This window comes from Thalassophryne amazonica, chromosome 20 (genome assembly GCF_902500255.1).
Source record: "Thalassophryne amazonica chromosome 20, fThaAma1.1, whole genome shotgun sequence".
Lineage (NCBI taxonomy): Eukaryota > Metazoa > Chordata > Actinopteri > Batrachoidiformes > Batrachoididae > Thalassophryne > Thalassophryne amazonica.
Window position 1 is genome coordinate 25,858,972 of NC_047122.1, and position 72,089 is coordinate 25,931,060.

Here is a 72,089-nt window from a genome sequence, read left to right on the forward strand (position 1 = left end):
GTGGTGTGGTGGACCACAAGTTGCCATTTGCTCCCTGACCTGATTGTGACCTCCTGTTTTTCACAGAACCTTGAGACGAAACCACACCCACTGTAAACGCCCACATTGTATAAAAGTGTTGTACGTGGCCTTCGTGGGCCTTCACAAGATGGACACTGTCTGTGAAGGACACAGGCCTGTTTTTTGTTGTGACCTTTAATAAACTAAAAATGAGGAATACAATGGTTTCGTTCTTGGTAAGGGGCAGTAAATTACATGAACAAACCGGGTAGAAATAACAGTGCTTGGATGGGAGACCTCTTCGGAATACCAGGGATTGGGTGTGTGTGTGTTTCTCCAGATAAAACTGGAGTTGTGTCAGGAAGGGCATCGGGTGTAAAACTTGTGCCAAACACCACTGTGGATCTGACTGTATCCACTGTGGGGACCCTGATGAAATGGAAGCAGCCCAAAGGACAACACCAATAAAATAAAATACATTTACATCCAAATCTGTCCCTGTCCTCACAAAGTCATTAAAAGATATTGAGTTCTGCTGCCAGTGTGTTGTTGTACAATTTAATTTAAATATATAAAATCACACACACAGCTGGAACATCAGGATTATATATATATATATATATATATATATATATATATATATATATATATATATATATATATATATATAAAAGGAGCATAAACATAATGGACAACAATCTAATATGTGCACAAGTGTCTGTGTGAATCATGACACACGATCCCCGACAGATGGTCAGACAGCAAGGAAACACACATGCTGTGTTTAAAAAAATACAAAAATAGAAAACAAATGCCTGAGCTTTAGTCAGGGACATTATGTTTTTTATTTTTTTAATACAGCGCAAAGGCAAAAATCTGGATTTTCCAGCGTGTTAACCTTGCGACCTCTACAGAAAACAGAAGGAAAATCTGTGAATTTTTCATTCTAAATGCACTGCTCAAAAAAATTAAAAGAGCACTTTTTAATCAGAGTATAGCATCACATCAGTTCACCTTCTGGGATATTGATGTGGTCAGTTAAGTAGCAGAGGGGATTGTTAATCAAAAAACAGTAATAATACCACACTCATTTTACACTCATTATAAGCTTAGGATACAGTGCCCTCCAAAAGTATTGGAACACTTGGTATTTCACACATATGTTAGAAAAATTAAAAAAGAAAATAAGATTATAAAATCAAACCTCCACTGTGACTTGTGATAGAATCACTACAATGACTGGTCCAAGATTGCAGCCGCATTTCTTGTGCCTCAACAACCAGGGCTACATCTGTTCCTCTTTATAATGTCTATGTTCATGTACTGTCAGTTTGTGGCTTTTTATGGCTTTTTACAACAACGGCTTGTGGCTTTTTCCCCACTGCGGAGATTTTTTGTGCCATTCATCTACCATTGGTTTGTTATGACAGCGTATTAGGGTCATTCAAAGATGGGGGAAAAACAATGGAGATTATATTTTCGAGTTTAAAGTCATAAATATACGAGAATAAACATGCAAATTTAGGAGAAATAACACGCAAATTTGCGAGATTTAAACATGCAAATTTGCAAGATTATAAACCTGTATATTTGCGAGAAAAAGACAATGCGAGATTAGAACACGTAAAAGGTACATAAATGCACATGCAAATGCAGCCTATTGATGCCTTAGCGATGGAATGAGACGGGACAATGGCTTCATCATGTATGTTTTTACAGTCAGAAAGAATTAATATATGGACAGCGGTTTCAATATTTAATGTCAGAGATAAGAGAAATAATGCTTTTGCTTGCAGGTATTGCAAATGCTGGTAATCTGGCTATTTATCAAATTACAAAATTAATGTAGCTAGCGTTAAATGTGCTACTTTTTTCCTCACAGATTTGCATGTTTATAATCTTGAAAATGTGCGTGTTTAATCTGGCAAATTTGCTACATTTTTCTTGCATATTTGCTGCTTTTTTCTCACATATTTGCATGTTTATAATCTCGAAAATTTGTGTTTAATTGTGGCAAATGTGCTACTTTTTCTTGCAGATTTGCTTCTTTTTAAGGTCGCAAATTTGCGTGTTTAATTGTGGCAAATTTGCTACTTTTTTCTTGCAGATTTGCATGTTTTTAATCTCGCAAATTTGCTTGTTATGTCTTGTAAATTTGCATGTTTATTCTCGTATATTTATGACTTTAAACTCAAAAATTTAGTCTCCATTTTTTTTTTCCTGTCTTTAAATGGCCCTAATATGCTGTCGTAGTTTGTGGCTTTTTACAGCTTTTTACAACGTTTGTGGCTTTTGCCCCACTGCGGAAATTTTTTTGTACCATTTCCGGTTTGTGCTTTTGTCTACTATAGAGCAAACCTCACACCACTGCGCGGCACTCCGCTCGTATTAATTAAACATCCTGAATCGTAGCCCATGTTGTTTTTAAGACACCATGAAAGAATGTTGTTGATGAATAGAAATTCCCATGATCCAGCACAGCTACTGAAGGTTAACGAACACCAGTGGGAGGCAAAGGCGCATCAAGAATTTTTCTTGGGAGGGGGGTGTCGGGGCATAAACTATTGAATGACAGCACACTGAAATTTCAGCTTTTAAGATTGGAATGAATGGTAGGCTAAGGTATAAATAACAGAGCAGTTTATTTATCCAAATCATGGTGTATTAGACATTTGAATAATTCACATCATGAAAAAGTAGTCTGCCTTTGAATTTGTCTTTAAAGTGACAATTCCATTACAAATTAAAAAAAGTAGAGACAGTATATTATTTACATACATTGAGGATTATGCCAGCTGTATACCCCTGTTTTTGTGCTGTTGGGCAAAGCATTCAACAAAGTCATCTAAGTTTATAGATCTTGCCCTTATCCTCTCAATACTAAGCACTCCAATGTAATATTGGATAAATGATGATCTTCTTTCATTGTTCTCAAATGATTTTTTATAAGTTCAAGCACTGAGAAGTTGCTTTGTACAACCCCTGGCAAACATTATGGAATCACCGGCCTCGGAGGATGTTCATTCAGTTGTTTAATTTTGTAGAAAAAAAGCAGATCACAGACATGACACAAAACTAAAGTCATTTCAAATGGCAACTTTCTGGCTTTAAGAAACACTATAAGAAATCAGGAAAAAAAATTGTGGCATTCAGTAAGGGTTACTTTTTTAGACCAAGCAGAGGGAAAAAAATATGGACTCACTCAATTCTGAGGAAAAAATTATGGAATCACCCTGTAAATTTTCATCCCCAAAACTAACACCTGCATCAAATCAGATTTGCTCATTAGTCTGCATCTAAAAAGGAGTGATCACACCTTGGAGAGCTGTTGCACCAAGTGGACTGACAAGAATCATGGCTCCAACACGAGAGATGTCAATTGAAACAAAGGAGAGGATTATCAAACTCCTAAAAGAGGGTAAATCATCACGCAATGTTGCAAAAGATGTTGTTCACAGTCAGTTGTGTCTAAACTCTGGACCAAATACAAACAACATGGGAAGGTTGTTAAAGGCAAACATACTGGTAGACCAAGGAAGACATCAAAGCGTCAAGACAGAAAACGTAAAGCAATATGTCTCAAAAATGCACAACAAAACAAATGAGGAATGAATGGAAGGAAACTGGAGGAAACTGGAGTCAACGTCTGTGACCAAACTGTAAGAAACCGCCTAAAGGAAATGGGATTTACATACAGAAAAGCTAAACGAAAGCCATCATTAACACCTAAACAGAAAAAACAAGGTTACAGTGGGCTAAGGAAAAGCAATCGTGGACTGTGGATGACTGGATGAAAGTCATATTCAGTGATGAATCTCGAATCTGCATTGGGCAAGGTGATGATGCTGGAACTTTTGTTTGGTGCTGTTCCAATGAGATTTATAAAGATGACTGCCTGAAGAGAACATGTAAATTTCCACAGTCATTGATGATATGGGGCTGCATGTCAGGTAAAGGCACTGGGGAGATGGCTGTCGTTACATCATCAATAAATGTACAAGTTTACGTTGATATTTTGGACACTTTTCTTATCCCATCAATTGGAAGGATGTTTGGGGATGATGAAATCATTTTTCAAGATGATAATGCATCTTGCCATAGAGCAAAAACTGTGAAAACATTCCTTGCAAAAAGACACATAGGGTCAATGTCATGGCCTGCAAAAAGTCCGGATCTTAATCCAATTGAAAATCTTTGGTGGAAGTTGAAGAAAATGGTCCATGACAAGGCTCCAACCTGCAAAGCTGATCTGGCAACAGCAATCAGAGAAAGTTGGAGCCAGATTGATGAAGAGTACTGTTTGTCACTCATTAAGTCCATGCCTCAGAGACTGCAAGCTGTTATAAAAGCCAGAGGTGGTGCAACAAAATACTAGTGATGCGTTGGAGTGTTCTTTTGTTTTTCATGATTCCATAATTTTTTCCTCAGAATTGAGTCATTCCATATTTTTTTCCCTCTGTTTGGTCTAAAAAGTAACCATTACTGACTGCCACAATTTTTTTTCCTGATTTCTTATAGTGTTTCTTAAAGCCAGAAAGTTGCCATTTGAAATGACTTTAGTTTTGTGTCATGTCTGTGATCTGCTTTTTTTCTACAAAATTAAACAACTGAATGAACATCCTCCGAGGCCGGTGATTACATAATTTTTGCCAGGGGTTGTAGATGAGATCAGGTTTTGAAATGCTACTGAGATCGAACAAACTGACAACTCTGTTAGGGATGGGCAGGCAGGGTGGCCAGTCAGATTCCAGGGGTAGTCGGTGTCACCCCCAGCCACCCCGGTAGCCACGGCCCTTTTTGGGAGGGTCTAGAAGATCCAAAGAATCACTTACACGGTCTCTAAAAATCTATTTGTGATTATGATCGATAACTTCAAGATAAACACAAAAATAATTTGAGATTTTTCTGGGTGAGATACAAAATTATTATAAATATCCAATTTAACTGTATTGAATCAGCTAAATCTGATTATTAATTAAGTATATTCGGTATGTTATTGCCTGGTGTGTGTGTCCATCCACTGGGCCCTGACGACACACATTATCAACACATGCTGATGGTTGTCATACCAATCCAACAGTTCCCATGGCAACCAGACCTGAAAATAGCAATAATGGTGTCAACCTCTCCAGTTAGCAAAGACACACAGAATGAAGAGTAAAAAATAAATCTGTTATATTTGGGATGAACACAAAAATCATTCATGATAAAACACAAGACCATATACAGCACATGACTATTGATCAATCAATAGATATGATATAATGATTTAGTATTGGATTTAGTGTTCAAGTGGATCTCTACAATATGATCTAAATGAAATAAAAGTATCAAACAAAACATTAAACAGCAACAAGTAACCATCTCTTTTACAGCCAGCTGGGATCAAACGATTCAGGGGACAAAAACAAAGAAGGTGACACATCAGATGACACTAATCCACTGACTGTGCACGAGTGTGCATGACTTCTGTCTGATGCTGAGTTAAAAAATGAAGAGATAGAGAAGTCACAAACTTCAGTTCACACAGTTCTCATCACGTGCACACATGCATGTGCACTAAGCAGGATGTGCTGTTTGCTGAATCAATACCCCGAGGAATCAACTGTTGATTGACAGCTGGAGGCTTTCTGACTGCTGATGTTTACAGGACGTCTTATCTCTCTCTCTCTCTCTCTCTCTCTCTCTCTCTCTCTCTCTCTCTCTCTCTCTCTCTCTCACTCTCTCTCTCTCTCTCTCTTACTCACTCTTTCTACAGTGTGGACTGTCTGACAAACACTTTGGCCAGATTTTGATTGATTTTTATTATTTTTTAATAATAATAGTTTTGGGGTGTTTTGCTTTTGAGTTTTAAGTCTTCTTCAGAATATACTGTGCTGAACTTTGACCTCATGATGTTTGTATTCAGCGCCACTTTCTGTGAGTATCAACTTTATTTGTTTGTTAACCATCAGTGCCAAAAACGTGTTTTTCCATTGTCATCGTGGTTCCGTGATGTGGTGACACGTGGCACCAGCTCATTTTTCCAGACTTGATTTGACTGTAGCCTTATTGTAGAAGAGCAATAATCCAACCCTCAGATATTAAATTTAAGACCTTTTTCAGAAATAAATTAGATTTTTGTGTTAAATGTGATGATATTGCAGTTTAACACCTAAACTCACTTCATGTTCTTCAGATGAAAATTAGGGGTCCTCTAGGCAATAATTAGTCTCTGTAAAAGCAACGAATGGCACAATTTTCATTTTAATTTACATTCATAATGAGCAAAGTTATATCCAATGCATCTGGAAAGTAATCACAGTTCTTCACTTTTTCACATTTTATGTTGCAGTCTTATTCCAAAATGGAGTAAATTCATTTTTATCCCCCAAAATTCTACTCACAACACCCCATAATGACAACATGAAAAACATTTTTTTCTATTTTTGTCAATTTGCTAAAAATAAAACTAAGAAATCACATGTACATAAGTGTTCACACCCTTTACTCAATACTTTAATGCACCTTTGGCAGTAATTACAACCTCAAGTCTTCTTGACTGTGTGCAGGCCTAAGGTGTAGGGGCTGAGACAGAGGGGTGAGTTGTGGGAAAGCGTCCCCCACCACCACCACACACACCTTAAATGTTAACTTTTGATGCCAGGAATAATCATAATAATAATAATAACCAACAATCTACTTACAATAATTATTACTCCTTAGTTGTGAGACTCATTTATTGTTTGTCTTTTTGTTTTACAGTGTTATTATTTGTGTTTTTGGTTTGCAGTGTTTGCCTTGTTTGTGTTTTTTCTTTTTGTTTAACAGTGTTTCTTGTTTGTCTTTTTTGTTTTTATAGTGTTTATTGTTGGTGTTTTTTTGTTTTTACAGTGTGTATGATTTTTTTTTGTTTTGTATTGTTTGTCTTTGTTTTTTAGTGTTTATTGTTTGCATTTTTTGTTTATACAATGTGTATTATTTGCATTTTTGTTTTGCAGTCTTTGTCTTTTTGTTTACACAGTGTTTGCCTTTTTTGTGTTTGTCTTTTTTTAGTGTGTATCTTGTTTGTCATTTTGTTTTTATAGTCTTTATTTTTGGTGTGTTTTGTTTTTACAGTGTGTATTCTTTGTCTTTTTGTTTTGCATTGTTTGTGTTTGTCTTTTTGTTTTCATAGTGTTTATTGTTGGTGATTTTGTTTTACAGTGTGTATTCTTTGTCTTTTTGTTTTTTTGTTTGTTTTTTGTGTTTGTCTTTTTGTTTTAACATGCTTCTTGTCTATTTTGTTTTTCTAGTGTTTATTGTTGGTCTATTTTGTTTTTTCTAGTGTTTATTGTTGGTCTTTTTTGTTTTTACAGTGTGTATTATTTGCCTTTTTGTTTTGCAGTGTTTGTGTATTTGTTTTGCAGTGCATGTGTTTTTGTTTTAACAGTGTTCTTCTTTTTATATCATGTTTATTGTTTGCGATTTTGTTTTTACAGTGCTCATTGTGTCCTGCTGCAGTTTATTTTCCACAGCAGGTAAGCAGTCAGGGTGTTTTGTTTGTTAGTTAGTTAGTTTGTTTTTAATAAAGTTTGTTTTTAATGACCCCTATCTTTTCATACAGAGGACATGCTGACCTGTGATCTTGACAATCAAGTACAGCGGCTTCAGTGTGGTCTGTAACATACAAACATATCAGCACATGTGAATTTAATCATGAAATGAAGTTTCTAGTATTTATAGAAAATGTGCAATAAATATTTAAACAAAATTAGTCAGGTGCATAAATTTGGGCACCCTTGTCATTTTACTTATTTGAATACATTTAGCACTAATTATTGGAACAAAAAAAATTGGTTTGGTAAGCTCATTGACCCTTGACCTCCTAACACAGGTGAATCCAATCATGAGAAAGGGTATTTAAGGTGGCCATTTGCAAATGTTTCCCCTCTTTGCATCTCTTCTAATGAGTGCCAACATGGGAGCCTCTAAACAACTCTCAAATGACCTCAAAACAAAGACTGTTCAACATCATGGTTTAGGGGAAGGATGCAAAAATCTATCTTAGAGATTTCAGCTGTCAGTTTCCACTGTGAGGAATATAGGGAGGAAATGGAAGACCACAGGCACAGTACTATTTAAGGCCTGAAGTGGAAAAATCTCAGATAAGCTGAAGCGAAGGATGGTGAGAACAGTCATAGTCAACCCACAGACCTGCACCAAAGACCTACAACATGATCTTGCTACAGATAGTGTCTCTGTCTATCATGGTGTGGGGTCACATGGATTCCAGTCACTATTAGCAGATTCTTGAGAACAATGTTCATGAATCAGTGACAAAGTTGAAGTTGCACTGGGGCTGGATCTTTCAACAAGAAAACGCCCCTAAACACTGCTCAAAATCTAAGGCATTCATGCAGAAGAACAAGTACAATATTCTGGAATGGCCATCTCAGTCCCCAGACCTGAATATTATTGAAAATCTGTGGTGTGATTTTAAGCAGGCTATCCATGCTCGGATACCAACAAACCTGAGATGTTTTGTAAAGAAGAATGGTCCAAAATACCTTCAATCAGAATCCAGACTCTCATTGGAAGCTATAGGAAGTGTTTAGAGACTGTTATTTCTGCAAAAGGAGGATCTACTAAATATTGATGTATTTTTTCTGTTGGGCTGCCCAAATTTATGCATCGCCACTTCATTTACTTCCTTTACTTCATTTACTCCACTTCCTCTATAGCTCACACTCGGTGAAATTCCTTTTCTTACCATGATCATTCCAGACAGAGAGGGGAATTCCCAGGTCCCAGGGTCTATTTAAATACATTTGCACATGTAAATAGTGGCGTGGACAGGGAGATTTTTCTTTATGTCTGCATGTGTGCTCATTTCCACGTTGATTGGGATGTACAAATGGAACATGCTTGGATCCATGCGTATGTACACTTTGATACATCTGGATCTTTTTGTGCATATAATAGTTTCTGGGTTTTAGTGTATGCCATGTTTCATTAGGAAATCCAGGCAAGTCTTTCTACATGAGGCCCCAGAAGTGGATGTTCCTAAGTGTGAAACCCAAACACTGGCCAAAGGTGGTGAAGAGAACTCAAGACTAAAGTCTTCAGCTTACGGAACAACTCACCATTGCATCAGGATAACAATCATCTGGATAGAACCAGATTCATTCACTCTTCAAAAAGGGTGAACTAAAGACCATCAGAATTATTGGAAAGACAGCAGCAATCCCATTTGTGAGCAAAACAGTAATCATCAACGCTCACAACATGAGCTTGCGGGTGAACAAGCAGGGTTCTCAACATCAATGTTATTTCTGTCAGAACTCATGATGTGGAATGAACAGAATGCTGGACACATGATACAGACTCAGGAGGTGGAGTAATAAAAAGGCTTTATATTGAAAAAAGGTACAGGTTCAGTAATCAGGTGATCAGTCAGCATGGCAAAGGTAATAGGCAGACGGGAGGCAAAGGTGTGGCTAAAAATAAGCTGGGTTCAGATGCACAGAGTAACCAGGTTGCCAGAGTTTTGGCAAAATCAGAATAAAAAAACAAGCAAGATTTAAAAGCACTGTGGGTCCGAATTCAGGAGGTTGTGGCAAAAACTCAAGGTCAAACAGAAAGCAAGGTCATACAGGGAAGAGCGGACAGTCAAGGAATAAACAAGGGCAAAACAAGCTGGAATGCAGACAAAGTCAAAACAAACTGGCAGGAAAGAGTGAACAGGATGGGGCTGTGTGAGAAAACAACAAAGATGAGGTGCAAGAGAGTGCAGTGCAGTAAAGTAACACTAAGCAGACAGAAATAAACTGAGCTATGAGACCAAAAATAATGCAAAAAATCTACACAAAAACAACACCAGAAAAACAAAAGTGAGAACTGAAAAGTGATCAACAACAAAGGTAACGACTGGAGCTGCAACTAGAACGGAGCCAACATATGGCAAAAGTATGACAAACAAAAATTACTGGCAATGACTACTGTGGTAAAAGTGCAAAATGAAACCAGTGACTAAAGACAGAGGATCAAAGACAGGTGGCATGGACAGAGACAAAACCAAAATGAGAACCCAGACATGGGGCAGGTCATGACAATTTCTAATAATAATGAATGTTATCTCTAAAGCAGTTATCTCAAAACTCAGAGATATTCTGAAAACTGCAGTAAAAACAAGAGCAACAACAGATTTCGGACGTCCACCAATCTGGATCCGGATCACCTCCAAAATTCAGTAGAATCTTCCAGACCCTAATATCTTTCTGTGGTGCAAATTTGGTGAGAATCTATGAAGTAGTTTTGAAGTAATCCTTCACAGCCTATATAAAGGGAAATCTTGATCCAGAATCTGGATCCGGATCACCTCCAAAATTTAATGGAGCCTTATCTCTCTGTGGTGTAAATTTGGTGAGAATCTGTGAAGCAGTTTTGAAGTAATCATTCAAAACCTATATAAAGGGAAATCTTGATCCAGAATCAGGATCTGGATCTGGATCACCTCCAACACTGTGTGAAGACTTCCATGCCTGAATCTATCTGTGGTGCAAATTTGGTGAGAATCCATGACATAGTTTTGACATAATCTCTAAAAGCATATATATATAAAGTGAATATTGATACAGAATCCGGATCTGGATCCGGATCACCTTCAAAATTTTAATGAAGTCTTCCATGGCCTAATATCTATCTGGAGTGCAAATTTGGTGAGAATCCCTGAAGCAGTTTTGAAGAAATCCTTCAAAGCCTATATAAAGGGAAACCTTAATCCAGAATCCGGATCTGGATTTGGATCAACTCCAAAATTCAGTGAAGTCTTCCATGACCTAATAAGTATCTGTGTTGAAAATTTTGTCAAAATCTGTTCAGTAGTTTTGATGTAATCCCGCTAACAGGCAGACAGACAGACAGACAGACATACAAATAAATAAACGGTAATGATTTTATTACATCCTTGGCGGACATAATAAAACCTGAATTATAGATAAAGTAGTTCTTAAACATTAGCTTGATGTTCCACCACATCCGATACAATTGATAAAGAATCAGTATGTTGCTCAGTCAGCTGACTGATGGATTTCATAACCTCTACAACATTTTTCTGATGTCATTGATTAAAACATCTTATCTGACCGCTGCCCAGTTTTGTTCCATTAGGGAGTTTATGATATATACGGTTACCATATAAAATACCATACCTTATTTTGGTTTTGGTCCAGATAATGGCCTGATCCTGATCCACAATGTGACCATGAGTCACAGGGAGTCAGAGGCTTGCGTCAATGGACTCCGGCCGCCTCACCTGAAGCCACCGATCTGCTCCACAACCCCGGTCCTTCACAAGATCTCAACCAGGTATCAAAGCCTCCATAACACTCACAAGGGGCAGCACCGTGGCCTGTCGAGGGGACAGGAAATGAGAGTGTGTCTCTCAACCAATCCTTAAAGTGTGCATCACCAATAAATAAGATGCCAAATGAGCTGACTATTCTAAATAAATAATTATAAAAATATTGATATATTGCATTTTATTTTTGGTGCCATATGCTCTGAGAAATTAAGTAATAAACATGGGGAAATTAGCCTGATTTCACTTGCTGCTGATAAACACTCAAAAACACAAGCTAAGGGGAATGTGGACTTTGATGACATCATGTATGGTAATGCCTCTTCCAGGCCCTCTATTGAAATGAATGGGGAAAAACTGAAATTTTTACAGTGTAAAAATAAGTGTTTTTAGTGTACTTTGACAGTGAATGCATCAAAATGGTTAAATGTGTATTTTCCAAGGATGTAGTCACATGATTAGTGTGGCTTATTCAGTGGACAGATTTTCCAAAGATAATATTTTGTGGGTGAAAGTGAGTTCTCTTTTTATAGTGCATCTCAGACACGTGAATCCCAGCACAGGATTAGAATGGTCTTCAAAACATGGATCTAGCCAAGGATTTTATCCTTTCTTTTCATCTGGCCAGGAGAAAGTGTGTTGTCTTCCCCGAACGTGTGGAACCGGCTGTGTTTGTGTGTTGCGTCACATCGTGCTAAGCTAAGTTAAGCTATGCTAAGCTAAGATGCTACATGCGGGATGCCAGCAAGTCTCACTGAGAAAGCTGTGATCATGGAGTTGAACACAAACGTGACGTTGAGTGACCACTGTTAACACAACAGCTACGACCTGAACCAACTACCAGCCCTTTGAGTTATTGGCTAACCTGAGCTAAACTGATGGCTAGGCTAAGCGCTACCAGGTACCCCACTGTCAGTAACACCATCACGTCTGGAGAAGAAGGCTGACGGTGGGACATTGTTTTTTTGTCGACAAAATACAGTGCTACACAATGGATAATAATTCTATATGGCTCTTTGTGTGAACACAACAGCATTGAAATCAGAGAGACCACTTTCATGCTATATAATCATTATTATTCAGTCGTACTGAGACGTATGCAATGTTTGTTTTTTTCTGAATACACCGCGGGTTAGAAAGAGGTGGAGATGGACATTTGTTTCAGGACTTAATGTCTACAGACCTGTCACCCTGACCTCTGTAGTGATGAAGACCTTCAAGCGCCTTGTCCTCACACACATCAAGGCCATCTCTGACCCTCGCTTGGATCCCCTGCAGTTCACCTACAGAGCTAACAGGTTGGTTGACGACGCTGTCAACACAGCCCTCCACTTCATCCTCCAGCATCTGGACTCCCCAGGAACCTATGCCAGGATTCTGTTTGTGGACTTCAGTTCTGCTTTCACTACGATCATTCTGGCTCTGCTGCAGGTCAGGCTCTCTCAGCTTGGCGTGCCCGACTCCACCTGTAGAGCGATCACTGACTTCCTGTCCAATAGAAGGCAACACACAAAGCCGGGGGGTGGCGGGGGGAGCACATCTCCAACACATGGTCCGTCAGTATCAGATTCCCTCCGAGGCTACGTTCTTTCCACCCTACTCTTCTCCCTGTATACCAACAGCTGCACCTCCAGCCACCAGTCTGAAGTTCGTGGACAATACAACCCTCATTGGACTTCTCTCTGATGGGGATGAGTCTGCCTACAGACGGGAGACTGATCACCTGCTGTCCTGGTGCAAACAGAACAATCTGGAGCTCAATTCCCTCAAGACAGTGGAAATAGTTGTTGACTTCAGGAAGAGCCCAGTCCCGGCCAACCCCATCACCCTGTGTGACCCTTGGGCAAGATCCTTAATCCCCTAGTTGCTCCCGGTGTGTAGTGAGTACATTGTATGGCAGCACCCTCACATCAGGGTGAATGTGAGCTGTTAGTTGTAAAGCGCTTTGAGTTTCTGATGCAGATGGAAAAGTGCTATACAAATTCAGTCCATTTTTCACCCTGTGATAAATGAACCACTCGCCATTGTGGAGTTCTTTTGTTACCTGGGGATCACCATCACCCAGGTAACCCTCAAGTGGGAGCTGAACGTCAGCTCTCTCACCAAGAGAGCACAACAGAGGATACACTTTCTGCCACAGCTAAGGAATTTCAACCTGCAAAAAACAGTGATGGTGAACTTCTACACTGCCATCACTGAGTACATCATCTACTTCTCAATCACAGTGTGGTATGCTGCTGCTACTGCTAAGGACAGGAGCAGACTGTAGTGCATCATTCATGCAGCAGAGAAAGTGGACTACAATCTGCCATCCCTTCAGGACCTGCGGACTTCCAGGGCCCTGAGGCAAGCAAGGAAGATAGTGGCTGATCCCTCTCACACAGAACACAAACTTTTTGCTCAGTTTGGCCAATAACACAAAAACTGAAGCTGGACCACATCCGGCTGTCTTGTTCTGTCCAATTCCGTGATCACAGAAGCAGCTTCCTCAGTGAAGCTGGCTCGTGTCCTGCATGTAGCATCTTAGCTTAGCATGGTGCAACACGCGGCGCAAACCACATACTCAGTTGTTCCCATGCTTTTGATAGAGAAAACACAACTTTAGTAAGAATATTCTCCTGGCACATGAAAAGAAAGGCTAAAATTTGTGGTCTTGAAGACAATTGTCACATTGTGCTGTGCTTCATAAATGCTGTTTGTCCGAGATGTACTATTAAAAAAAATCCTCTCACTTTAGGGCCCTGTCCCACTGGCGTTTAGGAGGATTTGCGTATGGATTGCTCACAAAATTGGCTCATATTCACTTAACATCCGCAATATGTGTGAAACGTGCTTGTATGAGTCGGCCGACACCTGCACATGTCCACAATTATCCGCAGAGGCACGTTTCTCCATTACCAGGATTTTTGAGCTGCAAAAAATTTTGGCTGCGGATGACATCTGCCTTACATACTCCTTACATACTCAATACATACACAAACATACTCAATCTATGCGCTGTATATTCGCTGTCATGTGCTGATATCCGCAACTGACGGGGATTTGCGGCTTGGCAGCGGACTGGGACAGTGTGTAAAATGAATATTTTGCGTGCCCATCATGTCCACATCAGGAACTAAAATAAGTTGTAGTGACTGCATACAGACTGGCCACGAATAAAGCGTTTTTGCATGATAATCGCAATGCGTCGGATCCGTTTCCTCACTACATGTGTTATACAACCGTGACTGTTCATCATATATTCACTATGTATTATTAATACGAGGTCTGTCCATAAAGTATAGGTCCTTTATATTTTTTTCAAAAACTATATGGATTTCATTCATATGTTTTTACGTCAGACATGCTTGAACCCTCGTGCGCATGCGTGAGTTTTTCCACGCCTGTCGGTGACGTCATATGCCTGTGAGCACTCCTTGTGGGAGGAGTCGTCCAGCCCGTCGTCGGAATTCCTTTGAGAAGTTGCTGAGAGACTGGCGCTTTGTTTGATCAAAATTTTTTCTAAACCTGTGAGACACATCCAAGTGGACATGGTTCGAAAAATTAAGCTGGTTTTCAATGAAAATTTTAACGGCTGATGAGAGATTTTGAGGTGACACTGTCGCTTTAAGGACTTCCCACAGTGCGAGACGTCGCACAGCGCTCTCAGGCGGCGTCATCAGCCTGTTTCAAGCTGAAAACCTCCACATTTCAGGCTCTATTGATCCAGGACGTCGTGAGAGAACAGAGAAGTTTCAGAAGAAGTCAGTTTCAGCATTTTATCCGGATATTCCACTGTTAAAGGAGATTTTTTTAATGAAAGACGTGCAGACGGGTCCGTGTGTCGGCTCGCAGCCGCCACGACGCTCCGCCACAGGAAAAACACCTCTGTTGGAAGCGTTAAGGACAAGTTGGAACATGTCCAGCTGTTAAACAATTTCTCATATACTCACTCCACTGAAAGCCATCAAAAGCCGCCTGGATTTTACAAATGGTTATCAACACGGAGGTGTTTTTCCTGTGCCGCCACACCGCGCCGGCTGCGTCCCGACGCGCGGACCCGTCCGCCCGTCTTTCATTAAAAAAATCTCCTTTAACAGTGGAATATCCGGATAAAATGCTGAAACCGACTTCTTCTGAAACTTCTCTGTTCTCTCACGACGTCCTGGATCAATAGAGCCTGAAATGTGGAGGTTTTCAGCTTGAAACAGGCTGATGACGCCGCCTGAGAGCGCAGCGCGATGTCTCGCACCGTGGGAAGTCCTTAAAGCGACAGTGTCACCTCAAAATCTCTCATCAGCCGTTAAAATTTTCACTGAAAACCAGCTTAATTTTTTGAACCATGTCCACTTGGATGTGTCTCACAGGTTTAGAAAAAACTTTGATCAAACAAAGCGCCAGTCTCTCAGCAACTTCTCAGACAAAGGAATTCCGACGAGGGGCTGGACGACTCCTCCCACAAGGAGTGCTCACAGGCGAATGACGTCACCGACAGGCGTGGAAAACTCACGCATGCGCACGAGGGTTCATGCATGTCTGACGTAAAAACATATGAATGAAATCCATATAGTTTTTGAAAAAAATAAAAAGGACCTATACTTTATGGACAGCCCTCGTATATCCGTAATTCATACTGGGACATTTGTCATTTTTGGCCATTTTGTTGCGGACGACAACGAACGCCCGTACTTTGTATACTCAATTCATGCGCAATTAATCCTCGCCCCAGTGGGACAGGGCCCTTAGTCCTCAAAATATTGTCTTTGGAAAGTTTGTCCACTTAATAAGTAACAATAGTCATGTGGTTACATCCTTGCAAAACAGATTTTAAACATTTTGATGTATTCACTGTCAACGTCCACAAAAAACATTGATTTGACACACAAAAAATGATGTTTTCCCCCATTCATTTTAGGGGTGAAACGCAGAGGTGTCAAGTAACGAAGTACAAATACTTCGTTACTGTACTTAAGTACACTTTTTAGGTATCTATACTTTACTCCTTTACTTATTTTTCTGCCTACTTCTGACTTCTACTCATTACATTTTCACACAAGTATCTGTACTTTCTATTCCTTACATTTTTAAAACAAACAGCCTCGTTACTCTTGGCTTCAGTTTAATGTTTATATATATATATATTTCACGTCATGTGCGCCTGTAATCAACTTTTCTGCAGCATGGCTTTGCTTTGAACCGTGAACCAATCGAAGCAGTGGTTCGCAGATTGAAGCAATGCTCCGACCTATTGCTTTGCTTATTCTTTCTTTCTTTCGCTTAATTTTCCCCCGCTAAAACCCTAAAGAGCATACTTCTGTGAGTAGTATTTACCTTTTCTATGTTAAACCGACCTGTTATGGTCTTCTGAAACAGTTGATAGATGTATTTTATAACTTAAAAACAGGAGCGACGCTAACGCGTTAGCATGTCTATGCCATTTTCAATGTTAAAAGTTAGCATTAAGCAGCTCTCATCATGTTCGGGTGCATTTGTTTTCAAATTGTAATATTTCTTAAATTTATTTTTGTTTATATATTAATAATCTAATGATTATTATATACAATTTTAGAGAAAGAGGCAAAAAGAACCTGAATAGAAACACAGCAGAAAATATAAAAGCAACTAACAATGAACATACATAAATAAATACATACATACATAAATAAATAAGTGTTTCCTGTGAACACCTAGTGACTCTTACACCTCCACTTCATCCCTGTCTTATTTAATGACAATTTGTTTCGGTCAAACCATATTTTCAATGTGTTAATTTCTTCAGTGATTTCCTCCAGAACAATCTGCCAAACTAGAAAACTACTGCATCCTAGTAAGAGCAGAATACTACTGGAATGAATTTGAATAAGGAAAGTTGTTTTTTTTTTTTTCACTAAATGGATGCTGCACTCACTGCAGTTTATTGTCTGGAATAGTCCCAGATTGCATTTCAGAGCTTCTAGAATTGAAACATTTTCGTGCAGGTGGTGTTGGGGGGTAATTTTGGGTTTTGGGTCTTGGGCCACATGTAGAACGAATCAGTTTTTAAATTAAGCTTTCAATTCATATCAAATCAAATCAAATCTAATCAATTTTACTTATATAGCACCAAATCACAACAAACAGTTGCTCCAAGGTGCTTTATATTGTAAGGCAAGGCCATACAATAATTCCAGAAAAACCCCAACAGTCAAAACGACCCCCTGTGAGCAAGCACTTGGCAACAGTGGGAAGGAAAAACTCCCTTTTAACAGGAAGAAACCTCCAGCAGAACCAGGCTCAGGGAGGGTCAGTCTTCTGCTGGGACTGGTTGGGGCTGAGGGAGAGAACCAGGAAAAAGACATGCTGTGGAGGGGAGCAGAGATCAATCACTAATGATTAAATGCAGAGTGTGTTGGGAAAGTGTAGTGACACGGACCCACAACAGGGGGCGTAAATGAACGGACAATGAAAGAGTCAAATATGAACACTTTACTGTTGTGAATGAGCACAACCACAATACAGAGGAATACAGAATTTTGCAAACAGACAATCCACAAAGGTGACGTGTGGGCAGGCTCGAGGATAGAAGACGTCTGTCCTGAGAAGAACCGGAACCACACGATTTCCTCTGCCACTGAACCTGGAGAATACTGGAGCCGCCAAGTCCCGAGTCCCCAGGTGGCCACCGTCTCCAAATGTCGGATCTGGTACTGCTGGCGAGGAGCAGAAACAATAAGATGTGGGTATGTGCACACCCAGTAGCAACAATGGTGGAGAGTCCACCTCCACCTCTCACACACACTCATGCAGCTCCTGTCTCAAACACTTATCTGGCTGGGGTGTGAAGCGAAGCCGTCGCTGATTATGCCAATCTCCCAGATAAGGCACTCCACAGGAAAACGGCTGTAAAATGAGTTCAGACTAAGACACAGTTAGTTTTAAGGCTGAGAATATTACCTTCACAGGTCGATGATATCTCAGCAACGAGGTGGAGATGACGTCCGGTTTTTATGGAGTGGTATGATGAAGTGTAGATGGGTGACAGCTGTCATGAGATAATGAGTGACAGCTGTCACCCCCGGCTGTGTCCGTGGCGGCAGCGCCCTCTCGTGCCTGAAGCCCGCACTTCAGGCAGGGCGCCCTCTGGTGGTGGGCCAGCAGTACCTCCTCTTCTGGCGGCCCACCAGGTTTATCCGGGTGACGGCGGTAGAAATCGGCCAGGAGGGCCGGGTCCAGGATGAAGCTCCTCTTTACCCAGGAGCGTTCTTCTGGTCCATACCCCACCCAGTCCATCAAATACTGGAACCCCCGGCCCATTCGATGGACGTCCAGGAGCCGGCGCACTGTCCAAGCCGGCTCCCCGTCAATGATCCGGGCAGGAGGCGGCGCCGGACCGGGAGCACAGAGGGGTGAGGTGTGGTGTGGTTTCAGTCTGGACACATGGAAAACAGGGTGGATCTGCAGTGAAGCTGGGAGTTGGAGCTTCACTGCGGCAGGGCTGAGGATCTTGAGGATTTTAAATGGTCCGATGTACCTGTCCTTCAACTTAGGGGAGTCCACTTGGAGGGGGATGTCCTTCGTTGATAACCACACCTCCTGCCCAGGCTGGTATGCAGGAGCCGGGGACCGCCGGCGGTCTGCATGGGTCTTAGCCTTCGTCCGGGCATTCAACAAGGCAGAACGGGCGGTGCGCCACACCCAACGGCACCTCCGCATGTGGGCCTGGACCGAGGGCACACCGACCTCTCTCTCCACCATGGGAAACAATGGGGGCTGGTACCCTAGACACACCTCAAATGGGGAGAGGCCGGTGGCAGAAGACACCTGGCTGTTATGTGCATACTCGATCCAGGCCAGATGGTTACTCCAGGCCGTTGGGTGTGCGGATGTCACACAGCAGAGGGTCTGTTCCAACTCTTGGTTGGCCCGTTCTGCCTGTCCGTTCGTCTGTGGGTGGTACCCGGACGAGAGGCTCACGGTGGCCCCCAGTTCTCGGCAGAAACTCCTCCAGACTTGAGAGGAAAACTGGGGACCACGTTCTGAGACGACGTCAGTTGGTATCCCATGCAGACGGATGACGTGGTGGACCAGGAGGTCTGCTGTCTCCTGGGCCGTTGGGAGCTTCGGGAGGGCCACGAAGTGGGCTGCCTTGGAGAATCGGTCCACTATCGTGAGGATGGTGGTGTTGCCCTGGGACGTCGGGAGGCCCGTGATGAAATCCAGGCCGATATGGGACCAGGGGCGATGAGGCACAGGAAGCAGCTGGAGAAGTCCTTGGGACCTTTTGTGGTCTGCCTTGCCCCTGGCACAGGTGGTGCAGGCCTGGATGTACTCCTGGACGTCGGCCTCCATAGACGCCCACCAGAAGCGCTGCCGGACAACTGCCATGGTCCTTCGCACCCCTGGATGACAGGAGCGCTTGGAACCGTGACAGAAATCCAAGACTGCAGCTCAGGCCTCTTGTGGGACGTAAAGTCGGTTCTTCGGCCCAGTTCCGGGATCCGGGCTCCGTGCCAGGGCCTCCCGGACGGTCTTCTCCACGTCCCAGGTGAGGGTGGTCACGATAGTGGACTCCGGAATGATGGGCTCCGGTGGATCCGACAGCTCAGTTTTGACTTCGTCTTTGCGTACCCGGGACAAGGCATCTGATCTCTGGTTCTTGGTCCCGGGGCGATAGGTGATCCGGAAGTCAAAACGTCCGAAGATCAGTGACCAGCGGGCTTGCCTGGGGTTCAGCCGCTTGGTGGTCCTGATATACTCCAAGTTCCGATGGTCAGTGAAAACCGTGAACGGCACAGACGCTCCCTCCAACAGGTGTCTCCACTCATCAAGAGCCTCTTTCACCGCAAGGAGTTCTCGGTTGCCGACGTCACAGTTCTGTTCAGCCGGGGTCAACCTGCGAGAAAAGTAGGCACACGGGTGAAGAACCTTATCGGTCTCTCCGCTCTGGGATAGCACGGCTCCTATCCCTGAGTCAGAGGTGTCCACTTCAACTACAAACTGGCGGCTAGGGTCGGGCTGCACCAGAACTGGTGCAGTCGAGAACCGTCGTTTCAACTCCTTGAACGCGGCTTCGCACCGATCCGACCAGGTGAAGGGGACTTTTGGAGAGGTCAGGGCTGTCAGGGGGCTAACTACCTGACTGTAGCCCTTAATGAACCTCCTGTAGAAATTTGCAAAGCCGAGGAACTGTTGCAGCTTCCTACGGCTAGTTGGTTGGGGCCAATCTCTCACCGCCGCAACCTTGGCCAGATCAGGGGCGACGGAGTTGGAGGAGATGAAAAACCCCAGGAAGGACAAAGAAGTGCAGTGGAACTCGCACTTCTCGCCCTTCACAAACAGCCGGTTCTCCAACAACCGCTGCAGGACCTGACGTACATGCTGGACATGAGTCTCAGGGTCCGGAGAAAAGATGAGTATATCGTCCAGATATACGAAGATGAATCGGTGCAGGAAGTCCCGCAAGACATCATTAACCAAAGCTTGGAACGTCGCGGGGGCGTTAGTGAGGCCGAACGGCATGACCAGGTACTCAAAATAACCTAATGGAGTGTTAAATGCCGTCTTCCACTCGTCTCCCTTCCGGACCCGAACCAGGTGATACGCATTCCTAAGATCCAACTTTGTAAAGATTTTGGCTCCATTCAGGGGGGTGAACACGGAATCTAACAAGGGCAACGGGTATCGATTGCGAAACGTAATCTCATTCAGCCCCCTGTAATCAATGCATGGATGGAGTCTGCCATCTTTCTTGCCCACAAAAAAGAAACCTGCACCCATCGGGGAGGTGGAATTCCGGATCAGCCTGGCAGCTAATGAGTCCCGGATGTAGGTCTCCATTGATTCGTGCTCAGGTCGTGAGAGGTTGTACAGCCTGCTGGACGGGAATCAAATCAATGGCACAATCGTACGGACGGTGCGGGGGAAGGGTGAGTGCCAGATCCTTGCTGAAGACGTCAGCAAGATCGTGGTACTCAACTGGCACCGCTGTCAGATTGGGAGGGACTTTGACCTCCTCTTTAGCCTGTAAACCGGGAGGAACCGAGGAACCTAAACACATCTGATGGCAGGTTTCGCTCCACTGATCCACCACCCCAGATGGCCAATCAATCCGGGGATTGTGTTTCAACATCCATGGGAAGCCCAAAATCACTCGGGAGGTAGGAGTCACAAAAAACTCGATCTCCTCCCGATGATTTCCAGACACCACCAGAGTTACAGGTTGTGTCTTGTGCGTGATTAAAGGGAGAAGGGTGCCATCTAGTGCCCGCACCTGCAATGGCGAAGGGAGCGCCACCAGAGGGAGCCCTACCTCCCTAGCCCATCTGCTGTCTAGCAGATTCCCTTCTGACCCCGTGTCCACCAGTGCTGGGGCTTGAAGGGTTAAATCCCCGCTCAGGATTGTAACTGGGAGTCGTGTGTAAATATGTGTGTGTCCCACGTGAATGTCTTGGTCCACCCTAAGCCCAGTTTCTAGGGGCGGGCATTGGTGTTTAAATCGCTTGGGGCAGTCTCTCTGCTGGTGCTCACTTGAGCCGCAGACAAAGCACTCCCCGCGGGCCAGCCTCCTCTGTCTGTTAAATGTGGCCCTGCTTGTGTCCATAGCTTCGTCAGCAGGGGGAGCTGTTGCCACACGGAGCGATGAGGCTGTGGAGCGTGGGGACGGCGGAACCTTTTCGGACCCGGAAGGGAGAGGGACGGCGCGTGCCCGGCCACGTCCTTCATCTCGCTCCCGACGGCGTTCCTCCAACCGATTGTCTAACCGTATAACGAGATCAATAAGCCCATCTAAATCCCGCGGTTCTTCCTTCGCTACCAGGTGCTCCTTCAGGACCGACGACAGTCCGGTTATGAAGGCGGCGCGGAGCGCAACGTTATTCCAGCCGGACCTCGCAGCCGCGATGCGGAAGTCGACTGCATATTCGGCTGCGCTCCGGCGCCCCTGTGTCATTGACAGCAGCACTGTTGAAGCAGTCTCTCCTCTGTTAGGGTGATCAAAAACTGTTCTGAACTCCCTCACAAACCCAGTATAAGTGGTAAGGAGCCGTGACTTTTGCTCCCAAAGCGCCGTAGCCCAAGCGCGTGCCTCACCACAAAGCAAGTTAATTACATAAGCCACCTTACTGGCGTCAGACGCGTACATTACGGGTCGTTGTGCAAAGACGAGCGAACACTGCATAAGGAAGTCCGCGCACGTCTCCACACAACCTCCGTACGGCTCTGAGGGACTTATGTATGCTTCAGGGGATGGTGGGGGGGGGGGGTCGTTGAACGACCAGTGGAACATCTTTATTCTGCACTGGGTCGGCAGGAGGAGGAGCTGCAGCAGCGCCCTGAGCACGCCTCCACCTGTGCGGTGAGAGCCTCCATCCTGCGATTAAGGATGACATTTTGCTCGGTCATCAGATCCAACTGAGCGGTAAAGGCGGTGAGGATTTGCTGCAACTCACCAATCACGCCTCCTGCAGATACCTGTGCATCCTGCTCTTCCATTGGCTGTTCAACAGATGGGTGACGCCCCTCGGGATCCATGACATTGGCCGAGATATCCTGTTGGGAAAGTGTAGTGACACGGACCCACAACAGGGGGCGTAAATGAACGGACAATGAAAGAGTCGAATATGAACACTTTACTGTTGTGAATGAGCACAACCACAATACAGAGGAATACAGAATTTTGCAAACAGTCAATCCACAAAGGTGACGTGTGGGCAGGCTCGAGGATAGACGTCTGTCCTGAGAAGAACCGGAACCACACGATTTCCTCCGCCACCGAACCTGGAGAATACTGGAGCCGCCAAGTCCCGAGTCCCCAGGTGGCCACCGTCTCCGAATGTCGGATCTGGTACTGCTGGCGAGGAGCAGAAACAATAAGATGTGGGTGTGTGCACACCCAGTAGCAACAATGGTGGAGAGTCCACCTCCACCTCTCACACACACTCGTGCAGCGCCTGTCTCAAACACTTATCTGGCTGGGGTGTGAAGCGAAGCCATCGCTGATTATGCCAATCTCCCAGATAAGGCACTCCACAGGAAAACAGCTGTAAAACGAGTTCAGACTAAGACACAGTTAGTTTTAAGGCTGTTTTAAGGCTGAGAATATTACCTTCACAGGTCGATGATATCTCGGCAACGAGGTGGAGATGACGTCCGTTTTTTATGGAGTGGTATGATGAAGTGTAGATGAGTGACATCTGTCATGAGATAATGAGTGACAGCTGTCCCCCCCTTCTGTGTCCGTGGCGGCAGCGCCCTCTCGTGCCTGAAGCCCGCACTTCAGGCAGGGCGCCCTCTGGTGGTGGGCCAGCAGTACCTCCTCTTCTGGCGGCCCACACAACAGAGTGGTGCATACAGAGCAAAAAGAGAAGGAAACACTCAGTGCATCATGGGAACCCCCCAGCAGTCTATAGCAGCATAACTAAGGGATGGTTCAGGGTCACCTGATCCAGCCCTAACTATAAGCTTTAGCAAAAAGGAAAGTTTTAAGCCTAATCTTAAAAGTAGAGAGGGTGTCTGTCTCCCTGATCTGAATTGGGAGCTGGTTCCACAGGAGAGGAGCCTGAAAGCTGAAGGCTCTGTGTAACCCTTCTAGTATTTCTTGACCTTTGTGTCAGTATTTGGAAATGGAAGTCTATTTATCTCCACTGTATGTATCAGCAGAGAAAAGAGGAAATGGCCTGATCAGAAGATTATAGATTTGAAAGAGCCTAGGGGTGTATCAACATAAGACATAACAACACTTTGTTTAACTGGAAAACTATGTATACAAAATTTAATGTCAATGAACTCAATTGAACTAAAATGGCAGTACAAAATTAAATGAGAGCGCTCTTTGAAAAAAATAAAATAAAAATAAAATAAAATATATCCAAATGAAATAAAATATACTCCGGTATAGTCCTTTAGTCTTTTCTTGCTTCTTTAGGTTCGCTCAGTGTTCAGTGTATTTTATAACCTGTCGGGCTACAATCTATCAGTTCATTTGACTCTTGGGCTGGGGCTCGCCATCCAGTACTGGGAATCTTGATCTGTTCGTCCTCTGCACGTCTGCGATTTGGACTTTGATCCCAACATAAAACCTGACCTATGGATAAGGTCAGAATAAAGTAGCTTAAAATATGTACTATAGAACTACAATACCCACAACTACTGTACACATTCAATTTTCAAAATAAAATATGTTGTACAACATTATGAATTCCTAAGGTTCACGATTACATCATTACCACATCAATATACCAAATAACATAGTTGGAATGTGATAATACAGTAATTGTACTAATTCCATTGTTTGGAGTGCATAGTACACATCAAAAAAAATAACAACACACCTTTAAAGTACATTTGGAATACTTGTTGGCGTCTTGATCTAATAATTTGTACCAAAAGATTAGAAAGAGGCAGTGAATTGCAATTGTAGTTTTCCAATTACTATTCCCAGGGCTTAAGAACTACGTTAACAGCTTAGCTTAGCTGATAGACTGTCGCTTCAAAATTACAGAAATATACAACCGTTCACAACAAAACACAAGACTTTACATTGTACCTTTTAATTGCGGTGCTGATTTAATTAATCGACACACAGCTAATCATTTTGGCCTAATAAAATGGAAAAAGCTAGCGAAAATTAGCATGCTACGTTAGCACAATTCATTTTGTATGGGACTCACCGATACAGGGCACAATGTGCTAACAAGGCTACGGGGTTTCCTGAGGCTTCCACGGGCACTCGGCACTTCAGTATCTTAAGATTTAACAAAGGCTTTGTCACAAATATGCAACGTATGATACTTCAGGCAGTTATAGCAATTGTTTGCGCTTACCCAGCAACAATTGTATCCATAGAGGAAAACCAATTTCCACGCGTAACACACGAGCAGGGGGTTCTCTGGTCAGCGTCTGATGAAAGACTGAGCAAGGCGCAGCGTTGTGCAATGCCCCGCGGTTCAACCGTTGACCTTATTGGTTAATATCACACCAGGCTTACTGCTATTGGTTGCTCAGTGTGTCAATCAAAACATTTTAACTTAAGCTTACAACTCCTTAAATTTTTTTTTTTTTTTTTTCTTTTAGTATGTTTATGTCAACATACTTATGAACTTATATCTCTCTGTTATTTTATCACTATTTATGCTCCGGTAAAAAAAATGTTCATTTTATTTATCTCATTTTTAACACTGGGTTACACTTTCCCCCCTTAATTCCATGCAAGTCCCTTTGCATGGGATTGGTTGCATAGAAATAACAGGTGGGATGGGAGTCTTGAGGATCATTTCTTCAGTCTCTGACAGGGCACTGGTAAAAGCTAGGCTTAGTCCATGGAACAGGGACTGGGCAATGGTTATCAGAGGCTGACCCAATTGACTGTACTGAAATCTCTCTGGTTGAGTTGTAGTTCTCTCTGAGCGTCTCAATATGGTCGATGTTCCAGTTTCGGGTTCAGTTCCAGTGCTTGTGTCACTTCCTCTGTCAGTTGAGTGAGTTTTGTCTTCCTCTATCCCACTTCCTTCCACATTCCTTTCCCCTTCACAGGTTGGTATGTCAGGTACGTTGGTTCCGCTTTCAGTTTCTTGGTCATTGTTTGACTGTTCCCCATGTGTTGCATTTTCCTCCGGGATTCCACAATCAGGTAAGTTGTCACCATCAGGTAAGTTGTCACAATCAGGTAAGTTGTCACAATCAGGTAAGTGGTCACAATCAGGTAAGTGGTCACAATCAGGTAAGTTGTCACAATCAGGTAAGTGGTCACAATCAGGTAAGTTGGCACAATCAGGGGATTTTGAACCTTTTAGGCATGCCATTGGTTTTGGAATTTCATAGACTCGAGTGAATGTCAGGGGAGTTTGCATTGGTTGCTCTTTGTGCCAATAGACATCCGCAGGTTCTGGCTCTGAAAGGTCATGTTCCTCATTTTGTTCAGGTCTTTGTCGGGTTTTTAGCTTGAGGGCATGGTTTGGCTTGGCCGGGGTCTCCTTAACAGGTGCCAGAAAACTGCAGGGAAGCAAGAGATCGCGGTGAACTGTGCGAACTGGGCCTTGGTTTGTTTCAGGCCTAATAGTATAGACTGGTAAGTCGCCTGCTTGATCCACCACAGTGTGAATGTCGGCTTCCCACTTGTCGGCTAGTTTGTGTTTACCCCTGAGTCGAACTGCACGGACCAAAACTCGGTCACCAGGTTCCAACTTGGAGGGATTGACACGCAAGTCAAATCTTGTAGTATTTCTTTCAGCCATTTTGTGCGCATTTTCAGCTGCTAGTTTGTAGCTCTCTTGGAGAGTTGTTTTAAGATTTTCTATGTACTGAGAGTGTGACTTGAAACTTTTGATGTTATAGGGCAATCCGAATGCTAGATCGACTGGCAATCTTGGCTGACGTCCAAACATTAGCTCATACGGGGTAAAACCGGTTGTGTCATTTTTCGTACAATTGTACGCATGTACAAGTGGTTTGACAAAGCTGTGCCACTGCGACTTATCTTTTTCTTCCAAGGTACCAAGCATGCTTAAGAGAGTTTGGTTAAAACGTTCTACCGGGTTACCTCTGGGGTGATACGGCGTTGTTCGGATTTTGCGAATGCCCATGATTTTACAAAGCTCCTGTATCAGGTGGGATTCAAAATCCGGCCCTTGATCACTTAGCAACTGCTCAGGAATCCCATAATGGACAAGGAAGTGGTCCCAGAGGGCTTTTGCTACAGTTTGCGCTCTTTGATTTGCAGTAGGAATAGCAAGTGAGTATTTCGTGAAGTGATCAGTCAGTACGAGCACATCTTTCGTGTTGCTGCGATCGGGTTCAATAGACAGAAAGTCCATACACACTAGCTGGAGAGGCCTGGTGGACTTTATATTCACGAGGGGGGCAGCTTTTTCGGGAGGAGTTTTACGTCTTACACAGCGATTGCACATTTTTATCCTGTTTTCAATGTCTGATGCCATGTGGGGCCAATAAAATCGGGTTCTCGCAAGATCTAGGGTGCGTTCAGTGCCTAGGTGGCCCATATCACAATGAAGGCTTTTGAAGACTGTGTAACGGAGCTGTTCAGGTAAGACAAGTTGGTAAGTAACATTTCCTCCATCCTGACGTGTTCGATACAAGATATCATTTTGAATTTCAAGTCTGTTCAACTCCCTCAGTAACAGATTGATGTCAGGGAGTTCGGTTCGTACTGTCGGAGGTACTTTTTCACCTGTTTCAATTTGTGTTATGACTTCTCGCAAGCAAGGGTCGGTTCTTTGCTCATTTCGGATTTGTTCAAGGGACAGGTGGGGCACAATTGGGAGACCACCACAAGCTATCTCATTGATAAAATCATCTGGGATGGCAGCTACATTAGCGGCTAGCAAGTGTACAGGTGGGCTGGTGTCGCTAGGAGAACTGACTAGGTGTTTCTCGCAAACTGCAGACACTACTTCTGGACTTAAACTGTTCTCCGTTTGGGACAGGTGATTCTGTGTGAACTGCTGTATGCGGTCAAGCTCTTTTTGGGACACTGCATCATTTACCAGCTCACCATGTGGTCGCCTGGAGAGACCATCTGCGTCGGAGTTAAGCTTTCCTGCTCTGTACTGAAGCTTAAAGTTAAACGTGGACAGAGCAGCTAGCCACCGATAGCTCATTGCATCCATCTTAGCCGTAGTCAACACATACGTTAAGGGGTTGCTGTCAGTCATGACAGTGAACTGGTTCCCATACAAGTAGTCAGCAAACTTCTCAGTGACTGCCCACTTGAGGGCTAGAAATTCTAGCTTATGAGCGGGGTAACGGGACTCGCTCTTTGATAGCCCCCGGCTTGCATAGGCTATAACCCTAGTTTGACCATTTTGCTGCTGATAGAGGGCGGCGCCAAGCCCTGTAGTGCTAGCATCTGTGTGGAGCGTGTATGGCACCTGAGGATCAGCAAAACCTAGGACAGGCGCCCTAGTGAGCTTCTCAATGATTGTGCGGAAAGCAAGTTCACATGCAGGAGTCCACCTGTCACCGAATGCCAATTTGGGATCATGATACTGCACAGATTTTGCTTTGGGCTTTGAACTTTTGCGTAGCGGTGGGTAGCCGGCAGTGAGGTCAGTAAGCAGCTTTACAATGCTAGAGTAGCCCTGGATAAATCGCCTGTAGTACCCTGAAAAGCCTAGGAAGGAGCGGAGCTGCTTGAGATCACGAGGGGCAGGCCAGGTACTCAGGGCTTTAACCTTCTCAGGATCTGTTTCTACCCCTTGGTGGGACACAATGTGGCCAAGATATTTGACAGATCTTTGAAAAAACCTACACTTCTCAGGCGAGAGTTTGAGGCCGTACTCTTTGAGCCGATTAAGAACTTTCATCAAACGGACCTCATGTTCTTCAGGTGTCTTTGAGAAAACTATGATGTCATCGAGAAACACAATCACCTCCTTTAGGTTCATGTCACCCATACATTTTTCCATCAGGCGCTGGAAAGTGCTGGGTGCGTTTGTGATGCCTTGGGGCATTCTATTGAATTCCCAGAAACCAATGGGACACACAAATGCCGTTTTTGGTTTGTCCAACTCCTCTACCTCAATTTGGTAGTACCCTGACTTTAAGTCAAGGACGGAGAACCATTGCGAACCTGTCAGGGTGGAGAACGTCTCCTCCAAGTTCGGAAGGGCGTAAGCATCCTTCACAGTTTGCATATTAAGCTTTCGGAAATCTATACAGAGACGGACTTCGCCATTTTTCTTGCGCACTACTACGATGGGCGAAGAAAAAGGAGAGGTGGACTCCCTGATTACGCCAGCTTGTCGGAGGTCTTGCAAATGCTTACGAACCGCTTCCAGGTCGCTGGGATGTATGGGGCGCACTCTGTGTTTGAATGGTGTTTCGTCTGACAGTTTGATCGTGTGTTTCACTTGATCCGTTTTACCAAAGTCAAGGCTATTTTGTGCAAAAACCTCGGGCATTTGACTTAGTTTCTGGGTTATGCGTTCTTTCCATTCAGCGCTGATAGGTGAAGACTCAAAATTGAAGGTGATGTTTGTTTCCTGTTCGATTTGGCCTTTTGGAGATTTCACTGTGTGCTCCTTTGACAGGACTCTTTGGTATGCACTGATTTCACCGATTACACATTTTTGCGGGATTGTCACATCGTGTTGGGATTCGTTGGTAAGTATAACCGGGACAAGGTAAGGTGCTCGTTCAGGCAGGTCGAGAAGGCAAGACTTTACCAGGACACCACCAGGTAAAGCAGACAATTTCGGGTGCTCTAACAGGACTGACTTCTCATTGTTGCAGGCTGATGCAACAACACAGCCTTCCAGGACTACAGTTTGACCAGCTTGGACTAACTGGGGCTCCTTGTTGTTCATGGTCACTAAGCTGAGATTACCATCTTTGGACTGATTGTGCCGTACTTCAAGTACTTTTAACACTGCCTTATAGCCATGAGACATTGTAGGCTGCAGTTCAGAACAAGCATTATAGTACATCTCATACAGTACATCCAATGTGTTCGTCCCAATTAACACCATGGACTGTGAAGCGGCACGCACATCAGGGACAACTAAGGCAAGTGTAGGCACTTCAGCTTCGACACCCATAAAATCTTTGGGAAAGGTAACCTGCATCTCAACGTAGCCTAAGTATGGTACAGATTGGCCATTTGCTCCCTCAACTTCCAACAGTTCAAAGAGTGGCTTTATCTCATAAGTCGACAAATGTTGCTTGTAGTATGACTCAGGAACAGTGGTGACTTGGGAGCCAGTGTCTAACAAACAGTTCACTGAGCGGCCATTCACTTTCACTTCTGCAGTACTTTTTGTACCAATTAAACCAGATGGGAGCTTGAAGGTGTATGTTTTGGTGAGTGACTTTAGGTTAGCACGTGTTTTGAAAAACACTTTTTGGCGGGTCTGAGGGGGACGGATACAATCCTGAGCAGCCTCTGTTTGTCCCTCAACAGAGGCAGCCTTTAGTTTAAAGGGGCAAGGCTATTTTGGCTGTCCCAGATTTGTCTTTTCACTCTTAGTTCTTTTTGTTTTGCAGCCACGAGGGCTGGGTTTGGTTCGGACCCACAGTTAGCAACTATGTGTCCATCCTCCCCACAGCGGAAACAATACCAGGGTTTGGGCCGTGTACTGGGGTGGCTGCTTGGTAGTTCAGGAGTGGTATGGTCAGGTTTTTTACTTTCAGGTATCGCTGTGTTGTCTTTCTTTAGAGCGTGACGTGTCTTTTGTTTCATGACGGCAGCTAATTGGCTTTTCAGATCAGCGACTTGTTTTTTCAACTCTTTTATACTGCTTGATTCTGTTTCGGTTGGGTTTTTGTTCGTTTCTGTGACAGTTTGTTCGTGAGAGACTGCTTTTTGTTTGGTGGTGCTAAAATGTTTTTTCATTCGTGTGTTTTTGACTTCTTGTCTGTTTTCGGCAGTGCAAAGGAAAAGTAATAACTCGGCAAAAGAAGGTGGATCTCTTTGTTTTAGCTCTGACTGCAGTTCTGTTAACAGGCCATTGTCCCAACAGCCTCTATTGAACTGTTTCACAAGTTGTCTGCTCATGTCATTTTGCTCAATACCTCCTCTACACATTACAAGATTTAGTGCCACCTGCAGGCGATGCAAGTAAGCCGAAGGTCTCTCACCCGGGTCTTGGAGAGTGTTCATAAATCGCACAAGCAGTTCTTCACCATCTTCAACTGTACCAAAGGCTGAGTCCAAAAGCTTAAGGTAGTCTTTAGGGGTCGCTTCAGGCCCAAGGGGACGGATAACGTCAGAAGCAGGAGCAAGCAAACTTTCCAGAATTCTCCGAGTTTTTTCCAAGTCAGAAAGAGAAGAATCTTCAATCAGGTGGTCAACATGAAAACGCCACATTTTGTAGTCAGCTTCACTGTAAGGTCTGGGTACTTTACCAGAAAAAGCACGCAGTCTTAATGAGGGGTGAGAACTTGGTGTCTTTTCCGCATTTTTAACAATATGCTCAACTACGATTTTCTGAATTTCAGGTGGGCTAAGATCGTCTGGACTCAACATTTGAGATGTCACATTTTGTCTGAAGGGGCTTTGACATGAGTATTGGAAGGATTTTGGAGTGTGTGGGGCTTCAACTTGATGTGGAGGTGAAACTGAACTCTGTGCAGGCTCAATGGGAGTGTTTGGCTCAGCATCTGCAGTACCAATGGACTTTTCAATGGTAGACATAACCTCCCGCAACACATCTTCGTAGTCTTTCCCACTTAACTTGGCTAAATCCTTTAGTTCACTAAGGTACGTGTCAGTAGCACTACTCCCTACTGTCCTGGTGTACACATCTTTCAAAACCTGAATGCAATATTTAAGATCAGGATTGTCGGTGGGTACAAATGTATAAGGCAAAGATGGAGCTAAAGTTTGTAGAGCTCTACCAGATTCAAACTCAATAATCCTGCTGCCTTTAAATACGGATGCCTCAGGAACAGTTAACACCCTAGTGACTGCACCATGCTGCTCTAGGTACTCCAAAAGCTCTTCACCTTTTTCTGATCCAATAAAACCACTAACAATAAGTGCATTCGGAACTTTGACACCAAGTTTTTCGACAAACTCCATTCTAACAGTGTTTAAACCATTTAGTTTGATTCCTGGGGGTTATTCTTATGTTGTTACACAACTCTCTAGGCTCCTGGCTGGCTCGCCACTTTATGTAACCCTTCTAGTATTTCTTGACCTTTGTGTCAGTATTTGGAAATGGAAGTCTATTTATCTCCACTGTATGTATCAGCAGAGAAAAGAGGAAATGGCCTGATCAGAAGATTATAGATTTGAAAGAGCCTAGGGGTGTATCAACATAAGACATAACAACACTTTGTTTAACTGGAAAACTATGTATACAAAATTTAATGTCAATGAACTCAATTGAACTAAAATGGCAGTACAAAATTAAATGAGAGCGCTCTTTGAAAAAAATAAAATAAAAATAAAATAAAATATATCCAAATGAAATAAAATATACTCCGGTATAGTCCTTTAGTCTTTTCTTGCTTCTTTAGGTTCGCTCAGTGTTCAGTGTATTTTATAACCTGTCGGGCTACAATCTATCAGTTCATTTGACTCTTGGGCTGGGGCTCGCCATCCAGTACTGGGAATCTTGATCTGTTCGTCCTCTGCACGTCTGCGATTTGGACTTTGATCCCAACATAAAACCTGACCTATGGATAAGGTCAGAATAAAGTAGCTTAAAATATGTACTATAGAACTACAATACCCACAACTACTGTACACATTCAATTTTCAAAATAAAATATGTTGTACAACATTATGAATTCCTAAGGTTCACGATTACATCATTACCACATCAATATACCAAATAACATAGTTGGAATGTGATAATACAGTAATTGTACTAATTCCATTGTTTGGAGTGCATAGTACACATCAAAAAAAACAACAACACACCTTTAAAGTACATTTGGAATACTTGTTGGCGTCTTGATCTAATCATTTGTACCAAAAGATTAGAAAGAGGCAGTGAATTGCAATTGTAGTTTTCCAATTACTATTCCCAGGGCTTAAGAACTACGTTAACAGCTTAGCTTAGCTGATAGACTGTCGCTTCAAAATTACAGAAATATACAACCGTTCACAACAAAACACAAGACTTTACATTGTACCTTTTAATTGCGGTGCTGATTTAATTAATCGACACACAGCTAATCATTTTGGCCTAATAAAATGGAAAAAGCTAGCGAAAATTAGCATGCTACGTTAGCACAATTCATTTTGTATGGGACTCACCGATACAGGGCACAATGTGCTAACAAGGCTACGGGGTTTCCTGAGGCTTCCACGGGCACTCGGCACTTCAGTATCTTAAGATTTAACAAAGGCTTTGTCACAAATATGCAACGTATGATACTTCAGGCAGTTATAGCAATTGTTTGCGCTTACCCAGCAACAATTGTATCCATAGAGGAAAACCAATTTCCACGCGTAACACACGAGCAGGGGGTTCTCTGGTCAGCGTCTGATGAAAGACTGAGCAAGGCGCAGCGTTGTGCAATGCCCCGCGGTTCAACCGTTGACCTTATTGGTTAATATCACACCAGGCTTACTGCTATTGGTTGCTCAGTGTGTCAATCAAAACATTTTAACTTAAGCTTACAACTCCTTAACTCTTCTTTTTTTTTTTTTCTTTTAGTATGTTTATGTCAACATACTTATGAACTTATATCTCTCTGTTATTTTATCACTATTTATGCTCCGGTAAAAAAAAATGTTCATTTTATTTATCTCATTTTTAACACTGGGTTACATCTGCCTCCCATTCTACTCTTACAAACCCTAGGAACTACAAGTAAGCCTGCAGTCTGAGAGCGAAGCGCTCTATTGGGGTGATATGGTACTATGAGGTCCCTAAGATAAGATGGGACCTGATTATTCAAAACCTTATAAGTAAGAAGAAGAATTTTAAATTCTATTCTAGAATTAACAGGAAGCCAATGAAGAGAGGCCAATATGGGTGAGATATGCTCTCTCCTTCTAGTCCCTGTCAGTACTCTAGCTGCAGCATTTTGAATTAACTGAAGGCTTTTCAGGGAACTTTTAGGACAACCTGATAATAATGAATTACAATAGTCCAGCCTAGAGGAAATAAATGCATGAATTAGTTTTTCAGCATCACTCTGAGACAAGACCTTTCTAATTTTAGAGATATTGCGCAAATGCAAACAAAGCAGTCCTACATATTTGTTTAATATGCGCACTGAATGACATATCCTGATCAAAAATGACTCCAAGATTTCTCACAGTATTACTAGAGGTCAGGGTAATGCTATCCAGAGTAAGGATCTGGTTAGACACCATGTTTCTAAGATTTGTGGGGCCAAGTACAATAACTTCAGTTTTATCTGAGTTTAAAAGCAGGAAATTAGAGGTCATCCATGTCTTTATGTCTGTAAGACAATCCTACAGTTTAGCTAATTGGTGTGTGTCCTCTGGCTTCATGGATAGATAAAGCTGGGTATCATCTGCGTAACAATGAAAATTTAAGCAATGCCGTCTAATAATACTGCCTAAGGGAAACATGTATAAAGTGAATAAAATTGGTCCTAGCACAGAACCTTGTGGAACTCCATAATTAACCTTTGTCTGTGAAGAAGATTCCCCATTTACATGAACAAATTGTAATCTATTAGATAAATATGATTCAAACCACCGCAGCGCAGTGCCTTTAATACCTATGGTATGCTCTAATCTCTGTAATAAAATTTTATGGTCAACAGTATCAAAAGCAGCACTGAGGTCTAACAGAACAAGCACAGAGATGAGTCCACTCTCTGAGGCCATAAGAAGATCATTTGTAACCTTCACTAATGCTGTTTCTGTACTATGATGAATTCTAAACCCTGACTGAAACTCTTCAAATAGACCATTCCTCTGCAGTTGATCAGTTAGCTGTTTTACAACTACCCTTTCAAGAATTTTTGAGAGAAAAGGAAGGTTGGAGATTGGCCTATAATTAGCTAAGATAGCTGGGTCAAGTGATGGCTTTTTAAGTAATGGTTTAATTACTGCCACCTTATTAGCCTGTGGTACATAGCCAACTAATAAAGATAGATTGATCATATTTAAGATCGAAGCATTAATTAATGGTAGGGCTTCCTTGAGCAGCCTGGTAGGAATGGGGTCTAATAGACATGTTGATGGTTTGGAGGAAGTAACTAATGAAAATAACTCAGACAGAACAATCGGAGAGAAAGAGTCTAACCAAATACCGGCATCATTGAAAGCAGCCAAAGATAACGATACGTTGGGATGGTTATGAGTAATTTTTTCTCTAATAGTTAAAATTTTATTAGCAAAGAAAGTCATGAAGTCATTACTAGTTAAAGTTAAAGGAATACTCGGCTCAATAGAGCTCTGACTCTTTGTCAGCCTGGCTACAGTGCTGAAAAGAAACCTGGGGTTGTTCTTATTTTCTTCAATTGGTGATGAGTAGTAAGATGTCCTAGCTTTACAGAGGGCTTTTTTATAGAGCAACAGACTCTTTTTCCAGGCTAAGTGAAGATCTTCTAAATTAGTGAGACGCCATTTCCTCTCCAGCTTACGGGTTATCTGCTTTAAGCTACGAGTTTGTGAGTTATACCACGGAGTCAGGCACTTCTGATTTAAAGCTCTCTTTTTCAGAGAAGCTACAGCATCCAAAGTTGTCTTCAATGAGGATGTAAAACTATCTAAAACTAATTCATATAGTGGCATCTACCTTTTTTTTTTTTTAAAGGTTACTTTATACTTTTATACTTTAAGTAGGTTTTGGAGTACATACTTTTTCACTTTTACTTGAGTAAAGAGGTCAAGTTGATACTTCAACTTTTACCAGAGTGTTTTTAAACTGCAGTATCTATACTTCTACTTAAGTAACAAATGTGTGTACTTTGACACCACTGGTGAAATGGTGAGATGTCACCAAAATTCATGTTCCTCACAGCTTGAGGTTTCTGAGCATCTACCAGAGGCAGATAAATCATGGTGATTTCCCCATGTTGACTTAATTTCTTTGGTCATATAGCACAAACAAATGAAATACATCAATATATTCATAATTATTTATTTAGAATAGTCAGCTCATTTGACATTTTATTTACTAGTCATAAGCACTTTAAATTCAGCATCAGATTGAAAAATATTTGTCCAATTTACGTTTAGGACCATAAGTAATGGGACAATGGCATCAAACATCGCTGACAACTTACATTTTCATTGCAGTCTGTCAGTCTGTCTGTCTGTTGGATTACTCATAAAGTGGGATTCTGATTTGTACTCTAGTGCACATGTAAATGCTGTGTTTGGGAGTGGGATCAAACCAAAGTTCCACCTGGGAAGACAGACTGTTGTCATCATCGTTGTTTGCTTATCAGTCTGTTATCATTTAGTGTCAACATATTGGTTGAACACAGAGCCACTGTTCAAGTTCTTATGGACCTCAGAGCAGAAAAAAAAAACAACTTAAAAAGATCCCCTCAAAACCAAATAAGACATGTTCAGATCAGAGTTTTATCACTGGCATTTGCTGATGTCATTATTTCCATTACAATTTTCTCACTGGTGTTTGCTGATGATGTCATTGTTTCATCACAGTTTTGTAACTGGTTTTTGCTGATGATGTCATCATTTCCATCACAGTTTTCTCAGTGTCATTTGTGATGACGTCAGTGCAGTGGTGAGCACAGTTCCGCTAATCTGCTAACTGCTAATTAGCAAAGCTAACATTTTTGTTAGTGGATTAGCTTTGCAGATAACTTTGAAAACCATCAGCAGACCAATGAGCTTCTGCTAAATTTAGTTTTGGTAACTTTCAGTCCACTAATATTTTTTTGTTCCTGGCCTAGTGAGTAGAGCTTAACGGTCAAACACCTGTAAAACCTAAAATCCTGCATGTTAATTCAATTTCAATTTTCAATTTATTTTCATTTATATAGCACCAAATCACAAAGAAGTTGCCTCAAGGCGCTTCAAACAAGTAAGTTCTAACCTTACCAACCTCAAAGAAGCACACAGGCGACAGTGGTAAGGAAAAACTCCCTCTGAGGAAGAAACTTCAAGCAGACCAGACTCAAAGGGGTGACCCTCTGCTTGGGCCATACTGCTGACATGATTTACAAAACAATTCACAAAACAATATAGAACAAATGTTGCCAGTGCACAGGACAGAGGGGTTTCCAAAGCAGACACCACACGCATCTGTGGATGGAGCTGCACCTCAAACAGAGAAAATAAAAGCAGAATCACACACCAGAAAGACAACAAATACAGTATAATTTGTCGGCATTTAATAACAAGAAAAACAAAAGAAATACTAAGGTGATAGGTGGCCACTGGCCCTAAGCCTCACTAAAGCACCCAGAATTTAGATAAAGTTGAGGCCGTAGCCCGCTCCATTTCCTAAAAATTAATGAAATTAATGAAAAGAGTAAAAAGCATAGTAACATAATATGCCGGTAAACCCGGGCTGGTACGTAGGGTTTAATTAGGTCAGCTAGGTAGGGAGGTGCCAGTCCGTGAACAATTTTATAGGCTAGTAACAGAACCTTAAAATCTGATCCACAGGGACAGGAAGCCATTGAAGAGATACCAAAATGGGTGTAATGGGGTCAAAGTTTCTGCTTCGTGTCAAAAGTCTGGCAGCAGCATTTTGAAGTAATTGGAGACCCCTAATGCTGGGCTGCGGAAAACCAGAAAATAGAACATTGCAGTAGTCCAATCTAGAAGAGACAAATGCATGAATCAGGGTCTCATTATCAGCCATAGACAGGATGGGATGAATCTTCACTATATTTCGCAGGTGGAAGAAAGCAGTCCTCGTAATATCTCTAATGTGGATGTCAAAGGACAACGTAGGATCAAAAAGTACCCCAAGGTTCCTCACTTTGTCAGTGCAATGTATGACACACGAGCCTCAGGTAACCATTAGCTGGTCAAATTGATGCCAATGTCTGGACCAAGAACCATCATTTCAGTCTTATTAGAGTATAAAAGTATGAAGTTGCTAGATATCCAGCTTCTCACTGTTCCAAGGCAATCGTCTAAGGATTTTATGTGGATGACATTACCAGCAGTTATCGGCATTGACAAATGAGTATCATCAGCATAGCAGTGATAAGGTTATATATATATATATATATATATATATATATGCCAGTACTCAAGACAGGGAGGAGACATGAAGCGCAAAGCACCTTTCACTCATGGTTTCATTTAAAACCAACTATTTCTGGACAGTTTATCAAAATTAATGTCAACTCTTGCACATTTTCTAAAAGTAATGCGGTAATTCTGAATGTTTGATGGGAAATTCAAATGATCTGCTCTCATCACTTCCTCTTCCCTGTTAAAAAGGCAGAGAACACTGCCATCTACTGGGTGGGAGTGACCAACATATTTGTGAATCTCAAAAGCAGTTTTATGCTCAGACTTTCTCAATATAGGTGGATCACCAATAGGGATGGGTAGTGATAAGATTTTATCGATATCGATGCCATTATTGATTCTGCTTATCGATCCGATTCCTTATCGATCCTTGATTTCTGGACATAAATAAAAATAAACAAAACGGTGTTTCACTTTGAAGTTATTAATTCAGACTGGATTCTATCGTTCTAACTTGACTCGTCAGAGAGCCGCGCAGCGTTTGGAGCTGTGTGAACAGAACGGAGGACGATTCTCATTTCTTTCTCGCAACAAGACAGGAGTCCCAGTTAGTAACTTTAATCCGCACAAAATTGACTCACGATTGACATATTCAGGGATGAAAGTGGTGAAAAACAAAAAAAGCTGAAACCCAAAATTACCCCCCAACACCATCCGCACAAAAATGTTTCAATTCTAGAAGCTCTGAAATGCAATCTGGGACTATTCCAGACAATAAACTGCAGTGAGTGCTGAATCCATTTAGGTGAGAAAAAAAAACAAAACAAAAAAAACTTTCCTTATTCAAATTCATTCCAGTAGTATTCTGCTCTTACTAGGATGCAGCAGTTTTCTGGCTTGGCAGATAGTTCTGGAGGAAATCACTGAAGAAATTAACAAACTGAAAATATGGTTTGACCAAAACAAACTGTCATTAAACTTAAATAAGACAGGGATGAAATGGAGGTGTAAGAGTCACTAGGTGTTCACAGGAAACACTTATTTATTTCTGTATGTATGTATTTATTTATTTATGTATGCTCTTTGTTAGTTGCTTTTAGATTTTCTGTTGTGTTTCTATTCAGGTTCTTTTTGTCTCTTTCTCTAAAATTGTATATAATAATCATTAGATTATTAATATATAAGCAAAAATACATTTAAGAAATATTACAATTTGAAAACAAATGCACCCGAACATGATGACAGCTGCAACTGCTTAATGCTAACTTTTAACATTGAAAATGCCATAGACATGCTAACGTGTTAGCGTCGCTCCCATTTTTAAGTTATAAAATACATCTATCAACTGTTTCAGAAGACCATAACAGGTCGGTTTAACATAGAAAAGGTAAACAATACTCACAGACGTATGCTCTTTAGGGTTTTAGCGGGGGAAAATTAAGCGAAAGAAAGAATAAACGAAGCAATAGATCGAAGCATTGCTTCAATCTGCGAACCACTGCTTCAATTGGTTCAAGGTTCAAAGCAAAGCCGCGCTGCTTTGAATTACTTGAAGTTGATTACGGACCCGCTGCAGGGTCTGTAATCAATGTAGAGAAATGATCATTTTCCTGACAAACACCCCCAAAACAAAGGCCACTCTGAAGGACCGATAACAGAATCGTTAAGCACAAAGCTTATTGATGTCGGTGGATCGAATAATTTCTTAACGATACCCGAAAGGAACCAGTTCTCGATACCCATCCCTAATCGCCAATCTCACGCATTGTAAAAACCAACACACAAGTTACAGTAACTTTACAGGGGGTGTCAAAATTGGCATGGTTTTTTAAATTTATTTCAGTTTCATGACAGTACATCATTTTAAAGTAACACAATTCATCCCATTGAGATATCCCATTATCCCTTGTGCACCAGGGAGTTACTGCAGTCAAAATAGCACAGAGAAACTACATGACCAAAATGTAGCTTTTAATGCCTTTCATAACATTTATAAGAGATTACTGCATGAGACAATTGAAAAGTTGCTGAAACACCACTGTGTTCCTCATTTTTAGCTTAAAGCCCATGACAAAAAACAGGCCTGTGTCCTTCACAGACAGTGTCCATCCTGTGAAGGCACACAAAGTTGCTTGTACAACACATTTATACAATGCGGGCATTGACAATGGGTGTGGTTTTGTCTTATATTTCTAATGTTACTGGCTCTCACCAACAGGGGGAGCTCTCCCTGTGTCTGAAACTTGGACATATGATGGAAATGAAACTTAACTTATATTTCTCAGAACTTCCAAACAAATAACAGACAAATACTTGATAGCTAACATAAAATAAAGAATTAGCACAGATATTATCTAACAGTGTGCAGTGCAGCAGTTAAATTGCAGCCTGATCAGACCGTCTCAATGCAAACTCTCAGAACTCTCCGAAATTTTGTGACATTTTGCGGGATTTGAAACCTCAATACCACACACACAAATTACAGTTGTTCTATTCACACTCACACCCAGTAGATGGCAGTGTTCTCTGCTTTTTGACAGGGGTGGGGGGGGGGGGGTAATGAGAATAGATCATTTGAATTTCCCATAATGCCTATCAGCACATGTGTCTGTTTAACGCTCAAACCTTCAGAATAGCACATTAAATATGTGCAGTATTATAACACAGACTGATATCATTATCACTTTGCAAAAATTACAGAGGTGCTGTAAATTTTGATAAACTGTCCAGAATTAGTTGGTTTTAAATGAAACCATGAGTGAAAGGTGCTTTGCGTTTCATGTCTCCTGCCCACTGTCTGAGTGGACTGCACCACAGACTAAAACAGTTAAATGTGGTCTATTAAACATTAGGTCTCTCTCTTCTAAGTCCCTGTTGGTAAATGATATAATAATTGATCAACATATTGATTTATTCTGCCTAACAGAAACCTGGTTACAGCAGGATGAATATGTTAGTTTAAATGAGTCAACACCCCCGAGTCACACTAACTGTCAGAATGCTCGTAGCACGGGCCGGGGCGGTGGATTAGCAGCAATCTTCCATTCCAGCTTATTAATTAATCAAAAACCCAGACAGAGCTTTAATTCATTTGAAAGCTTGTCTCTTAGTCTTGTCCATCCAAATTGGAAGTCCCAAAAACCAGTTTTATTTGTTATTATCTATCGTCCACCTGGTCGTTACTGTGAGTTTCTCTGTGAATTTTCAGACCTTTTGTCTGACTTAGTGCTTAGCTCAGATAAGATAATTATAGTGGGCGATTTTAACATCCACACAGATGCTGAGAATGACAGCCTCAACACTGCATTTAATCTATTATTAGACTCTATTGGCTTTGCTCAAAAAGTAAATGAGTCCACCCACCACTTTAATCATATCTTAGATCTTGTTCTGACTTATGGTATGGAAATAGAAGACTTAACAGTATTCCCTGAAAACTCCCTTCTGTCTGATCATTTTTTAATAACATTTACATTTACTCTGATGGACTACCCAGCAGTAGGGAATAAGTTTCATTACACTAGAAGTCTTTCAGAAAGCGCTGTAACTAGGTTTAAGGATATGATTCCTTCTTTATGTTCTCTAATGCCATATAACAACACAGTGCAGAGTAGCTACCTAAACTCTGTAAGGGAGATAGAGTATCTCGTCAATAGTTTTACATCCTCATTGAAGACAACTTTGGATGCTGTAGCTCCTCTGAAAAAGAGAGCTTTAAATCAGAAGTGTCTGACTCCATGGTATAACTCTCAAACTCGTAGCTTAAAGCAGATAACCCGTAAGTTGGAGAGGAAATGGCGTCTCACTAATTTAGAAGATCTTCACTTAGCCTGGAAAAAGAGTCTGTTGCTCTATAAAAAAGCCCTCCGTAAAGCTAGGACATCTTTCTACTCATCACTAATTGAAGAAAATAAGAACAACCCCAGGTTTCTTTTCAGCACTGTAGCCAGGCTGACAAAGAGTCAGAGCTCTATTGAGCTGAGTATTCCATTATCTTTAACTAGTAATGAGTTCATGACTTTCTTTGCTAACAAAATTTTAACTATTAGAGAAAAAATTACTCATAACCATCCCAAAGACGTATCGTTATCTTTGGCTGCTTTTAGTGATGCCGGTATTTGGTTAGACTCTTTCTCTCCGATTGTTCTGTCTGAGTTATTTTCATTAGTTACTTCATCCAAACCATCAACATGTTTATTAGACCCCATTCCTACCAGGCTGCTCAAGGAAGCCCTACCATTATTTAATGCTTCGATCTTAAATATGATCAATCTATCTTTGTTAGTTGGCTATGTACCACAGGCTTTTAAGGTGGCAGTAATTAAACCATTACTTAAAAAGCCATCACTTGACCCAGCTATCTTAGCTAATTATAGGCCAATCTCCAACCTTCCTTTTCTCTCAAAAATTCTTGAAAGGGTAGTTGTAAAACAGCTAACTGATCATCTGCAGAGGAATGGTCTATTTGAAGAGTTTCAGTCAGGTTTTAGAATTCATCATAGTACAGAAACAGCATTAGTGAAGGTTACAAATGATCTTCTTATGGCCTCGGACAGTGGACTCATCTCTGTGCTTGTTCTGTTAGACCTCAGTGCTGCTTTTGATACTGTTGACCATAAAATTTTATTACAGAGATTAGAGCATGCCATAGGTATTAAAGGCACTGCGCTGCGGTGGTTTGAATCATATTTGTCTAATAGATTACAATTTGTTCATGTAAATGGGGAATCTTCTTCACAGACTAAAGTTAATTATGGAGTTCCACAAGGTTCTGTGCTAGGACCAATTTTATTCACTTTATATATGCTTCCCTTAGGCAGTATTATTAGACGGTATTGCTTAAATTTTCATTGTTACGCAGATGATACCCAGCTTTATCTATCCATGAAGCCAGAGGACACACACCAATTAGCTAAACTGCAGGATTGTCTTACAGACATAAAGACATGGATGACCTCTAATTTCCTGCTTTTAAACTCAGATAAAACTGAAGTTATTGTACTTGGCCCCACAAATCTTAGAAACATGGTGTCTAACCAGATCCTTACTCTGGATGGCATTACCCTGACCTCTAGTAATACTGTGAGAAATCTTGGAGTCATTTTTGATCAGGATATGTCATTCAAAGCGCATATTAAACAAATATGTAGGACTGCTTTTTTGCATTTACGCAATATCTCTAAAATCAGAAAGGTCTTGTCTCAGAGTGATGCTGAAAAACTAATTCATGCATTTATTTCCTCTAGGCTGGACTATTGTAATTCATTATTATCAGGTTGTCCTAAAAGTTCCCTAAAAAGCCTTCAGTTAATTCAAAATGCTGCAGCTAGAGTGCTGACGGGGACTAGAAGGAGAGAGCATATCTCACCCATATTGGCCTCTCTTCATTGGCTTCCTGTTAATTCTAGAATAGAATTTAAAATTCTTCTTCTTACTTATAAGGTTTTGAATAATCAGGTCCCATCTTATCTTAGGGACCTCGTAGTACCATATCACCCCAATAGAGCGCTTCGCTCTCAGACTGCAGGCTTACTTGTAGTTCCTAGGGTTTGTAAGAGTAGAATGGGAGGCAGAGCCTTCAGCTTTCAGGCTCCTCTCCTGTGGAACCAGCTCCCAATTCAGATCAGGGAGACAGACACCCTCTCTACTTTTAAGATTAGGCTTAAAACTTTCCTTTTTGCTAAAGCTTATAGTTAGGGCTGGATCAGGTGACCCTGAACCATCCCTTAGTTATGCTGCTATAGACGTAGACTGCTGGGGGGTTCCCATGATGCACTGTTTCTTTCTCTTTTTGCTCTGTATGCACCACTCTGCATTTAATCATTAGTGATCGATCTCTGCTCCCCTCCACAGCATATCTTTTTCCTGGTTCTCTCCCTCAGCCCCAACCAGTCCCAGCAGAAGACTGCCCCTCCCTGAGCCTGGTTCTGCTGGAGGTTTCTTCCTGTTAAAAGGGAGTTTTTCCTTCCCACTGTAGCCAAGTGCTTGCTCACAGGGGGTCGTTTTGACCGTTGGGGTTTTACATCATTATTGTATGGCCTTGCCTTGCAATGTGGGGCGCCTTGGGGCAGCTGTTTGTTGTGATTTGGCGCTATATATAAAAAAAAAAATTGATTGATTGATTGATTGATGCATGTTGAAAGTAATTTTTTTTTTTTTTAAACCCTTTCCTTTCCTTTCCTTTCCTTTCCTTTCCTTTCCTTTCCTTTCCTTTCCTTTCCTTTCCTTTCCTTTCCTTTCCTTTCCTTTCCTTTCCTTTCCTTTCCTTTCCTACTAGTGGTTTTAGTTTCTGATCACTTTTGAATTTATCCAGCAGCGTTTGTGGTGCTTAAATGCAAAACTGGCTTAGCCAACTGTGTACTGAGTCAATACTAAAAGTGAGTGATTAGCTCTAACTTCTGTTAAATTTTTTTGGCGGTGTAGCATTATAAAAGTTAATTTTTCAGTTAGCAGATTGGCGGTTATTGAAGCTAACTTTTTGGTTAGCTGTGACCACCACTGTGTCAGTGTTTCTGACACTGTTTTCTCACTGGTGTTTGCTGATGATGTCATTATTTCCCAAACTGATTCATCACTGGTGTTTGGTGATGATGTCATTGTTTCTGACACTGTTTTCTCACTGGTGTTTGCTGATGATGTTGTTTCTGTTGTGCTGGCAGGTGTAATGGTCAGTACAAGTGTTCTATTCCAATGAGTTTGTGTCACTCGTCTGAACCCTGCCTGACTAGATGTGTTTGGATGGACACATCATACACCTGTCAACTTGGGAGTAAGTATTTCTTAGAAATGCAAGAATAATATGATCACAGTCATTACAGTAAAGTACTGAAAGTGTTGCTCCTTTCAGAAATCAACCAGGTTTGTCAGAAAAGGAAGGCGTGGCTCTACTGCGGTGAGTCTAAACCTGTCAAATAACAGCTGATTAGATTTAGGGGCAGATCCAGAATCATTTTTTTTCCCCAGTTTGAATAAAACTGCCTAAATCTAAATTTTAAAGTCTAATTGGAAGCATGTGACTGTGGGATCTTTGGTCTGTGACACAGAATCCAACAGTCCTCAGACCGGGTAGAGCCTGTGTCTTACATTTTATATAAAGAGACAGCAGCATCTCAGTGGAAGAAATATCTTCACAACTAGACAGCACAGTTAGGGTCCTAAATATTGGGACATTGGCCTGTTTTTAAACTGTAAATATGATCACGTGTAATACAGATTGTCAGCTTTAACCTGAAAGTAAATATATCCAAATCAGGTAAAGATGGATCAAAACAAACTGGGCACTAGTCTCCTTTGTTGCATGGTAATCTCCTGATCTGTTTTCTATCCATGTGTGCTTTTTACATCTTACAAGCCATTTAAATTAAGACATTTAAAGACAATAACGCAGCCACTTTTTCTCCAGGTACAGAACATTTTGACCAAAACTGGTTCACAGCCCAAGACTATTGCATTAAACTGTTGAACAGTTCCACCTGAAGAGGGCGCCATCATTCAGTTCATCACAGTAATTGAAGTGATTTTGTTGTGTTCAGGGTCACAGGTCATCAGAGTATTGATGGCAAACTATGGTAGGACCAGTAAAGTGGTGTGTAAGTACCATGCCCCCCACAGTTTTCCACCTAACACCAAATGCAGAGACGGCAACACCCTGAAGGTGATGGCTGCCAGGTGAGTCATGTTACACACAAAAACAGAACCAGCTGTCACATGACCTCTGGGGATGATAAGTAACCAGGTAACAGATACATTTTCCCTTTTTGATAGATATAAATATCCAACAACAGTGGAAATACGAGGTCTGTTAGAAAAGTATCCGACCTTTTTATTTTTTGCAAAAACCATCTTCTTCTTTGTCTTTTGGCTGTTCCCGTTAGGGGTCGCCACAGCAGATCAATCGTTTCCATCTCACCCTGTCCTCTGTATCTTCCTCTGTCACACCAACCACCTGCATGTCCTCTCTCAGCACATCCATGAACCTCCTCTTTGGTCTCCCTCTTCTCTCCTGCCTGGTGGCTCCATCCTCAGCATCCTTCTCCCTATATACCCTGGGTCCCTCCTCTGCACATGTCCAAACCATCTCAATCTCTCTCTGACTTTGTCTCCAAACCGTCCCACCTGAGCTGTCCCTCTGATATGTTCATTCCTAATCTTGTCCATTCTTGTCACTCCCAAAGAGAATCTCAACATCTTCAGCTCTGCCACCTCCAGCTCTGCCTCCTGTCTTTTTGTTAGTGCCACTGTCTCTAAACCATACAACATAGCTGGTCTCACTACTGTTTTGTAAACTTTCCCCTTCACTCTTGCTGATATTCTTCAGTCACAAATCACTCCTGCCACCTTTCTCCACCCACTCCACCCTGCCTGCACTCTCTTCTTCACCACTCTACCACACTCTCCATTACTTTGAACAGTTGACCCCAAATATTTAAACTCATCTACTTTCACCACTTCTACTCCTTGTAACTGCACTATTCCACTGGGCTCCCTCTCATTCACACACATGTACTCTTGCTTCTACTGACTTTCATTCCCCTTCTCTCCAAAGCATATCTCCACTTCTCCAGACTAGACTCAACTTGCTCTCTACTCTCACTACAGATCACAATGTCATCTGCAAACATCATAGTCCATGGGGACTCCTGTCTGATCTCATCTGTCAACCTGTCCATCACCACTGCAAACAAGAAAGGACTCAGAGCTGATCCTTGGTGTAATCCCACCTCCACCTTGAATGAGTCTGTCATTCCGACTGCGCATCTCACCGCTGTCACACTATTCTTGTACATGTCCTGCACTACCCTAACATACTTCTCTGCCACTCCAGACTTCCTCATACAATGCCACAACTCTTCTCTTGGCACCCTATCATAAGCTTTTTCTAAGTCCACAAACACACAATGTAAGTCTTTCTGTCCTTCTCTGTACTTTTCCAACAGTATTCTCAGAGCAAACATTGCATCTGTAGTGCTCTTTCTCAGCATGAAACCATATTGCTGCTCACAGATCTTCACCTGTTTTCTAAGCCTAGCTTCTACTACTCTTTCCCATAGCTTCATGCTGTGGCTGATGAGCTTTATGCCTCTGTAGTTACTGCAGCTCTGCACATCACCCTTGTTCTTGAAAATAGGAACCAGCACACTTCGTCTCCACTCCTCAGGCATCCTCTCACTTTCCAAGATTTTATTAAACAATCTGGTTAGAAACTCTACTGCCATCTCTCCTAGACATTTCCATGCCTCCATTGGAATGTCATCTGGACCAACTGCCTTTCCACTCTTCATCCTCTTCATAGCAGCCCTCACTTCTTCCTTGCTAATCTCTTTTACTTCCTGATTTACTCTCACCACATCATCCAGCATTTTCTCTCGCTCATTTTCTTTATTCATCAACTCTTCAAAATATTCCCTCCACCTTCTCAGCACACACTCCTCACTTGTCAGCACATTACCATGTGCATCTTTTACCACCCTAACCTGCTGCACATCCTTTCCAGCTCTGTCCCTTTGTCTGGCCAATTGGTACAAGTCCTTTTCTCCTTCCTTACTATTCAACTTCTTGTACAGCTCGCAATATGCCTTTTCCTTTGCTTTTGCCACTTCTCTTCTCGCCTTATGCCGCATCTCCTTGTACTCCTGTCTACTTTCTTCATCTCTCCAACTATCCCAAAACTTTTTCGCCAACCTCTTTCTCCTTATGCTTTCCTGGACCTCTTCATTCCACCACCAAGTCTCCTTGTCTTCCTTCCACTGTCCAGATGTCATACCCAGTACTGCCCTAGCTGTCTCCCTCACCACATCTGCAGTACTTTTCCAGTTGTCCAAAATTGCTTCCCCTCCAACTAGTGCTTCTCTCACGTGCTCGCTAAATTTCACACAACAGTCTTCCTCCTTCAGCTTCCACCATCTGATCCTTTGTTGAGCTCTCACTCTCTTCTTCTTCTTTACCTCTAAAGTCATCCTACAAACAACCATCCTATGCTGTCTAGTGACACTCTCTCCTGCTACCACCTTACAGTCTGTGATTTCTTTTAGCTTGCATCTCCTATAAAGAATGTAGTCCACCTGTGTGCACCTTCCTCCACTCTTATATGTTACCCTGTTCTCCTCCCTTTTCTTAAAGTAGGTATTCACCACAGCCATTTCCATCCTTTTTGCAAAATCAACTACCATCTGTCCTTCCCCATTCCTATCCTTGATACCATATCTACCCATTACTTCCTCATCACCTCTGTTCCCTTCACCAACATGCCCATTGAAGTCTGCTCCTATCACCACTCTTTCATGCTTGGGCACACTCTCCACCACCTCATCTAACACACTCCAGAAATCTTTCTCCTTCATCTCACAACCTACCTGTGGGGCATATGCACTGATGATATTCATCATCACCCCTTCAATTTCCAACTTCACACTCATCACCCTGTCAGACACTCGCTTAACCTCCAACACATGTTTAACATACTCTTCATTTAAAATGACCCCAACACCATTTCTCTTCCTGTCCTCACCATGGTACAACAACTTGTACCCACCGCCGATGCTCCTGCTCTTACTTCCCTTCCACTTGGTCTCTTGCACACACAATATGTCTACCTTTCTCCTCTCCATCATATCAGCCAGCTCTCTCCCTTTACCAGTCATACTACCAACATTCAAAGTCCCCACTCTCATTTCCACCCTTCTAGTTTTCTTCTTCTCCCGCTGTTCGTGGCAATGTTTTCCACCTCTTCTTCGTCGTCTTCGCCCAGCAGTAGCCCAATTTCCACCGGCACCCTGTTGGGCAATAGCACCGGTGGCGGACGTTGTTAACCCGGGCCGCGACCGATCCGGTATGGGAATTCGATTCTGAGTCTGCATAGTTGGGTTGGCTTGTTTTACACCGGATGCCCTTCCTGACGCAACCCTCCTCATTTATCCGGGCTTGGGACCGGCACTCAGAATGTACTGGCTGCACACCCCATGTGGCTGGATTTGAATCACGTGTGATTGCATCAGCCAAGCTTGAACCTTCGTGCGCATGCGTGAGTTTTTTCACGCCTGTCAGTTGCGTCATTCGCCTGTGAGCAGGCTTTGTGTGAGCATTGATCTGGGACGTCGTCTAACTTTCACAAAAAGGCAGGAGACGTGGACATCAGCACTTTTTCAGCACATTCCACTGTTACAGGAGTTTTTCTCATGGAAAGAAAAGCGGAGGGACGCGTCACGGAGCCGTTCATTACGCGGCACAAAACCACCTCCATGTTAGTCTCACAGGATGGCTTTCAGGTGGATTTCAGACGGTTGTCGGTTGCTTTTCAGTGGTGTGATTATCCGAGAAATTGAGCATGAGCTGGACATACCCCAACATGTCCTGTGAGGCTTCATCACGGTGTTGCTTTACGCCATGCGGCTCCACCGCGACACGCGGAACTCCGCTCCTCTTTCCATGACAAAAACTCCTGTAACAGTGGAATGTCCCGTTCATTTCTAAACTGGACGCTGTCGTGATCCGGTATGTCGTCTGACTAGCACAGGAATTGTGAAAAGACGTGGACATCAGCAGGAGTTCCGCGCGTCCCTCCGCTTTTCTTTCCATGAAAAAAACTCCTGTAACAGTGGAATGTGCCGAAAAAGTGCTGATGTCCACGCCTTCTGCCTTTTTGTGAAAGTCAGACAACGTCCCGGATCAACAAAGCCTTCACGTTGGAAATGATCTGGTTGTTTCAGCGGGGTTTGAGCTTGTCGATAGGCGCTCGGAGCGCAGCGCGCTCTCAGCAGTTGTGGGCGGTCTTTAAACCGTCTGGATCACTCCTTAATCTGTGTAATCCCCATAAAATCGTCCCTGAAAGCCATATTAATTTTCCGAACGGTGTCCACCTGGAGGTCTCTCACAGTTTCTGGAAAAAAATTGATGCAGAAAAGCTCCAAATCGTTCAGACATTTATTTGCAATAAAAAAAACGACGAGAGGGGTGGACCAGTGCTCACACAAAGCCTGCTCACAGGCGAATGATGCAACCGACAGGCATGAAAAAACTCACGCATGCGCACGAAGGTTCAAGCTTGGCTGATGCAATCACATGTGATTCAAATCCATATGGTTTTTGAAAAAAATAGAAAGGTCAGATACTTTTCTAACAGACCTCGTAAATCAATAAAACACTCAGTTTGAATTACTTTTTTTTTTAGATGTGATGGCAAACATAAATGTTCAGTTCGAGCCACCAACCAGATCTTCTCCAACCACTGTCCTGGAACCCACAAATACCTGCAGTTCTCCTACATCTGTGTGGGTTAGTCCTTCACACTGAGCTTCAAGTACAGAGACTTCTTGTCACACAGGAAATGGGCTTTTATTTTGGTCTTCTTTTGATTTTCTTAATAACAACTAAATGTTTAACTACTTTCTGACTTTTGTGATGCCATAACCAAAGAACATATTTGTCTCCAATCACAGAATGTTTTACTAACAAAAAGTCTTCAGTCCTTTAGACTTATTTTATCACATCAAAAAACAACAACAACAACAAAAAAAAACTTGTAGTTTTTCCACTGTGCAGATGTTTTTTTTTAAAACAGTGCACTTTAATTTCTTTGTTAATATTTACACCCAGTCAGTGGATGGAAACAAAAGCATTTTCATGGAATTCGCTTAAATCATGATTCATGACAAATAAAGCAAATAAAGCTAAGTGAGACAAATGAGGGAAGCCACCAAAGAAGCCGCCTCCACACTTGATACAGGCTGCAGTGGCTGTGCTCCAGTCGCACCTTCAGCTTTATTAGAATGTGACAAAACTACAAGCATGATTACAGCTGATCTTTGACATCATGTTAAACTGTCCATTTTCCAGTTTCAGTCTAATTTGTCACATCATGAAGCTCTAATATCATCAGTATTAATTTATTTACATTGTATTCTCATCTGGTTTTTGTTTTTTACAGAAAACTAAAGAAAAAGAAAGAAAGTGAGGATGACAGGAAGTGAACGTAAACATCTTCACAGTCGTCATCTTCAGACCTTTTCTTCTTATTCATCTGCACAATTGACATGACAAAAAAAATCTCATTTTGAAGTTTGTTCGAATGAACTCATCATACAAAATAAACTGAATTATTGCAAAACTGTCGATGTGTTCCTGTCATGTTTATTAGAAAATATTCACAAATTTGTTTATTTATATAATGTACATGTATGGAATAAGGTTGGATGAAGTGGTATGAAGGCGTGAAAATGCCTTCATCCCACTATAAAAAAAAAAAAAAAAAAATATATATATATATATATATATATATATATATATATATATATATATATATATATATATATATATATATATATATAATATTTTGTTTCTGTTTTAATTTCTGTTAGACATTGCTTGATTGTCTGATGTTATGTCCTGGCTGACTGCAATCTTTTGGAATTTAAATGAAAACAAGAAATTATGATGTTTGGATGTGGTCCATCAGACTTTTCCACGGGCTTTCTGGGCCCCCTTACACCAAACGTGGTCATCAGTGAAAAATATTGGTCTAATATTTGATGACAGGTTGAAATTTGATCACCAAGTTCCTTCAGTTGTGAAAAACAACTTTTTTCATTTAAGGATTTTATCAAAAATAAAATCGTACCTGCCACATAAAGATTTTGAGACTGTACTCCATGCTTTTATTAATACACAACTGAATTACTGTAACTCACTGTATTTTGTCCTGGACCAGTCACTCCTGCACAGCCTGCAGCTGGTACAAAATGCAGCTAGTTACTGGCAAACGCAAGCGTGACCATATCCGCTGTCCGAGCTTTGCTGCACTGACTCCCGGTTGCTTTTTGAGTAGATTTAAAAAATTTGTTTTTAAAGCTGTGAATGGCCTAGCTCCCCAGTACTTGACTGAGCTCCTTCATGTCTATGCTCTTCTCAGAGTTTTGAGATCTGGGAATCATCTGCTACTGGTCACCCCAAAAATGAGGCTAAAAAATAAAGGTGACTCAGCCTTTGTGGCAGCAGCCCCTTCGGGTCTGGAACATCAACTCTGTGGGATCGACTGAGGTTTGTAAATCTTCTCTAAAGTCACATCTCTTCTCCTTAGCTTTTAATGAATTTTAAGTGAGCTTCTGGCAAAATTTTTATTCAATTTTAATTAATTTTATTCTATATAATACACTGTAAAACTCAGTGAGTTACTTGAACTCAAACCATTTGAGGAAACCAATTCTCTTAAACCATTTGAGTTTACCAACTTAAAATAATTTTCAAACATTTGTTAAAGTTTTACTAACTTATTTTATAGTTAATTAAACTTATATGTAAATCTAGTTTGTTTTTCAATAAAAAATTGAAAAATAAATTTCTGCCTAAAAAATCTGCATTACATTTTGGATTAGATTTTTTGATACATTTTTTGGTTTACTTGTTGACTCTGCCTTATGTTGTTATGACTCCACCCATTCGCTCCCCTCGGGACATGAACTCATGATCTTCGGCATGTAAGTTGGACTCTCTAACCAGAAGGCTAAAACCCAGGACTCTAGCCTTGTGACCAGAGAATCCTTTTGAGCTTTTGGGAGTGAGGTTTACTAACTACATATGCATAGTGACACTTGCTGGCCTCCGTTACATAAACTCAATTAAAACGAGTGAATGGAATGCACTGGAAATACATAAGCAACACTTAAATGGCCCAAAACTTTAAATGCACTTAACGGAACTGAGTTCTTATGACAGTTCATTTTTAAGTTAGTTTAATTCATGGAAATGAGTGACTATAACATTTTTTAAAGTTTGAGTTACATTAACTTAATTATTGTATTAAAATGGAGTGTTCGGTTTAACAGTGTAGCATGTATTTTAGGACTATTTACTTATTCATTGCAATTGCTGCATTTTTTTTGTCTTGTTTTTAATTTGTACAACACTTTGGTCAACCCCAGTTGTTTTTAAATGTGCTCTGTTAAGTTTGAGTTAAGTTTAGTTAATAATCAACATCTCAGTCGTACAACATAGACTCCACCCAGGTTAATCTGAGGAATATTGGACAAATATATTAATTTTGGTGTCAAACTATTTCCAAGATACGTTTTTATATGAAAACTGCTGGACATTATGGATGATACAGTCACCCTCTGCACACTGTCATTAGCAACTGGAGGAGCCTCTTCAGCCACAGACTGCTCCTTCCCAAGTGCAGGACCAACAGGCTGAAAAACTCCTTTGTCCATCAGGCCATCAGACTGTACAACTCCTCACTCAGGGGGAGGAGGAGTAACAGGAAGACAGAGGATGGGAATGAGAGGAACAGTAGCAGCCAGTAAACCAGTAGCGGCCAGTACGTCTGGTATTTGTATTTGTGCATTTATATTTATAATTTTTTTTTTACTTTCACTTTTGATGCTCTATGTGCTTCTTACCCTGCGTGCTGCTATACAATGCTGCTGCATACCCAAACTAAGCACCTGAGTTCCTCAAAAGCTGTTAATAATGATGGAATGAAAAACATAATTCTCCTTGATTGCACCACATCATGCTGCTGATATAGAGGACAAAAAAAACAAACAACAAAAAAAAAAACAGCTGTATAATTAGTGAATATCACCAGATTGATATAAATAATAAATAAGAGGGACAATACAGAACCCCACAGTTAAATAACCCTAAATGCCAGTCACGGGATTCGAACCTGCAATTTACAAAAGCTTTGATTAGCAGACGGAAAATTTGCCACTGTGCTACAATCACTGTCTTATAACAGGAGCATGAAATGGCTAAAATCAACAAGCAGATAAAAGTATTTTTTAAAAAAAGAGAAAAAAAATGCAGGGTTAACTGACCAAGCGGCGTTTGTTATGGCATATTTCTGCTGATACGTGACTGAAACTGGCATATTTGTGGCACCATTGGCTTGTCATATAGTCCTGCGCCACTCACAGGACACGCATGTCTGGCCAGGCCTGTGTGCATGTCTGGCCCAACATGCGTGTCCTGTAAGACAGATATGACATTCAGATCACCTGCTGCATGTCCACATGAACTGGCAGTCCATTTCTCCAGCCCATCGCAAAAGTGAGCGAGCACACACACAGGACCAGAGATCTCTCAATAGCTTTGGCAGCCAGCCACACCCCCATCCATTCAGCACACAGACCAAGGTGTTACTGTGTGACAATAAATCAACTTCATCAAATATCAGCAAAGAAATAAAAAAATAAATTAACAAAATAGGTTTAATAAGGTTAATATATATATATATACATATATATATATATATATATATATATATATATATATATATATATATATATATATATATATATATATATATATAAGGATAAGGTTTAATATATACTGTAGTTTGAATACACAATTACTTCCTTTTTTCACTTTGATTGACCGTTTTTTAAAGGTAAAGCTGTACTTCCGGTTTTTGGCACTCGGTGGACTTTCATTTATTTTCCCAAAATTTGTGAAGTTTGACCCAATTACACTAGTCAACATTTTTTTTTCTTGCGTAGACTTTGAGAACTGAATTACGGTTATTTTGGGGTGCTGAATCCGAATCTGAGCTCAGATTTCCTCTATCACATCACATTTTTTGACAATCTGCAATGTTTTGTATGGATGGATTACGCAGAATTTGCTTATTCACTTATGAGTTTGACACGACTAATTATGCACAAAAGCAGTATCAAAAGCATAGTTTTTAAACCAGGTTCATGAAATGTGAACAAGAGCCGTAATATTGTTTATGGTACCAAAGAGGTGTGTGAGACTGCAGCTTTTGCTTTGCTTGTAAAGTGGATCTCTACAAGATGATCTCACTCACTCATCTTCAACCACCTATTCCAATTAAGGGTCACCCAGGCTGAGCCTATTCCAGCAATCACAGGGCGTGCACCAGGGTAAATCCTGGAAAGGGCACCAGTCTGTCGCAGGGCCACATATAGACAAACAAACACATTCACATCCACATGCACACCTGTGGACAATTTAAAGTTTACAATTCACCTGACCAGCATATCTCTGGATGTGGGAGGAAGCCGGAGCACCAGTAGGGAACCTGTCATGGGCTGCCTTGGTTCCTGCCCTGTCTGTCCTGTTGTGTGTTGTTTGTCTGTTTTCCCTCCAGGTGGTACACAAATGGAGGTTTCTGCCCTGGGTTCCTACTCATACTACACCCTCCTGTCTGGTTCTGTCAGTGCTGCAACTCCCAACATCCACTGCCTGGAGTGGGCCCTGTCTCCACTCTGCAGGACCCCTTATTCATTATTACTTTTTCTTACACATTTATTGTCAATAAATCCTTATTTTGCTCCTTCCAACTCTCTTCATTGCTCCCTGCATTTGGGTTCAGTAGTAGTCCAGTTCGGTCCCATTCGGACCCTGCCCATAACAGAACCCACACAAACACGGGGAGAACATACAAACTCCACACAGAAAGGTCACAGGTGGGAATCGAAGCCATGACCTTCTTGCTGTGAGGCAACAGTGCTAATCACTAAGCCACCGTACTGCCCTGCACATGATCTAAAAAAAGTACCAAACAAAATATGGGACAGGAACAAGTAACTCTCTCTTTTACAGCCAGCTGGGATCAGATGATTCAGTAGACAAAAACAAAGATGGCAACATCAGCTGACATTATATAACAGCTGAGTCAATCCTTGTCATTTGGTGCTTTGTTTGTCATGTGACATGGATTATTCATCCCATTTGTGTTGCGTTGCATTTACCGTGCAATTTCAGTTCCATACATTTTGTACCAATGCATGCTGCAACCACCGCCCACTAGTGGGGGTGGTATTTAGCTAAACATGGTGGAGTTTGTTTTGCTGATGGACCACGATTTGAAGGAGCTAATTGACAGTGCTAATTCTTTGACCACAAAACAACAACAACAACAACAAAAAACAAATCCACTACGCTGTAAGCTGTCTGGAGGCATGAAGAGCTGTTAGGATGAAGAGAACGAAGTTAGGATGAAAAGATGAAGCGATTTTTCCCTGGAGTGAGGAAAGCAGAGGGCAGTCTCCACATGAAGTCAGTGAAGGGTGTCATGGACTACATCGTCAGAATTGTTTTTTTGCCTTGGGGCAACTGTTTGTTGTGATTTGGCGCTATATATAAAAAAAAAAAGAAAAAAAAAAAGAAAAGTTGACTGGGAACAATTGTGGATTCCTATTTAAAGTGCGTGTTGGACTGTTCATGTCAAAGTACCAGTGACACATACCAAAATGTGAGTCAGCAAAGTATATTCTGAAGAAGACTTAAAACTTAAAATGAAAAGACGTGCGGACGGATTGGCGCGTCGGCTCGCAGCCGGCGCAGCACGCCCACCACAGGAAAAACACCTCCGTTGGAGGCCTTAAGGACAAGTTGGAACATGCCCTGCTGTTAAACAATTTCTCAGATACTCACTCAACTGAAAGCCACCAAAAGCCACCTGGATTTTACAAATGGTTATCAACATGGAGGTGTTTTTTCCTGTGGCGGGCGCGCTGCGCCGGCTGTGAGCCAAAGCGCCAATCCGTCCGCACGTCTTTCATTAAAAAAATCTCCTTTAACAGTGGAATGTCCGGATAAACTGCTGATTCCGACCTCTTCTGAAAGTTCTTTGTTCTCTCACGACGTCCTGGGCCAACAGAGGCTTAAATTTGGAGGTTTTCAGCTTGAAACAGGATGACGACGTCGCCTCAGAGTGCTGCACGACGTCCCGCTCCGTGGGAAGTCCTTACAGCGATAGAAACAATCCAAAATCTCTCATCAGCCATTACAATTTTCACCGAAAAGCAGCTTAATTTGTCGAATGGTATCCACTCGGATGTGCCTCACAGTTTTTGAAAAAATTTTGATGAAGCACAGTGTCAGTCTCTCAGCAACTTCTCAAACAATGAAAATCCGACAAGGGGGCTGGACCACTCCTCCCACAAGGCGTGCTCACAGGCGAATGACGTCACCGACAGACGTGGAAAAACTTGTGCATGTGCACGAAGGTTCAAGCTTGGCTGACGTAAAAACATATGAATCAAATCCATATAGTTTTTTTAAAAAGTAAAACGGTTGGTTTCTATTCTAATAGACCTCGTATATATATATATATATATATATATATATATCCATCCATCCATCCATCCATCCATTTTCTTCCGCTTTATCCGGAGTCGGGTCGCGGGGGCAGCAGCTCAAGCAAAGCCGCCCAGACCTCCCGATCCACACACACCTCCTCCAGCTCATCCGGGGGAACCCCAAGGCGTTCCCAAGCCAGCCGAGAGATGTAGTCCCTCCAGCGTGTCCTGGGTCTTCCCCGGGGCCTCCTCCCAGTGGGACGTACCCGGAACACCTCTCCAGCGAGGCGTCCAGGGGGCATCCGGAAAAGATGCCCGAGCCACCTCAACTGACTCCTTTCGACGTGGAGGAGCAGCGGCTCGACTCCGAGCTCCTCCTGAGTTCCTCACCCTATCTCTAAGGGAGCGCCCAGCCACCCTGCGGAGGAAACTCATCTCGGCCGCTGGTACTCGCGATCTCATTCTTTCGGTCATGAGCCAAATCTCATGACCATAGGTGAGGATCGGAACGTAGATCGATCGGTAAATCGAGAGCTTTGCCCCCCTACTCAGCTCTCTCTTCACCACGACGGTCCGATACAGCGACCGCATCACTGCAAATGCTGCACGATCCGTCTATCGATCTCACGCTCCATCCGTCCCTCACTCGTGAACAAGACCCCGAGATACTTAAACTCCTCCACTTGAGGCAAGGACACTCCACCGACCTGAAGAGGGCAAAGCACCTTGTTCCGGTCGAGAACCATGTCCTCGGATTTGGAGGTGCTGATCTTCATCCCAGACGCTTCACACTCGGCTGCAAACCGCCCCAGTGCACGCTGAAGGTCCTGATTTGACAAAGCCAACAGAACCACATCGTCCGCAAACAGCAGAGACGAGATTCTGTGGTTCCCAAATATATATATATATATATATATATATATATATATATATATATATATATATATATATATATATATATATATTTACACATACAAGAGTAAGTGGCAAGGAAACAAGTGTAACAGTATAAATTAATTAATGAACAAAAAATTTCCAAATACAACCAAACAAACGACTGTGCACAATCCCCAAAAACAAAAGCAAAATCAATAAACCTACTTCATCAGATTATAACAAGTAATTGTTCTTATAGAGCCTTTTAACGCTAACTAAGGAACAGATAATTTAATAATAATAACAATAACAACAAAAACAACAACAACAACAACAACAATAATAATAATAATAATAATAATAATAATAGTACATTTTATTTGTAGAGCTCTTTTTATCAATGATCTCAAAGGGCTACAGGTTAAAAAGATAAAATAAAAGCAAAGAACAAGACAATCAGTCATATTTTAAAATGGAATGAATTTAAAATAAACATCTGTAAAAGGAAGGACCATAGGTTTTGTTAAAAAGAAATGTCTTTATACTTCTTTTAAAACTTCTTTTTAAAAATCAGTGTGCCATCAGGGTGTGAGAGAGCGCATTTCAAGGGCGTGGGGCAGCAGCACAGAAAGCAATATCTCCCATGGTCCTTACACTGGTTCTGGGTGAGGGGAGGAGATTTTAGTGAGTGGAGCGGGAGGAACGTGTTGTGTTTTGTGAGTTGAGGAGTTCTTTGAAGTGGGGGGCATGACACATTGGTGGGTGAGAAGGGAGACCTTGTATTCAATCCTGGCGAAGACAGGAAGCCAGTGGAGTGAGTGGAGGACGGGGGTAATGTGCTCATGTTTGCACACTCTCATCAGGATCCTAGCTGCAGAGATCTGGATGTATTGGAGCCTCTGCAGGCTCTTGCTAAGGATCCTGATGAGAAGTGCATTACAGTAGTCCAGTCTGGAGGAGATAAAGGCATGTTCCAGCTTTTCAGCATCTGAAAGGGAGAGAATGAGGCGGAGTTTGGAGATGTTTCAGAGGTGATAGAAGGAGGTCTTGCAGAGGTGGTTGATATGAGATTCAAAAGTGAATTTGGAGTCTATTTTCATACCAAGATTTGTGACTACTGATGAAAGGGGGATATTGGAGCCAGAGAAGGTGATGCTAGTTATGGGTGATGATTTGGACTGGTGAGGAGTGCCAACCAGGATGGCTTTGGTTTTGGAGCTGTTGGGTTGGAGGAAGTTGAGCTCCATGCATACCTTTATCTCCTCCAGACAGGTGGTGAGTTGTGACAGGGATGGTGGTGATGATGAGGGTGGGTTTGCAGCAGTGGCATTGACATAGAGCTGTGTGCCATTGACGTAGCAGTGGAATGAAAAACCATGGCGGCTGATGACCTGACCAAGGGTAATGAGAGGGATGATGAAGAAGATGGGACCAAGGCCTGACCCCTGGGGAACACTGCAGGTGACTGTGTGTGGGTTTGATGTGGAGTGATCAATGGAGATGTATTCTGCCCGGTTTGTGAGGTATGAATGGAGCCAACTGAGGGCAGTGTCAGTGAGTCCAGTGGTGAAGTGGAGTATAATGTCATGGTCGACTGTGTCAAATGCAGCAGATAGGTCCAGGAGAATGAGGAGGGAGGGGGAGCTAGCAACAGAGGACATCAGGAGGTCGTTTGTGACTCTTATGAATGCAGTCTCTGTGGTGTGGTCAGGGCGGAAACCAGACTGGAATTTTTCATAGAGGTTATTGTGTTTTAGATGGTTCTGAAGATGGGTGGCCACTGCATTCTCAAGTACTTTAGATATGAAGGGGAGATTGGAAATGGGCCTGTAATTTGAAAGGATCTCTGGGTCGGGAGTGTGTTTTTTTGAGAAGAGGTCTGATAATGGCTTTCTTTAACACAGAAGGGACATGGCCAATTTGGAGTGAGTGGTTTATAACAGAGGTGATCAGGGGACCTAGGACAGTGGCATGGGTTTTTTACCAGGGAGGCTGGGAGGGGGTCCAAGGCACAGGTGGAGGGTTTCATCTTCCTGATGATATTTTGGACCTCTTCTGTTGAGACCAAAGGAAAGCAGTTAAAGGGTTGGGAGATGGCAGCTGTTGGGGGAACTAATTGGATGAGGGGACCAGAAAGAGCAGAGCAAATGTTTTAATGTTATCAGTGCAATTATTCAAAAAGTTAACGCCTTAAATAGTTGCTCAGTGTGTGTGAGTGTGTGCCTTCATAATGGCTGAATGAGCCACTATGTGTTCACACATGTGCATGACCAGCACAACACACCTCTGTACATGATGGTTAATGCGTTGGGCTTGAGACCAGAGGATCCTCGGCTCAAATCCCAGCCTGACCGGAAAATCACTAAGGGCCCTTGGGCAAGGTCATTAATCCCCTAGTTGCTCCTGGTGTGTAGTGAGTACCTTACCTTGTATGTCAGCTTTGAGCATCTAATGCAGATGGAAAAGTGCTGTATAAATGCAGTCCATTTACCATTTACACAATGTTTGGTTGGATTGTTGGTGGCATGCCATATGGGATTTATTTATGACGTGGTTATTTGCAGAATACAGCAGCTGGATGAGAAGCTTTTCAACACAGGCTGTGGTCACTGGCTAATGGCTGTGCTGCACTGTAAAATGATCATGGAGGTGAGATTCATCATACCTCCGACAGAATTAAATGGTGAATAAAATGTAAATTACAGTGGTGAGATCCATTCAGCTCTGAGCGTCTGACGCAATGTGTGACAGTGGTGGGGCACGCCTGCCTGCCGTGGTGTCTCAGACATGACCTTAGCAACTCCCCTCCCCAAAAAACAGTGTATTGCTTATTCTCAATTGCATTTGTAATTTGTTCAACAAAGTCAATTAAAGCCAATTAAGTTGTACGATTTTTTACTAAATCCATATTGCTATTCACTAAGTACATGATGTTTAGCCATGAAATCATTCACCTCCTTGCAAATACGTTTTCCAGAATTTTAGAAAATTGTGGTTTACAGTGAGATTGGCCTATAGTTTGAAAAGACATGTTTATCACCAGATTTGAACAACGGTATCCCTTTAGCTATTTTCATTTTAGAAGCAAAGTTAATGACAAATTTTGTCATGATCTGGACTTTTGTATCATGCTTTGTTCTGTTTAGTCCTGCGTAGTTTAGTTTTGATTGTTTTCTCAGTGAGTGATTTCTCTGGCTGGGTTTTTTCCTGCTTGGGCATTGTCTTTCCCTATCTCTCTTGTCTGTGTCTCTTGGTGCTTGGTGGTGGGCGGTGCACACTGTTTGGGCCACACCCTATTTTGGAGCTTTCGACACACCTGTTTCTAATCGGTACCTCATCACCAGGGTGTATATAAGTTTCACTGGTTGCACCAGTTCCTCACCAGATCGTTGTACTTTATGACTTTGCTTCCACCGCTGTTCTCATGTTTTCCTAGTCCTGCTTGCCATGTTGTGTTTTTTGACCACCTGCCTGTTTTCCAACCACGCCATATTGCATGATGTTTCTGATTTGTTTGTTGATTTTTGACTGACTTTCTGTGTACCGGATCCCCCTTTACCATACAGTAAACAATTTTTTTTTATCAAAAACATATCAAAATTTTAACTATTGATTTTTTTTCCTTTTAATTTATGAACTATGTCAATTATTTCAGTTTCATCAGTTTCTTTAATAAATATTGACTCCAGAATTGTATTGGCTGTTTTGCTGTTGTCCAAGGAACACTTTGGGGATACAATTGAATTTGCAAAATTTTTACCCACATTGACAAAATAATTGTTGAAATGATTTGCTATAGCATTAGTGTTTTAACAATTTTGTCAATACTTGTATAAAAATAAGCTGGATGCATTAAAAGTTTTTTCCTTTTTGATGATTTCATTTGTAAACTTCCAATACCTTTAAAGTTACCTTTATTTTTCCAACAAATCAATATAGTACTGTTTCTTACAAGATCTCATAATGTTAGTTAATTTGTTTGTGTTCTAGTTTCTGTTGTGTGGGCCGCCCGAAGAGGAGGTACTGCTGGCTCACCACCAGAGGACGCCCTGCCTGTCGTCGGGTTTCAGGCACCAGAGGGCGTAGTCGTCTCACAGGAGCCCCAGGAGCCCGGAGCTGACAGCTGTCAGACATCACTCATCATCACCACATTCCATAAAACCCTGGAAGAGACACCACAACTATGCCGAGTTATTAGCTTACCCGACAGGTAAACCTACTCAACCACTTTGTGCCATTCACACATTTATTGCTACTGACCTTTGCAGTCATAACCTCTGGTATGCTCGCAGCTTAGAGCTGGGTTTGTGGAAGTTGGAGGGAGTTAGCGTTTCCACTCCTCACTTTCCTTATCTCTAAGTATACTCCCTCAGGAGAGGAAGTGAACATTTTGCTGACTGTTTACTGGGTGTACACACACCCACCGTAACCTGTTTGTTTTCCCTGCCAGCAGTACCGGATCTGACAGCTGGAAGCAGTGGCCACCTGGGGGACTTGGGATTTGGCGGCTCCGGTGTATTGCAGGTCTCCGTTGGCGGTGGAACCTTGTGGGTCCCGGCTCTTCTCTGGATAGGCATTTCCTATCCTCGGGCCTGCCCACGTCACCTTTTTTTTGTGGAACTTTGATTGACAGACTAAAGCAGTATTTTGACCTGTAATGCACATTTGCAATATTAAATTGTATTTATTGGCATCTCTATTGTCCGTTCATTTACGTGTGGGTCCGTGTCTTACACTTTCCCCAACAGGATTACTCAGCCAATGTCAGGGGCACATACCATCCGTTGAACAATCAATGGAGATGCAAGGTGCACAGGCTCCAGCAGGAGACATGATGGGTGAGTTGCAGCAAATACTGACCACCCTCACTGCTCGGCTGGATTTGGTGACCGAGCAGAACATACTGCTCAATCGTAGGATGGAGGCTCTCACCGCTCAGGTGGAAGCGCATGGACAGGGCACGGCTGCAGCTCCTCCTCCTGCGGACCTGTTGCTGAACAGAGACCCTCCAGTGGTCGTTCAACGAACTCCCCCCATCCCCTGAAGCATACATTAGCCCCCCCGGAACCGTACAGAGGTTGTGTCGAGACGTGCGCAGACTTCTTGATGCAGTGCTCGCTCATCTTTGCACAACGTCCCGTTACGTATGTGTCAGACTCCAGCCGGGTGGCTTATGTCGTTAATTTGCTTCGAGGTGAGGCACGCGCCTGGGCTACGGCGCTTTGGGAACAGAACTCGTGGCTCCTAACAACATACACTGGGTTTGTGAGGGAGTTCAGACAGGTGTTCGATCACCCGAACCGAAGCAAACCTGCTTCCAACTTGCTGCTGTCAATTCGACAGGGGCGACGGAGCGCCGCTGAGTATGCAGTCGACTTCTGCGTCGCGGCAGCGAGAGCCGGCTGGAATACGGTAGTGCTCCACGCCGCCTTTGTAAACGGACTGTCTCCGGTCCTTAAGGAGCACCTGGTGGCTAAGGATGAGCCGCGGGAATTAGACGGGCTTATCAACCTTGTTATACGGTTAGACAACCGATTAGAGGAACGACGACGGGAGCGAGACGAAGGGCGTGGCCGGGCACGAGCTGTCCCTCTCCCTTCTAGGTCCGAAACAGCGCCGCCTTCCCCACGCTCCAAAGCCAAAGCGCTCCGCGTGACGACAGCTCCCCCTGCTGACGAAGCTATGGACACGAGCAGGGCAAAAATGAGATCAGCCAACAGACAAAGGAGGCTGGCCCGTGGAGACTGTTTTATCTGCGGCTCGAGTGAGCATTTGCAGAAGAATTTCCCCAAGCGGTTAAACACCAATGCGCGCCCTAAGAGACTGGGCTAAGGGTGGGCCATAACACACACGCGGGAAACGCACGAAAATCCCAGACAAGATCCTCTGTGGGGATTTAACCCTTCATGCCCCAGCACTCATCGACACAGGGTCAGAGGGGAATCTGCTTGATAGCAGATGGGCTAAGGAAGTAGGGCTCCCTCTAGTGGCCCTTCCTTCACCATTGAAGGTACGGGCACTAGATGGCACCCTTCTACCTTTAATAACACACCAGACACAGCCCTTAAAACTGGTTGTGTCTGGAAACCGCAGGGAGGAGATTGTGTTTTTTGTAACACCTTCTACCTCCATAATTATTTTGGGTTATCCATGGATGAGTAAGCACAATCCCTGGATTGATTTGTCGACTGGGGTTGTGGCTCAATGGAGCGAAACCTGCCACCGGGAGTGTCTAAGATCCTCGGTCCCACCCGGTGCGACTGCTAAAGAGGAGGTCCATGTTCCCCCCAATCTTACGGCGGTGCCGGCTGAGTACCATGATCTTGCTGATGTTTTCAGCAAAGATCTGGCACTCACCCTTCCCCCGCACCGACCGTATGATTGTGCCATTGATTTGATTCCAGGCGCTGAGTATCCGTCCAGTAGACTGTACAACCTCTCACGCCCTGAGCGCGAATCAATGGAGACCTACATCCGGGACTCTTTAGCTGCCGGGTTAATCTGGAACTCTTCCTCCCCATTAGGTGCTGGTTTCTTTTTTGTGGGCAAGAAGGACGGTGGACTCCGTCCATGCATTGATTATAGAGGGCTGAACGAGATTACGGTTCGCAACCGATACCCATTGCCTCTATTGGATTCAGTGTTCACGCCCCTGCATGGAGCCAAAATGTTCACGAAACTGGATCTTAGGAATGCTTATCACCTGGTTCAGATCCGGAAGGGAGACGAATGGAAGACGACATTTAACACCCCGTTAGGTCACTTTGAGTACCTGGTCATGCCATTCGGCCTCACTAACGCCCCCACGACGTTCCAAGCTTTGGTAAATGACGTCTTGCGGGACTTCCTGCATCAATTCATCTTCGTATACCTGGACAATATCCTCATCTTCTCCCCGGATCCTGAGACCCATGTGAAGCATATACGTCAGGTCCTGCAGCGGTTGTTGGAGAACCGGCTGTTTGTGAAGGGCGAGAAGTTCGAGTTCCACCGTACTTCTTTGTCCTTCCTGGGGTTCATCATTTCCTCAAACTCCGTCGCACCCGATCCGGCCAAGGTAGCGGCGGTGAGAGATTGGCCCCAACCGGCAAGCCGTAGGAAGCTGCAACAGTTCCTCGGCTTCGCAAATTTCTACAGGAGGTTCATCAAGGGCTACAGTCAGGTGGTGGGTCCCCTGACAGCCCTGACCTCCCCAAAAGTTCCCTTCACCTGGTCGGATCGGTGTGAAGCCGCGTTTAGGGAGTTGAAACGCCGGTTCTCGACTGTGCCAGTTCTGGTGCAGCCCAATCCTAACCGCCAGTTTGTTGTTGAAGTGGATGCCTCTGACTCAGGGATAGGAGCCGTGCTATCCCAGAGCGGGGAGTCCGATAAGGTTCTCCACCCGTGTGCCTATTTTTCCCGCATGTTGACCCCAGCAGAACGGAACTATGACGTCGGCAATCGGGAGCTCCTGGAGGTGAAAGAGGCCCTGGAGGAATGGAGACACTTGTTGGAGGGAGCTGTGGTTCCATTCACGGTTTTCACTGACCATCGGAACCTGGAGTACATCCGGACTGCTAAGCGTCTGAACCCCAGGCAAGCCCGTTGGTCACTGTTCTTTGGACGCTTTGACTTCCGGATAACATACCGCTCCAGGACCAAAAACCAACGGTCTGACGCACTGTCCCGAGTGCATGAAGAGGAGGTCAGTACATAGCTGTCGGATCCACCTGACACCATCATCCCGGAGTCCGCTATCATCACCACCCTCACGTGGGATGTGGAGAACATCGTCAGGGAGGCCCTGACGCGTCACCCGGGCCCCGGCGGTGGACCACCGAACAGATTGTATGTCCCACCAGATGCAAGAGCTGCATTCCTGGACTTCTGTCACGGTTCCAAGCTCTCCTGCCATCCAGGGGTGCGAAGAACCGTGGCAGTGGTCCGGCAGCGATTCTGGTGGGCGTCAATGGAAGCCGATTTCCAGGAGTATGTCCAGGCCTGCACCACCTGTGCCAGGGAGAAGGCAGTTCATCAAGCAGAGAGAGGACTCCTCCAGCCGTTGCCGGTGCCTCAACGCCCCTGGTCCCATATAGGCCTGGACTTCATCACAGGTCTCCCTGTGTCCCAGGGAATGAATACCATCATGACGATAGTGGACTGATTCTCCAAGGCGGCCCACTTTGTGGCCCTCCCGAAGCTCCTACCGGCCCAGGAGACTGCAGACCTCCTGGTCCACCACGTCTGCATGGTATCCCCATGAACATCGTCTCAGACCGTGGTCCCCAGTTCTCCTCACAAGTCTGGAGGAGTTTCTGTAGGGAACTGGGGGCCACTGTGAGCCTCTCGTCTGGGTACCACCCACAGACTAATGGACAAGCAGAGCGGGCTAATCAAGATCTGGAGCAGGCCCTAAGATGTGTGACCTCCGTGCACCCGACGGCCTGGAGTCAACATCTGGCCTGGATCGAGTATGCCCACAACAGCCAAGTCTCATCAGCGACCAGCCTCTCCCCCTTCGAGGTGTGCTTGGGGTACCAGCCCCCATTGTTTCCGGCTGTGGAGGGAGAGGTTGAGGTCCCCTCAGTCCAGGCCCACCTCAGAAGGTGCCGTCGGGTATGGCGAACAGCCCGCTCTGCCCTTCTGAAAGCCCAGACGAGGGCGAAGGGCCATGCAGATTGCCGACGCACCCCAGCCCCCGCTTACCAGCCTGGGCAGGAGGTTTGGCTATCCACTAAGAACATTCCTCTGCACATGGACCCACCGAAATTAATGGACAGATTCATCGGACCCTTTCCCATCGTCAAAGTCATCAGTCCAGCCGCAGTGAAGCTTAAACTCCCAGCTTCACTGCGGATCCACCCAGTATTTCATGTCTCCAAAGTCAAGCACTGCCACACATCCGGCCTCTGCACCCCTGGACCAGCGCCGGCTCCTGCCCGCATCATCGACGGGGAGCCTGCATGGACTGTGAGAAGGCTCCTTGATGTTCGCCGGAGGGGTCGGGGCTTCCAGTATTTGGTGGATTGGGAGGGGTACGGACCCGAAGAGTGCTCCTGGGTGAAGAGGAGCTTCATTCTGGATCCGGCCCTCCAGGCCGACTTCTACCAACGTCACCCCGACAAGCCTGGTCGGACGTCAGGAGGCGCCCATTGAGGGGGGGGTCCTGTTGTGTGGGCCACCCGAAGAGGAGGTACTGCTGGCTCACCACCAGAGGACGCCCTGCCTGTTGTTGGGTTTCAGGCACCAGAGGGCGTAGTCGCCTCACAGGAGCCCCAGGAGCCCGGAGCTGACAGCTGTCAGACATCACTCATCATCACCACATTCCATAAAAGCCTGGAAGAGACACCACAACTCTGCCGAGTTATCAGCTTACCCGACAGGTAAACCTACTCAGCCGCTTTGTGCCGTTCACACATTTATTGCTACTGACCTTTGCAGTCATAACCTCTGGTATACTCACAGCTTGGAGCTGGGTTTGTGGAAGTTGGAGGGAGTTGGCGTTTCCACTCCTCACTTTCCAATTAGTATACTGTTGGTACTGCACATTTTCAGTGTTCCTGTTTTCTGGGAGTGGTGGATTTTTCCCTCAGGAGAGGAACTGAACTTTTTGCTGACTGTTTGCTGGGTGCACACACACCCACCTTTTTTTTTTTTTCCCTGCCAGCAGTACTGAATCTGACAGCTGGGAGCAGTGGCCACCTGGGGGACTTGGGATTTGGCGGCTCCGGTGTATTGCAGGTCTCCGTTGGCGGTGGAACCTTGTGGGTCCCGGCTCTTCACTAGATAGGCGTCTCCTATCCTCGGGCCTGCCCACACGTCACCTTTTTTTTGTGGAACTTTGATTGACAGACTAAAGCAGTATTTTGACCTGTAATGCACATTTGCAATATTAAATTGTATTTATTGGCATCTCTATTGTCCATTCATTTATGTCCCCCTGTGTGGGTCCATGTCTTACACTTTCCCCAACAGTGTCATTCTAAACTTTAGAAACTGCTTGTGCAAAACATTTTTATTTTTACATGCTTTCTGAAGCCCCTTTGTAATGGTTTATCAACATTTCATTAATAACCAATATTTGACACAACTGGGCAACCAATATTTGACACAACTGGGCAATGTTTATGATTTAAATAGGAAATAATATAAATAAATTATTCATGTAATTTATGTATATCCTCAATGTAAATGTCATACCAGTTTTAATGTATTAAATCCATTCTAATATTTTTCAAATGATGATTCAAAAGCAGCAAAAACCAGCAAATGATTACTGACGTCGCTAATACCTAATCCACTGTTAAATTCCCTACAGTAACATTTGTGAATATATGATCAATAAGTGTTGATGAATTCATAGCTATCCTTGTTGGATGTGTAATCACTGGATATACACCCATACAAAACAGAGTTTAAGAATTGCGTTATTTGTAATTGTTTAGGAGGATTTAAGAAATCTATATTGAAGGCACAGCAAATAGAATCTTATTATTTTTGATTGCATTATACATTTCTGTCAGTTAATCCTCAAACATATTTATGATAGATGCAGGAGCTTATAATTATGTTTTTTGTTTTTCACATTTAATTTCCACTGTAATACATTCCATAATTTTCCAAAGAAAATTACATATTTTGAATAATTTCAGTTTGATCACTTAATCTGACATAAAGTGGCATGCCACCTTCCCTTTTAATCATCCTATTTGTTGCAAAAAAGTCACATCCCTCAACCTGGACAGCATCCACCTGTTTCTTCTTTATGGCCCTTTCACACATAACACAATGTTGGGCGAATGACACAGAAACCAGCTGAAAACACCTGAAACAAAAAGAAATGATTTGGCGAACCCCGAAAAATTTCAGCTGCTGTCAGGAGGGACACACAGTCAGACAGCCATGTATGATCCCGCTGCAACCTGTATATGCTCCCGCTTGGTGGTGTCATCAGGAGACGTGTTGAGGAAAGTGTAGTGACACGGACCCACAACAGGGGGCATAAATGAACGGACAATGGAAAGTCAAAAGTATAACAATTTAATGTTGTGGAATGTGCACAACGGTATACAGACAAATGCAAATTTGGAACACAGTCAATAATACAAAGGTGACGTGTGGGCAGACCCGAGGATAGAAGACGTCTGTCCAGAGAAGAGCCAGGTCCCACACGATTTCACCTGCCAACGGATCTGGAGCACACCGGAGCCGCCAAGTCCCGAGAGCCCAGGTGGCCACCTTCTCCAGCTGTCAGATCTGGTACTGCTGGCAGGAAGTAAAGACAGTTTATGGTGGGTGTGTGCACACCCAGCAGAACAATCAGCAAAAACAGTTTAGTTCCTTTTTGTGGAGAATCTCCACCTCCAACACAGGAACACAGTTCATGCAGAGCCTGAAAGTGCTACTTATCTGGTTCGAGAGTGAGGGGTGAAGAACGTCACTCCTCTACAAACCACAAACCCAGCTCTCAGCTGAAAGTAGGTGACAGGTACTCCTGCAAAACTCAGAGAAAAGAACACGTGCATACGGCACAGACAAACGGCTGAGAGTTTTACCTTGTCAGGTAGACGATTTCTCGGCAGGGAGGTGGAATTGCTGTCCGGCCTTTATATGAAAATGTAATGAGGAATTGATGAGTGGCAGCTGTCACTGTTCCAGGGAGGCGGCTGCGCCCTCTGGTGCATGAAGCCCGCCTACAGGCAGGGCGCCCTCTGGTGTTGGGCCAGCAGTACCTCCTCTTCGGGCGGCCCACACAACAATATGGAGTTAGCTTTCACAGCTACGTAGATGATACACAGCTGTATGTCTCTGTGTCTCCTGATGACACAAGACCAGTGGACACACTTTTTAACTGTATCTTAGATATCGAATCCTGGATGGCAGAAAACTTTCTCCATCTCAACCAGGACAAAACCGAAGTTTTAGTTATTGGTCCTGAGGCCCTGAGAATGAAATTTTTACCAAAACTTCAGTCAGTTTCTTTTAATTCATCTCCACAAGTGAGAAACTTGGGTGTAATTTTAGACTCTGAGCTGACTTTTTTTTCCACACATTAAACATATAACTAAAATAGGTTTTTACCATCTTAAGAACATTGCCAGAGTCCGCCCCATTCTCTCTTGAGCCAACACGGAGACGCTGATGCATGCTTTTGTCACTAGTCGTATTGACTATTGTAAAGCCCTGCTTTCTGGTCTTCCTAAGAAGAATATATCTGGCCTCCAACTCTTGCAAAATTCTGCAGCTCGTATTCTGACAAGGACTACAAAGCGGGAGCATATTACACCGGTTTTAAAATCGCTGCATTGGCTCCCCATGTCTCTTAGGATTGATTTTAAGGTTCTTTTAATGGTTTTTAAATGTCTTAATGGTCTTGGCCCTTCTTATCTTTCAGAATTGCTTTTACCATATGAACCCTCACGCTCTCTGCGCTCCTCTGGCAGCAGACTGTTAGTCATTCCCAAAGTTAGAACACACACTCATTGTGAGGCATCTTTCCAGTATTACGGTCCTCGTCTTTGGAATAGTCTGCCGGAGGGGCTCAGGGCTGCAGAGAATGTTCAGGTTTTTAAAAATAGGCTCAAGATCTTTTTAGTTTAGCTTTTAATTAATGTTTATTTTTATTATCTTGTTTAAATTGTTATTGCCTTTTATTCTCTTATTCTTTTAATGTGTGTGTGTGTGTGGTGAGCGGTGGTGTGTACGACGTGGATTTTTGTGGGTTGATGTTTTTACATGTGTCGATAGTTCAACGGTATTGTTTTTACTTTGTGAAGCACTCTGTGTTGCATTTAATTGTATGAAAAGTGCTCTATAAATAAAGTTTGATTGATTGATTGATTGATTGCAATGGTTTTGTGTACGTGCACGAACACAGTGCGACGACGTGAGAGGTGTGACACCACATCATGCTCACACAGCAATCACATGCTGTATCAGGTTTGATAGGCAAGATGGGCTGGACACAAATGCAGGATGCAGGTACACTGCTCAGTGGAGTTAAGGCGTTTACTCAGTAAACAGGCTGGAGTCGGTACACAGAAAGGCAGTCCAAAACAAGCAACAGTAAAAAAAAACATCAGACTTAGGTGTGGTCGAGGTACACAGGCAGGTAGTCAAAAAACATGATGAGACAAACAAAGCAAGGCAATGAAATACAAGAAACAGAGCTGGAAAGAGGCACAAGGTGCTACAATCTGGCGAAGGAGTAAGGTACAATGGGGAGTTTAAATACACCCTGGTGATGAGGTGCAGATAGAGAACAGGTGTGCGTGGAACATACCAGAAGGAGGGTGTGGCCAGACAGAGGGAAACACCCACCACCAAGAGCCAGCAGAGACAGACAGAAAAACCCCAGCAAGAGAATAAACAAAATGTAACTGAAAAACACAAAGCCAAGAAATAAAAGCTGGCAAAACCCAAATCATGACATGCTGTACAAATGTACATAGATTGACGAAAATGTGCAAGGGCAAAATAATGAGATAGCACAGAACATTATAAGAACAATGAATGTACTGTTTAAATGTAAGACAGTCATGTTACTAGTAATAATGTGTAATTGATTCCTGGTGACCTGACGGTCTGTTTTGGAAATAACGATACAAATGGATTTTGTTTTGTTTGTTAAAATATTTAATTTCTGTTACAACCCCAATTGCAATGAAGTTGGGATGTTGTGTAAAATGTAAATAAAAACAGAGTACAATGATTTGCAAATCCTCTTCAACCTATATTCAGTTGAATACACCATAAAGACATTTAATATTTAGATAGATATTTAGATAGATATTTAATGTTCAACTGATAAACTTTATTGTTTTTGTGCAAATATTTGCTCATTTTGAAATGGATGCCTGCAATAAAAGTTGGGACAGGGCAATAAAAGACTGGGAAAGTTGACGAATGCTCAAAGAACACCTAATTGGAAACAGGTGAGTGTCATGATTGGGTATAATAGGAGCATCTCCAAAGGGCTCAGCCATTCACAAGCAAAGATGGGGCAAGGATCACCATTTGTGAACAGCTGCATGAAAAAATAGGCCAACAGTTTAAGAACAATGTTTCTCAATGTTCAATTGCAAGGAATTTAGGGATTCCATCATCTACAGTCCATAATATAAACAGAATATTCAGAGAATCTGGAGAACTTTCGACACGTAAGTGGCAAGGCCGAAAACCAACAATGAATGCCCGTGACCTTCGATCACTCAGGCAGCACTGCATTTAAAACCGACATCATTGTGTAAAGGATCTTAGCGCGTGGGCTCAGGAACGCTTCAGAAAACCATTGTCCGTTAACACAGTTCGTTGCTACATCTACAAATGTAAGTTAAAACTTGACCAT

The 72,089-nt window shown here is 42.9% G+C and overlaps 1 protein-coding gene across 1 annotated transcript; it reads left to right on the plus strand.

The window, feature by feature from the left end:
* Positions 1–5,745: 5,745 nt before the first annotated feature.
* On the plus strand, positions 5,746–50,901 carry LOC117502208 (L-rhamnose-binding lectin CSL3-like). Its single transcript, XM_034161242.1, has 9 exons — positions 5,746–5,919; positions 7,461–7,499; positions 7,586–7,636; positions 11,193–11,328; positions 44,507–44,616; positions 44,695–44,739; positions 45,380–45,515; positions 50,014–50,117; positions 50,770–50,901. Exons 1-9 carry the CDS (start codon positions 5,892–5,894, stop codon positions 50,775–50,777), a joined length of 657 nt encoding a protein of 218 aa, XP_034017133.1. The 5' UTR covers positions 5,746–5,891; the 3' UTR covers positions 50,778–50,901.
* The last annotated feature ends 21,188 nt before the right edge of the window (positions 50,902–72,089 follow it).

What these genes read in the sequence shown, in the direction of transcription:
- LOC117502208 (XM_034161242.1), top strand. Translation starts at nt 5,892, where the DNA reads ATGATGTTTGTATTCAGCGCCACTTTCT. An exon ending in ATACACCTGTCAACTTGGGA is followed by an intron (nt 44,617 to 44,694) that starts GTAAGTATTTCT and finishes TGCTCCTTTCAG; the next exon opens with AAATCAACCAGGTTTGTCAG. An exon ending in GAAGGCGTGGCTCTACTGCG is followed by an intron (nt 44,740 to 45,379) that starts GTGAGTCTAAAC and finishes TGTTGTGTTCAG; the next exon opens with GGTCACAGGTCATCAGAGTA.